General features: G+C 39.3%; 2 protein-coding genes across 4 annotated transcripts in view; one reads left to right on the top strand and one right to left on the bottom strand.

Moving 5' to 3' along the window:
- HOOK1 (hook microtubule tethering protein 1) overlaps positions 1–17,976 on the top strand; it is a 65,805-nt gene extending 47,829 nt beyond the window's left edge. The window contains exons 13-22 of the mRNA XM_040232729.1: positions 1–7; positions 91–151; positions 1,753–1,893; positions 4,139–4,232; positions 6,039–6,073; positions 6,740–6,822; positions 7,436–7,536; positions 10,246–10,347; positions 12,219–12,287; positions 14,406–17,976. The exon at positions 1–7 is cut by the window's left edge and continues 81 nt beyond it. Coding sequence (XP_040088663.1) covers positions 1–7; positions 91–151; positions 1,753–1,893; positions 4,139–4,232; positions 6,039–6,073; positions 6,740–6,822; positions 7,436–7,536; positions 10,246–10,347; positions 12,219–12,287; positions 14,406–14,576 — 864 coding nt within the window. The 3' untranslated portion in view covers positions 14,577–17,976. The remainder of the gene's footprint in view (positions 8–90; positions 152–1,752; positions 1,894–4,138; positions 4,233–6,038; positions 6,074–6,739; positions 6,823–7,435; positions 7,537–10,245; positions 10,348–12,218; positions 12,288–14,405) is intronic.
- A 7,985-nt stretch (positions 17,977–25,961) lies between these two features.
- LOC120857079 (cytochrome P450 2J2-like) lies at positions 25,962–57,489 on the bottom strand. Of its 3 annotated transcripts, none has more exons than XM_040232726.1 (9): positions 57,091–57,388; positions 52,258–52,420; positions 49,610–49,759; positions 49,061–49,221; positions 46,749–46,925; positions 32,786–32,927; positions 32,250–32,437; positions 29,449–29,587; positions 25,962–26,461 (listed from the first exon to the last, which is right to left on the bottom strand). In XM_040232726.1, exons 1-9 carry the CDS (start codon positions 57,298–57,300, stop codon positions 26,283–26,285), a joined length of 1,509 nt encoding a protein of 502 aa, XP_040088660.1. In that variant the 5' UTR covers positions 57,301–57,388; the 3' UTR covers positions 25,962–26,282. The 3 variants fall into 3 exon arrangements, with proteins under 3 accessions (XP_040088660.1, XP_040088661.1, XP_040088662.1); XM_040232727.1 differs by lacking the exon at positions 57,091–57,388 and adding an exon at positions 52,796–54,119; XM_040232728.1 differs by lacking the exon at positions 25,962–26,461 and adding an exon at positions 31,985–32,085 and having other exon boundaries at positions 29,509–29,587; positions 57,091–57,489.
- Between the last annotated feature and the right edge of the window lie 14,600 nt (positions 57,490–72,089).

Here is a 72,089-nt window from a genome sequence, read left to right as displayed (position 1 = left end):
CAAGCAGGTGGATTTTGTTGCATTTAGAAAAGGTTTTTAATGGTGGATACTGAGACACTAATCTATTGTTTTGTTGCTGATATTGTTTAGATGCATCTGCTACAAAAAGTTATGAGAATCTTGCTGCTGAGATTATGCCAGTGGAATATAGGTAAATTCGTTTTTATCAATTGACAACCCATACTTAATATTAGAAATGTGAATTCTTTTCATAATTTTCTAAGCCTTTATTTTTTCACTTTCTGAGTCATAGAGCTTGAAAATACTTTGCCTCATCTGCTTATACTTTCTAAATCATATTGTTATTGCTACTATAGCGTTTTAAAAATTTACCAGAAATAAAATTTCACTTACTAGCTGAATAACATATTCTGGTTTTTTGTAATATGGCCTTTAATGTGGTGAACTTATTTTCCTATCCTTAAACTCTTTGATATCACTGTAAAATGACAGTTATTTAATGGACAGGAATTTCCTTTCTTAAACTCTTGAAAACCTTTTAAATACATAGTTTTCAAATTCCCAGCAGTGAAACAAAGTAGGAGACGACCTGTCAATTGCAGGACGAGTAAGCCAGAGTTAAAATACACATTTTAGAGGTTCCTCTTGACCCAACTTTTATTTTGGTATTTTATTGCTGTCTTTACTTCTAGGTATTTGATTTACCTGGTATTTTTATGGTCTTCTTTTCCTTTTTGTGGCAACAATTTTACTTACTAATTACTTCACATCCTCCTCTTTATTTATTACTGAGATATAATTCACGCATTTACAGATATGCGGTCTGGTACGTTTTAATAGTCACAAGTTGTGCAACCATCATTGCTATCTAATTCTAGAACATTTTCATCCTCCCCAAAAGATACCCATTCCTGCCTCCCCTCCAATGCCAGCTCCAGGTAACCAGTAATCTACTCTTTATCTCTGTGGATTTGCTTATTACAGACATTTCATATTTGTGGAATCATACCATATTTGGCCTTTTGTGGTTGAATTCTTTCATTTTGCATAGTTGTTATAAGTTGTTGATTTTCAGTTTGTTCAGTTTTTTGCTGTTAAGATAGAGTTCCTTACAAGCTGGGCTGGAAACTAACTTGCACTTTTTAGTTAGTAATATCCAGTGATATTAATCATTTAAAAATAGTCCTATGAGCCTATATTTTTAAAATTATCATGCTAGCATTCAGAACAGAAATTGAGATTAATTGAAATTAGTTGCTTTTGGGTAATGGGATTTAGGAGGGCAGCAGGTAGTAGAGCATTATTTTTAATTTAACACCATTCCTATCATTTGCATTAAAAAAATATGTATATATGTCTTAAATGTTTTCTAGAAACAGAATTCTAAAGACAGTCATTAGCATAAAAGGATATTTAAAAATTATAGGCAGACTGTAATTTTTTAAATCTGTTGCTTTTTCTTCATGTTTTTTAAGGATGTACTGTATATTACTTTAATGTGCATAGTTTCTAAATTATCAAATAAAAATAATTAATATTATATCTTAGAGAGTTGCATAATAAACATTTATTGATTTATAATCTTGTACCTTTAAAAATTTACTATTTGTCTTTTGAGACATAGTGTTAGAGTGTACATTTTTTTTTTAAAGAAAAACTTTTAGAAGCTTTAGTAACATTTCAAAATGACAGCTGTTGAGTAGATAGAAATTTTCGTTTTTAAAAGCTAAAGAATTTTTTAAACTTTTATATTTAAAAAATTTAAAAAGAAATTTTGATTTTTAACATCAGGGAGGTGTTCATTCGACTGCAACATGAAAATAAGATGCTTCGATTACAGCAGGAAGGTACTGAGAATGAGCGTATTGAGGAACTTCAGGAGCAGCTGGAACAGAAGCACCGCAAGATGAATGAACTGGAAACCGAGCAGAGGTGACTGATGCTCCTTCCTGGTCGACAGTCATAGCCATTTCATTACCTAGCCACAGAATCATGACTCACAAAGGCGGAAGCTGTCATTGTAGTTCAGATAATTAGGATTTGTGCAAGTTTCGGGTTTTGTTTTTTTCATCTCTCGCTACCCATTATTTTTAGCAGACTTTGTTAAGCAGTTTGCTTGTTCTTGAATTTCATTCATCTGTCTTCACAAATGACAGAAAATTTAAAAGTGCAATCTGGTTTTCAACTGGAGTCCAGTGCACAGATGGTACATAGATTGTGGAATCAAATTTGAATGCCACCTTTACTTAACTGGGTTTACTTAAATTCACACTTAGTATCCCAGATATAAATTGGAGATGGCACCTATTTGCAGGTTGTAATGAAGATTACAGGTAATGTGTCTAAAACAAATGGTGTACTTATTTGATACCAGTGAGGTGCTTAAACTTTATAAATATTTTTTAAAAATTATGTTTAGGTGGTGCTTGGGCTTTCCTGGTGGCTCATTGGTAAAGAACCCACCTGCCAGTGTGGGAGATGTGAATTCGAACCTTGGGTCAGGAAGATCTCTTGGAGAAGGAATGGCTACCCACTCCAGTATTCTTGACTGGGAAATCTCATGAACAGAGGAACCTGGCAGGGCCACATTTCATGGGGTTACGAAGAGTCAGACACGACATAGTGACTATACTATACCAACATGTGGTGCTTACTAGTGAGCTTCTAAGCTCTTTTTGATATTAACTCATGAAATTCTTACAATAACTTTATGAAGTAGTAACTATGATAATCTCACTTAATGAACAAGGAAACTGAGGGTGCAAGGACGTTAAGAAACTTGCCCAAATCACACAGCTAGTGAGTTCTGGATCCTGCCTTTGAACCTTCTGTCAATCAGACATCAGAGTCTGTGCTGTTACCACTATTGCTATTGTGCCTCTTATAAATAGCATACTGGCAATAAAAGTATTTGGACTTGTTTGACATACCTTTATTGGATCTGCGAGATCACTAGGAATTTTAGAGACTTGAACCTTGTCTGTCAACATATCAATTGTAGCTAAAAGAAAAATAGCATTTTAGCTTCTTGAAGAGACTATTGAAAGTGAAATTCGCTCAGTCCTGTCCAACTCTTTGTGACCCCATGTGCTATACAGTCCATGCAATTCTCCAGGCCAGAATACTGGCATGGATAGCCTTTCCCTACTCCAGGGGATCTTCCCAACCCAGGGATCGAACCCAGGTCTCCTGCATTGCAGGCAGATTCTTTACCAGCTGAGCCATAAGAGAAACCCGAAGAGACCATTAAATATTGCTAATTTATATAATTCAGTATCAGCACTGGAGATGCTAAGTTTTAGCTTTTAATATAGGAAGGTAGACATGTGAATAGGTAATTATTATATAACAATGGAAATATGTAGTATTATAGTGAGCAGGGGATGTTTTGTCGTATACATATATATGAAGAGAAAGACAGATACTAACTGTCTTGCTGGTAACTTCAGTAGAGGTAACGATTAAGCAGGGTTATAAAGAATGCGATTTTGCCAAGCTAAAAAGCTACACTCATTGCTAGTGCCAGTCTCTTTAACGTTATGAAGAAATGGTTGGAAAATGGTGGTCTTCCTTTTCTTGCAATACCCTAGGAAATCTGAAACAAACAGAAACCTAGTTTCCATTCATTAAAAATACAACTGAAGGAAAACTGAGCTAGTTTTCTAATTTTTATTCCAGTGAGTTCACTGCAGAAATGTTATGCTTTTTCCACTGACTCATTAAGATACCTTAAACTTTTAAATGTGGGCATATATGCTTTTAGGATAAAAATATCTTTTAAAAGAATATTTCCTTGAAAGTAGTTTACTGTAGCATATATTATACCTAGCCACAGGTAGTTGTTCAGCTTTGGTTGTTGCTATTAAATGCATACTCTCTGAGTTAAATTGCATAAATGCCCCTGGCTTCCCTGGAGCCTCAGCATATGAAGAATCCGCCTGCAATGCAGGAGAAGTGGGATTGACCCCTGGGTAGGGAAGATCACCTGGCGGGGAGCATGGCAGCCCTCTCCAGTTCTTTTGCCTGGAGGATCCCAATGGACAGAGGAGCCTGGCAGACTGTAGTCCACAGGGTCCAAAGAGTTGGACACGATTGAAGCAATTTAGCACACATTTACGAATCCTTAACTACTTTGACTTTCAGTACAAATAAACACATGTAACCCATCTTATAATAGGCTGAGCAAAGAGCGAATCCGAGAGTTGCAGCAGCAGATTGAGGACCTCCAGAAGTCTTTACAAGAACAAGGCTCCAAGTCTGAAGGTGAAAGTGTAAGTAACTTAAAAATTATGATACTTCTGTTGTGGATGGACTCTCTGTAATTGGTCCTGATGCCCAAATTAATCTTATATTTGAAAGTGCTGCCCTTATCACTGGGGGGTGCCCTTAAATACCGTATATATCTGCATAACAGATGCAGTAACTTTGCCAATTTGGAGCCTATAAATCAGTAATATGGGTTTGGAAAGTGATTTGCATCTGCTGTTCTTCAACAGCTACCCCTTAGATTCATGTAATTCCTGATAGATAGCATGCTACAATTGAACCTTCACAGTAGTGCTGGGATCCCAACAGGACTGGCCTGAGAAAAACCCTAATAAGAGTAATTAGCAGTCAAAATTGAGGAAAAGAGAGAGTGAGAAAGTATTTCTGCCAAAAGAGCACTCAGGAAATAGTCGATCACACCAGCCTCCAAAGGACAGAAATCTTAAAGCAGTCTTGAAGTACATTGCCCCTTAATTCTTCCCTCCTTTCATACAGACTCATGGCCTTGCCATTTCTAATGGTTTTTATGGTCAGTAATTGTGAGGGTATAGAGATAAGAGAACCTAAAAGAGATCAAACAGTGTAACTGAGTAGACATAGCAGTGTTTCCCTAGTTTGATTTCTGAGTGGAGAGAAAAAGAAGTAATAATTGAGGGAGAATGTATTTAACTAAAACAACAACAAAAAGGAAGGGTGTGTGAGATTTTGATTGGATAGACTGTTAGGTGACATACCTGTATTGATGGGAGAGAAAACTATGGAGTGAGAGTAAATAAGATGAAAAGGAAGATTGAAAGGGTTGAGTTTCCTTTCTGTCTTTTATATGCTTTATATGATTTTGTCTTTCTTCCCTGGGAGCTTGGAAAATAGAAATCATCTCATGCATGGCGGCATCTCATATGTGCATATATACGGTATTGTACCTCTCTAATACAAATTTTGTTAAACCACAGTAGAGAATATTTTTAAAATAGGATCATTTGGGGGTAGTACATTTTGGATCACAGTGTTTTAAAGATTTTAAATTTATCACTATAAAAAATTTATTGGAGAGCTTTCCTGGTGGTCCAGTGGTTAAGACTCCATGTTTCCACTGCAAAGAGCATAGGTTCAGTTCCTGGTGAGGAAATTAAGACCCTGCATGCTGTGTGGTTCAGCCAAAAACAAACAAAAATTATTGGTATCAAAAATACATTTCAGTTATATATTTTAAACTTTTCAATCTATTTGGTACATGATACAGAACTACTATTGCCACTTAAATTCCTGTTCTTTTAAACAGGAAATTTTGTGTTTAAAAAAATTTTTTTTAACAAAATCCAGTTGCTTCATTTTGATGTTATTATTAGAAGTGCTTGCATTTAATGGTAAGGTTTTATTATAGAGATGATATAGTTTTTTAAGTCTGTTCTTCAGTGAAGGTCTAAAATCTTAAATTTTATAGTTTAGATGGATAATTCTTTAGATGTTTAAATGTTTGATACTCCTCAGTATATCACATTCAGCTTGCATTTGCTATTTTTCTTCAAGTTCAAATTTTACTTTCATTGTATTTAGAAATATGAAGCAGTTTTCTTTCTACTCTTGCACTATTCCTAATTTAATTTTCTGTTCTCTTTCCTGTCTTCTTTGAAGTAAAAATATACCTAAAATTTTATGTTTTGAAAGTATGTTATTAGAAATAAAAGTTTTAAAAACATTTATTATTTTATATAATCCATCTTCAAAAGGAGGTAAAGAGATTCTAATGTCTGGAAAACTTACCTTTGTCACAATAGTTATCTTACAGCAACTTTTTCTAATTTTTATAGTCCAGCAAACTAAAGCAGAAGTTGGAAGCTCATATGTAAGTAAAACTGATACTTCATTTCAAATGTGAGAGGAGAAGGATTTTATTTTAAAAGGTTATTAATACCCTTTTCTGATTTTGTTTATAAAAAGTAAAAACCCTGATGCAATCGAATGTTCAGCACTGTCACCAAAATGTGAGAAGAAACACATGGTAAAATCGAATGTTCAGCACTGTCACCAAAATGTGAAAAGAAACACATGGTAAAAGATTCAGCCTGCCTGCTCATGATCCCAAACTGCTATATTTTTCAAATTCTCAATTGTCATTTGAGAATTTACAAAATAGACAACTGTCATAACTAGATTATGTGGAAAGGAAAAGTGAAGGAGTCTCTCAGTCATGTCCAACTCTTTGCGACCCCATTATAGCCTGCCAGGCAGTGTGGGGTGTTTAACCTGTAAAATATTTAAGTTTCTTAGGAAAGTTAGGGTGGCTGGGGGGAAAAAACTAAAATATTTGCCATTCACCATGTGTCAGGCAGTTTACATCCTCACAACCAACCCTTAGAATACTTGCCAGGTATTATTACCATTTCACAGATAAGGAAATTATGAATCAGATAGTGACTTGTCCACAGTCCACAAATGTTATATGGCAGAAAGCAGTTTTCATTCTTAGGTCTCTCTGGCTCCAAACCTCCATGCTCTTTGCATTACTTAGGGAAAAACTAACAGAGGTCCATGAAGAACTACAGAAGAAACAAGAGCTCATTGAAGACCTCCAGCCAGATGTAAACCAGAATGGTGGGTATTTGTAAAAACCTGAATCAGACTTTATCTAAAGACTTGCCTTTTTAGTTGAAGAATGCTAGAATTGTGTATTTAAGTCTTTGGGCAATGCAAAGGTAAATACGTTGCAAGTAAAAATCATTGATAATTTTCAGTGATTTAAGTAATTAATAAATGATTATATCTTAAAGCAAAAAGTAAATCCGTAAATGAACTGAATGATATATAGGAGTATCAAACATTGTAAAATATAATAGAATTAGTAATATGGAAGTGTAAATAAAATTTGTAATCAGATTAAAATGAACTTCACATATGTAGAAAGAACATTTTATTTTGTGATGGTTGTGCTTAAATTATAAGCTGTATTTGCTCATTGAAATACTTGCTAGAAAGGAGAAAAATAGTTTGGTAATGCAGATTATTGATATTTTTAAGAAAAAATAATACAAAATGAACAGGGATGTCTTAGGTATAGTTCAGAAGTTTTAGAGAATTCACTATAAAGAAGGAATAAAAGGTTTCTCTTTTAAGTTTTCTTTATCAGTCTTTAGAAAATACATGTACTCTTTTTATGTGAGGAGGGAGTATTTCAAATTGGTCATGTCTCTCTTTTTTTCAACAATAGTACAAAAGATCAATGAGCTTGAAGCTGCTCTTCAGAAGAAAGATGAAGATATGAAAGCAATGGAGGAAAGATACAAAATGTACTTAGAGAAAGCAAGAAATGTGAGTGGCTTGTCTTCCAGTATTTTAGTCTCTGTGACTCGGGTTCTAATGGGGTCCATACCCCCCCTTCATGGATCTTTGTCACATTGCTTTGCTCCTTACCATCCTGCCTGGCCAGTCAGGTCACTATTTGCAAGGCAGACATATTAGCAGTATTTTAAGGCTCTGCAAAAAATTCTGTTCTTTTATTCAGTAAATAGAAACAGGTGCAATAACTGCACATGACTTCATAGGGACAGTTTAAATGTTGTAGTAACCTCACTGGAGAAAATGACTACTGTAAGTAACGTAATCTTTAGCTCTTACAATTAACATTTGCCTTTATGAAAATTGAGCTTTGAAAATATGTTTAACCTGTTTTAGCATTGTCTGTAGTAGACAACTAAAGAGTAGTCTACTGTCCACCAGACTATTCTTTCCCTTATTTCATACTTTTTCTTAAATATTTGTAAGTACTATTTTCATAAAATCTTTTACTTCCTTGAATATATTTTCTTCATTAACTGTAAGTATTTTCAAAGAATGTTATTGTACCTGCAGCAACAGGTAAACCCCATGACCTCAAGGCTTAACAAGGTAGGAGTTTACTTCTTGACCAGTGTGGGAGGGGCTCTACTCCGCACCATCATGCAGAGTCCCAAGCTGACAGAGGTTCAGCCTTCTTCACTCTGGAGTTCTCAGATTCACTTGACATTGTCCCACTGTGGATTGGGGAAGACAGCCAAGATTGCATGGGAGATACTCAGTGGAGCAGGTGTAAACCACTTCCCTCTCATTTCACTGGGCAGAGCTCAGGCACGTGGCTGCTCCCAACTTCTAGGGAGGCAGGCTTGGGAAACAGCCAGGCAGACTGCCACAGGTCACTGTCTCTGTTAGAAAAGTATAAATGCTTTCAGTGAAAATGTATTGTGAGGTTCCCAGAGACAACTGCTCATAACCTTTTGGTATATTTTCTTAACAGTGCATTTTTTTCAATGCCTATTATCTCTGTAATTGTTTACCATAATATGAACACACACTTAGTTTGTATGATCATATCACATATGATTTATGATCATATGATTTGTATTTTTAAACTAAATGTTCTCATGTTATATAGATATAATTTAATATTTAATGTTATACTAAGTACTGGGAATGCAGCAGCAAAGAAGACACTTTGTATATGAAGCAGACTACAAAATAAAGACTCGCTGGGTAGTATTCTTTCAGTTGAGTGGATATATCATAGTTTACCTGGTCGACGTCCTGTAGTTGGAAAAATTTTGTTTCCATGTCTTTTTTTTTTTTTTTTTGCTCCTAATAATAAGGCTACAGGCAGCATATTTATATAGAAAGTTTTCCCCCTTATTTTGGTTTATTGTCTTAATCTCATTCATAGGTTTTTCTATCAAATAAAATTATTAGGTCAAAGTATAAGAACATTGTTAAGATGCTTGAAATGATACTCCAAAACTATTATAACTACTTAGACGAAGCAGTGACAATGAATCCCTTGTTCTTGCCATCATCAAATATTGTCATTTAAAAAACAGCTGCTTTTTTGGTAAATATGATTTTGTTTTTTACCCTTATGCTACTTCAGGGCAGAGATTAAAGTAGTACCATGTGTATATAATAGAAAACTCAGAAAATATAAAAAAGTCACAACCATACTTTTAGCACTTAGAGGCAACAAACTATTATGTGTTCTTTGTAATTAAATTGTGATTTAAACACTAATATGTCTGCTTTTATAACGTGAACTTCTATGGGAGTGTCCCCTGACTCTGGTGAACTGTTGTAGTCCCATCTGCCGTAGTGCCTGCCGCATTTAGTGCTCAGTAAATTGTTTTGAATGAACCACAGTCATTTTTAGGGATGATTACCTTCTAGTCTTTTTTTCCTTAACTTCTGTAAACATAGATGAAATTTTCTGAATTCATTAAATTTTCAGTTCAGTCGCTTAGTTGTGTCCAATTCTTTGCAACCCCGTGGACTGCAGCACACCAGGCTTCACTGTCTATCACCAACTCCTGGAGCTTGCTCAAACTCATGTCCATCAAGTCAGTGATGCCATCCAACCATCTCATCCTCTGTTGTCCCCTTCTCCTGCCTTCAGTCTTTCCCAGCGTCAGGGTGTTTTCCAGTGAGTCAGTTTTTCGCATCAGGTGGCCAAAGTATTGGAGTTTCAGTAAATTTTAAATCCTTTAAAATAGTTTTGTAATTAGATCAAACAAATGACCTTATTGTTGGAAACTTGTTTTTGCTTGTAATTTGCACCTGATATTTCTGAGTTGGCTTTCCACCACAGTAGGAAAACACCCAGTAAACTAAGAAATTTCTATTACTCTTAACTGTGTATATTCAGCAGATTGTATAATTATTGAATTCATTTTAATTAAACTTAAAAAGTTTTAATTTATCTGATATGTCAGATAAATGTTTAAAAGGGTTATTTCAAGGCTTCAGTGCTAAAGCTTTATAAAGCTAAGTAACTATTTCTGAGTACTGTGTCTTGGAGAAAGGAAATTTGATTTGGGGATGTGTATCTTCACATTTTTAATATTGAATTTCTTTATAATGTTATTTTTATTATTCTACAGTTAACTCTTGGATCACTTTCTGGATAATGTTCCACTTTATTTACACTGATTTTATAGACTCTGTTCATATTTCAGTATTTGACAAAGTAAACATAAAAGATTTGTTTTGTTTTCCTTTAAACAGGTAATAAAAACTTTAGATCCCAAATTAAATCCAGCATCAGCTGAAATAATGCTACTTAGAAAGCAGTTGGCAGAGAAAGAGAGAAGAATTGAGATTCTGGAGGTAAAATTTCCATATGCATGCATCCCCTCTTAATTCTGTATAATCCTGATAATTAACTGCTGTCAGCATTTTCCATTAATGATCAAGTTTCACAAGGACTTAGAAGAGTAGCACATTTTAGCACTCAGTATGGTTATTACAGAGCGTCTCACTAGCCCACAAGATGGGCCTTTCCAAGCTCTTGTGCCCCGCTGCATTGTATGTCTCTCTGTCTGTAACAGCCAGTCATATAGCTAGTCCTTCTTTCTAGTAGAGTTCTGCTGTCGTGCTCCTTTTAAAATCAAAGCATGGATGAGAGTTCATTTTTAAAAAAAAAAGAAACAAAGCTCATCTTTTTTAAAAGGTACTGTACTCAGTTAACCAGATTCTTCTTCCCTTTTCTTCTCCCTGTAAGTCAACTAGGAAGGTTATGTTTTAGGGAAGTGTATTCATTTATCATTTTCTTCATATTATTTCTGAGCCATTAGATAGAGTGTGGTAAAAATATTTAAAGTCTTGAAGACTTTAGTATCTAGCATGTATACCAGTGTTATGGTGGCAGTTGCTATAAATGCTTGTCCAGGCCATGTCAGGCATTGTAAAAAGCACTGGATAGAGGCATCTCTTGGGAGAAATACTATTCATTCTTTAGGATCCAGTTTCAATATCTCCTCTTTTATAAAGCTTTCCATATATATCTTAGGCACAGTTAGGGATCTCTCCTTAGTGACTCCATGTACTTTGAACTCATGAATTCATTCCATAGTAGCATTTTTCTTTGTGACATGTGTTAGAGTGTCTTGAGGACAGGGGATGTATCTTATATCTCTGTAACCGCGGCATTCAGTATCACATCAATCCGAGGCCAAGGTTACAGCTTCAGTGTTAATGTATGTTAAAGTTATCACCTTCCTCTCTAATCGTCAGTCTGTTCATCTGTAAAATAATGGACTTGAATTGAATGATTGCTGAACTCTTAAGTTGCTCTGATTATTCACTTCCCAGAGAAAGCCCATGAGCCGAGTACACCAGTGTCGTTGCTTGACATGCAGCTCCCTAACAGCTGTGATGATAAAACCATGCCTCTAATACAGGGCTCTGAGGAAATCTTCAGTTAAGACCCTGCATATGGACTTTTAATTTATGGCTGCATGTCTGTATACACACTGCAGAAGTAAAGAGGAGAAAGCTAGTATTTATTGCAGAGGTTATTCTATCTGTATTCTCCTTGGGCAGTCCTCCTGGAGTACATGTGATCCAGAAGAGCATCTTGCCGCCTTTGTTTCCTGTACGCTTTTTGTTTCATGAGCATCTGTAGGAACATTCAGATGTTTTAGATTATAACATTTTATGTGAGTCAACTATATCTGGTGCTCAACAAGATTACAAAATCCGCCGTACTAGAATAATTAAGAAATGAATGTCAGTCTGTAGGGTGGCAAACAGATAGGGCCACAGCCAGCCTAGTATAGTCAGCAAGGACTGAGACAGAACAATTGGTGCTGAAGCTTTACAGGAAATTTTAAAAGACTTTTCAGGTTATTTTTCCCCACATCCCTTTTCTCCTTAGTTTTGACTCCTCCACAGGTGCAGCTCTGTTTTGTCACTGAAGCCAGTGCTTACTTTTTTCTCTAGAAAGAATTGCTCAGTTTCTGTTATTATTCAGTATCTGTTCTCCCAGTAAAGTTCCTAGATTTATTAGTCAGTCTTACTCTTTGCTAAAGGGGTTGGGCATATACTCCCCATGATTCCGCTTTACATTTTGTCTGCTGTATGTGCCTCCCAGCACATTCTTCACATTCTCTTGATCATGAGCATAATGAAAAAGTATCCATTTTTAGCAGTTAGGGTTTATTTCTGGGATTTTAAACAGTCCTCATATCTTTTTCCAGAGTGAATGTAAAGTAGCAAAATTCCGTGATTATGAAGAAAAACTCATTGTTTCTGCCTGGTATAATAAGGTGAGTTGAAATTTAGCCAGTGATTAGATGTCTTGAACCGTGCTTATCAAACATCTTGATCATGAACCATGGAAGGAATTAGTACAAATGAGAACATGTACAAATTAGTTCATGCTCATGTCTATGCATAATTGGACAAAGTTGATCTGACTCTGTGGGTTGCACTCAGGTATTTTGTCATGTGCTCTTTTATTTAAAAAAAAACCAAAACTGGTCATAATCCAAATTTACTTCACATTTTATTTTCACGTCCTTAGTTGATTCTGACTTTTTCAAAACCACTAGATTGATTTCATTACTCGCTAGCCTTTAAATTAATATACATGAAGCATTCGTGCAATTCATAAACATTTTAAAAATTGCCTCATTTGAGCTAAAGCAGTTAATATGTTGTTCATAAAGGGTTTCTGTGGAAATACAAATATCTGTATAATGCAAAATTAAGTGTTACTAGTGCTCAGCATTTAATATCCGTAAAGCTGATCTCAGTATGTCCTTTATTGTATTTATTTGTTTTAGTCCAGACACTGCTCTTCAAGAATTGTCTGTCTGTCCTAACAAAGAAAATAGTATAAAATAATTTGAAACGCATTTTATTTTATTATCCTTAGTAGGATGTTTTCAAGAGTAGCATTTCTTGATGTATATGGTTCTTTTGGGTATTCTCCATGGACGGAGGAGCCTGGTAGGCTGCCGTCCATGGGATCGCGAAGAGTCGGGCACGACTGAGTGACTTCACTTTCACTTTTCACTTTCATGCATTAGAGAAGGAAATGGCAACCCACTCCAGTGTTCTTGCCTGGAGAATCCCAGGGGCAAGGGAGCCTGGTGGGCTGCCGTCTATGGGGTCGCACAGAATTGGACACAACTGAAGCGACTTAGCAGCAGCAGCAGCAGCAGCATAGATAATAACACAGCTATTATCGACCTTAGCTACTGTGTATTTATTGATAGTAAGAGAGAGTTTCGGACTCTCCACCTGTGAACCCTGTACTTCAATCACATGGAGCTGGCTCTCCTTCCTCAAACGTGCCTTCTTCTTTCATGCCATCGTACTTTTTGTCTGTATTCTTTCCCTCCCTCCTCTGTTTGATAAAGTCTGCCTTAATTTAGCAAGACCTTGAAGGAAATTGTGTGAAATGTTCCCAGCACTTTCCCTCATGGGTTATCCATCCTAGTTAAGATCAAAGACGATTTATTCTTTTCCTTGTTGGTCTGTGGCCTCTTGACACATAAATTAGCAAAGATACTAGAGCCAAATAATGCTTTATTTAGTCGTTTCTCAGCCTGTGTTTTTTGAGCATTTAAGTGGCAACCCACTCCAGTATCCTTGCCTGGAAAATCTCATGGACAGAGAAGCCTGGTGGGCTGCAGTCCATGGAGTCGCAGAGAGTTGGGCACAACTGAGTGACTAACACTTACACTAACACTATGTACTAGTTACTGGTGAAGCTGTAACTGTGGAATGTGGTCTAGTGAGAGAGGAGTAATGACTTTCCTTAGTAAGGAACGAAATAGCCCACAACTACAGTAATTTGTTATGTACAGATTTATAGCTAGACCATAGTAAATTTGAAGCATTCTGTGGTTCTCAAATTTCAGCATGCATCAGAAGACTTGTGAAAATACATTATTGGACTTGCCTGCAGAGGTTCTTAGTCAGTGAGTCTGGGTAGAATCCATAAGTATAATTTGCACTTTTAAATTCCCAGTAGTGCAGGTGTTAATCCACAGGCCACACTTCAAGAACCATTGATCTGAGCTGTTCTCTTGTGCTGTGTCTGCTCATAGTGGCTGGAATATTGGCCTGACACGAATGTTTGCCTTGGAACTTTTTTTGTTGTTGTTATAATTAAGCTTAATTCTAGAACATTATTTTAAGCTATTGTTTTTAAAGATTTCAAATGTAATGGATTAAAATAGAGAAACTGGGTTTTATGCCCTGGTTTTCTCCTATCTTAATGGGTATTAGATTAGCTTCTGAACTCTTCTTTTTCTCTATAAGAAGTGAGGAGAACATCAGCTTTAGAGGATTGTTTTGAGGATTAAATGACTTTGTATAGGTGGAAAGCACTTTGCAGACTCTAATAGTCATGTTATTTGATTATTTTTGTTCAGAGTCTAGCATTCCAGAAACTGGGGATGGAATCTAGACTTGTGAGCAGCAGTGGTGCTTGCAAAGACACGGGGGCCTGCGCTCCTGCCCGGTCTTTCCTAGCACAGCAGCGGCACATCACCAGCACCAGAAGAAGTCTCTCTGTTAAAGTTCCTGCAGCGACAACTGATTAAACTGCATAAGAACACATAAACAGAAGTGTCCTTAAAATGTTTTGCATCTTTCAACTAACTGCAAAGTTGAAAAGAAGTGTATGTTTCTGGATAGCAGCTTTTTTAAAATCAAAAGGTATGCAATTTTGCCAGATTAATATGGAAACAGAATTTGGAAGTAGCTATCTGGGGGAGCACGTGTGAGTAATTGGAAGATATAATAAGGTAAAATTTCAAACATTTGTCTTTGGAAATTATTATTTCAAATTGACTTTGTATATTTTAAAGTTCTCAGTTATAGCAGTAATTAATTTGCAATGTGTAATCAGTTATAGGCAATTTAAAACTACTGTTCTGGTCCATGTAAAAATAGTGAACAGGTAGGCACATGGAGAACTATACAAGAGTTATATTTTTTGACTAAAAATACACAGATATTACCTCTGACCTCTCATTCTGTCATTGAATGGGTATATTTTATCATGTAATGGAAAATAACATTTGGAAGATTTGACTATATTGAAATGACTTCTCCATAGTAGAAGTGACTATTTGGAAATGTTGCAGATTTAGACAAGGTCATAGTTCTCATATGTACCTACTATAATAAACAAAGGCTTCTATATAACATGGTTGAAATGTTAAGGGTATGGACTTTTGACTTAAGAGATGGCTTTCTGACGGGAAGCAAGCTGAAAAGTATACTTGGTGTGAAATGCCCACACTATTTTTAATATAATTAATGAAGATTACAATTATTGCTTTTTAGCATAAAATTATTTTTGTTTTTAAGCAAAAAATTAAGAGGGCTTCTACTAAAAAAAAAAAAAAAAGATGAGTTAGTAGTTTACCTCTTCACTGAAAAGAGAGTGTACAGTGAAGGGTAAATTTGGAATAAGTTTTACCTTGTTTACTAATTAAGAAACCTGTCTTGGGCTGAGTTTATGGTATTCAGTTCATTTCTGCCCAAAGCTCTTTTTCTCAAAGGTGTTACTCCATTATTTTTAGTCATTTTTAAGAGTCACACTTTGGAATTTTAATTTGAGTAAAATCTGTGCTGTCCAATAATGTAACCAAAAAGCCACGATATGGCAAATTGATTACAATTAAAAATTCAGGTCCTTGGTTGCACTAGCTGCATTTCAAGTGCTCAACAGCCACATGTGGCTAGTGGCTACAGTATTGGACAGTGCAGATATAAAATGCAGAAACCTCCATTGGACAGTAGAATACTTAATCTTTTTATAAAAACCTGGAAATACTCGATGTTAGAATACAAAAATGAAAAAAAAAAAAGAAAGAAAAATGTTAGGACAATATCAGATATGAAAAGGAATTGAATTGTGATGTAACCAGCATCTTACATTCCTTTCAGTTGAATACCTTGTGTTGTGACATTCACAGTTAATTTTTCCAGAGCTGTTCAACAGTTACAGTACCGATCAGCACATGTCTAGACCAGGGGTCAGCAAACTTTCCATAAAGGGACAGATGGTCGATATTTCAGTAAATGTTTTCGACTTTGTGGGCCATATGATCTATTGCAAATACTTATCTCAGCTGAAAGTATAAAAGCAGCCACCATACACAATATGTAAATAAAATAGGTGTGGTTGTATTTCAGTAAAACTTTGCAGAAACCAGCAGTAGGCCAGACTTAGTAGGCTTATAGACCTCTGTTAAAGATTTTATTCTTAGCCTCTTAGCGTTTTTTTTTTTTTTTAAATACGAGTATTGTTCCATTTACAGTATTATTCAGATACTTGGTTTTTAGATTCTATGCCAGTAAATGTTTCTAATCACTGAAAATGTAAGAATTTAATACTCTATTTGGGTCTCTGAGATTAGGGAGCATCTGCCAGGATATTTTGTTTTATCAGGGTTACTTCTTTTGACTACCTCTTAGATTTTGGTGTTCTTTACTGGTGCAATTATGTTCTTGGGTTGCATTTTCCTATGTTTTTATAGTCTCTGCTTGCCTGTGAATTTTAGTGAAATGAAACTATTTTAGCATGCTAATTAAAATTTTCCAAGTATTATAGCATTTTGTACATTTTGGTCAGTGTAAGACATCTCCTTTAGTGTTTACTACTTGCTGTAATTGAAATTTCAGAAGCTCTTCAAGCTCCCTTTTAACGAAATCAGTTGTAAAACATCAATTTCAATAAATTAGAATTTTCACAGTCCAATTGCTTATAATTTTCCAGTTATTATATTTGAAGTTTCTAAATAATTCATGCAGTTTCTAAATAAGGATGTGAGGCTAGATTCTTTTTCCTAAATAGAGAGAAAGCAAATTTTGTGATTTATCACTTTTCTAGTTGATAGAATTTAACATGCTCAATATGTATTTATACTAATAAATTACTAACAGAATTTAAAGTTCTGTATTATGATTATCATATGGAAATTCAGGAACTGATCAGAAGTGAGAGTCTTTTCCACATCTGGTTAATATAGTGAGATTGACACCCTGTGGGTGGTAAAGCATTATAAATATTCATCTTGAACCATGATTTATACATGTTTGTGTTGTGAGGCTTGAGTGCATATTACCAGGGAAGAGAAATTCAGCATTTATCTATTTGATAAGCAACTGAATGTCCCAGTGACTATAAAGTAAAACCACTTTGGGAATGATCTTTAATTTTCAGCATTTTCTCTAAGATTAATAATTCCTTTATCTTTTTAAAATAAAAGTGTGTATACATATGACAATGATGTTTATCCTCTGCTTAACTTAATGTAATGCAAAATATTTCAAGTTCATTGTATTTTTTCAGTGAAGAAGACTGTTGAACTAATGATTTAAGATATATTTAGAATTAATGTCTTGTCTAGAAACATTAAACTGAGAATCCCTTGCTAAGAGGTCATCATCTTTGATAACTGGACTGCTAAGTTGAATGTCAAATACTTCTACTTCTATACCTGTTTCTACACCTCTGGCCCTATGGAATGGCTTTTAGGCCACAATATTTTCTGTGTTAGGTTCTCTGTATGTGTATTTAATGAATAACATTCCTATGTAAAAATGTATGTATGTGGTTTTATGCATACATTCATATTGTGAATCTGTACATTGCAAAGAAGTAAATTTGTAAAGCACAACCATAAAAGAAAATAGTGTGCAGTTATTCAACTTGATGTATCTTAAATGTAATTTTTAGTTTATAAAAGTTCTTTCTATTTTCTATGGCAAAGACTTTGACACTTAAAAAATAGAAGTGATACTGGATTTATTTTTGTAAGTATTTAGGATATTATTTTAAATAAATGATTGTCCAATATGATGGTTGTCAGATGTTTTAAGTAAATAAACTTTCTGATTCTGTGTCTGATATGTATTTTTAGTGGGTACAAGTGCACATTTATTTGCTGCTAAATAAAAACTTAAATATTTAGACTGGTAAAGAAAAAATAATTGCATTATTCTAATTTTGTTTTTCATTTGAATTTTTTTGGTGAATGAGAAGATGTGTAAAAGTGATTTTTGATGTATCATTTATGTCCCCAGTTTGCATATCATGGACTCTAGAATTTTTTTTTTTGCAAAATCTGATACTGTCCTTTAATATTCATTCTTCTCTTCTTTCTTTAGTCACAGAACCCCATACTTTAGCTTGTTACATTTACCATAGGGGATGCATGGGAAGGAAGTATGGATTAACTACTTGCCAAATTCCTTTGTGGGGCTTTCCAGGTGGGGCAGGGGTAAAGAATCTGCCTGCTAATGCAGGAGTTCAGGTTCGATCCTGGATCGGGAAGATCTTCTGGAGAAGGAAATGGCAACCCACTCCAGTCTTCTTGCCTGGGAAATTGTATGGACAGAGGAGCCTGTGGAGGGCTGCAGTCTGTGAGGTCACAAAGAGTCAGATGTGACTCAGCACAGCACAGCAGATTGCTTTGTAAAACTGGGTGGGCCATTTAACTACATTCTGGCCAAAGAGATGTGAATAATAGTGATGGGTGCCTAGTAAAAGAAAGGGCAAGCTTTCCCTAGTTCTCCCCCCTCCATTCCTTATCTAGAATGCCATGTGCCTGAGGGACGGTGCAGATTAAGAACATTTCTGTTATCAAAGAAAATCCTATTGGACAGCTCTACTCTAGATATCTCTGGCTTTCCTGGTGGCTCAGAGGTTAAAGCGTCTGCCTGCAGTGCGGGAGACCAGGGTTCGATCCCTGGGATGGGAAGATCCTCTGGAGAAGGAAATGACAACCCACTCCAGTATTCTTGCCTGGAGAATCCCATGGATGGAGGAGCCTGGTAGGCTACAGTCCACAGGGTCGCAAAGAGTCGGACACGACTGAGCGACTTCACTTTCACTCTAGATATCTAGGTTTATGTACGTACTCTACAGCTCTCTGAGGTTCCAGATTATAGGGGATAACAAAAATATAATGAAGTGAAACTTCCAGGCATCACCCTGCACACAGTGACATGCTCAGGTATACAGCTACGGTTGGATCCTTAAACTGACTAGTTTTCATGGTGACCTGCTCCATTCACTTTCCCACCTAGGCTGCAACAACTTGTTATCAATAAGTGGTTAAAAGTTGTAAATTAGATCACTTGTCTCGTTTCAACTCAGAAATTCCAAGATAAAATGAGAGATCTATTTTTTTCTATAACTTTCAAAGTCTTTTTCCTAGTGACCTTAATGCAGTCTACCTTTTTAAGAAAATGTGTCTGTTCTACTACACTAAGTTTCTTGAGGTCTTTGGCCATATCTGTTCATTTCTGTTTGCCCCACAACACTTGGCACAGTATCTTCCAGAGTCAGTAAATATGCACTAGCTGAACTAGAATTGCTGATGCTGGACAGAATGTTTTCTTTAGAAATCCACTCTCAAGATGCTCTGAGGAGATCAGGGCAGGGTGTGTTGGAAGGAGTATCTGAATAGGCAAACAACCCTCCACCCATAAATTCAATAAACTTCACAAAACTAGAGACTCCTACACACTGGGTGACTAAGAAAATACCCACGTTTAAACAGGTGGAAATGGCTGAGCCACTCTTTCCATGAACTTCATCATCAACAGCATGCCACACAATTGGCATTTGGGAGGGAACTGTCAACCACCAGCTTCAACTTGAGTGAAGGGTTTGGACCACACATCTAGCATCCCAATTTTTATGGCTGCCACCTGAAGGACTGGCTTCTAATCCTCTGGGAGCTGATGGGGCCTGGTCTTTGCTTGTTCCCCAAGACCTCAAGGAACTATAAGGTAGTTTTAAACTTGTGCAACACTTGCCCAGCTCCTTCCCCTTGGCTAGGTGCTGAGTGAGCAGGCAATCCTACTTAGGTCCCACCTGCATCCTGTAAGGGGTTTGACTGCTTATGTCACTGACTTTCCTAACTGCTGTCTGAGGATTTGCCTTCTAACCAGCCTGCATCTGGGAGCTAATGTTAGTGTTATTCGCTCAGTCATGTCCGACTCTTTGCAGCCTCATGGACAATACCCCACCTTACTCCTCTCTGTCCGTGGAATTCTCCAGGCAAGAATACTCGAGTGGGTAGCCATTCCCTTCTCCAGGGGATCTTCCAGGGATCGAATCCAGGTCTCCCACATTGCAGGCAGATTCTTGACTGAGCCACCAGGGAAGCCCCCTGGTGCTAATGGGTATTATCTGGGGGATATTGGGGTAGGTAATTATGCTTCAGAGCTTAAACGGGCATGTGGGCATTTCCTATGGTTTCTCACTGGCTTGCTCCAGTGACAATCCAAGCCTCCAGCTTCTCCCTAGAAAGAGCTGAACTATACAGTCAATGTCCTCACAGCTGGCTATCTAAGGGTCTAACTTGCCTTTCTTTGGGAGGAGATGGGGCCTGACCTGCATTAGTCCCCCAGGGTTAACAGAAAAAGAAACAATTCTGAATGGTCCTGCATGCTTTTCCCATTGCACTCCTCCGCTCACTCCAAAAAACCCAGCTCTCAGCACCACTCTAGAGGGATTAAACTGCATACTGGTGCTCTGACTTACAGGTGCTGCCCGAGAGTCTGATTTCTAACTTGCCTGTCTCTGAGAGCCCACAGGACAGGCAATGACCAGTCTACTGGGAGTTTAAACAGGTATGCAGGCACTTTCTGCAGCTCCTACCCTCCCCTGCCTGCAACAGTGATAAAATCAAGCTCCCAGCTTCTCCCTAGAGGGAGCTGAACTTCACATCAAGACCCCTACTTTCCAGCTGCTACCCAAGGGACTGCTTTTAACCCACCTATGAAACCTAACGTTACACAACATTTGCTAAGACCCTAGATAGTATATTGAAAAGCAGAGACATTACTTTGCCGACTAAGGTCTGTCTAGTCAAGGCTATGGTTTTTCCTGTGGTCATGTATGGATGTGAGAGTTGGACCGTGAAGAAGGCTGAGCACCGAAGAATTGATGCTTTTGAACTGTGGTGTTGGAGAAGACTCTTGAGAGTTCCTTGGACTGCAAGGAGATCCAATCAGTCCATTCTGAAGGAGATCAGCCCTGGGATTTCTCTGAAAGGAATGATGCTAAAGCTGAAACGCCAGTACTTTGGCCACCTCCTGCGAAGAGTTGACTCATTGGAAAAGACTGATGCTGGGAGGGATTGGCGGCAGGAGGAGAAGGGGACGACAGAGGATGAGATGGCTGGCTGGCATCACCGACTCAAAGGACGTGAGTCTGAGTGAACTCCGGGAGTTGGTGATGAACAGGGAGGCCTGGCGTGCTGCGATTCACGGGGTCACAAAGAGTTGGACACGACTGAGCGACTGAACTGAAACTGAAGCTGAAACTGGGAGCAATACAGCAAAGCAACCATTTGAAAGAGTGGTTGGTCTGAATGAGGGTGCAGAAATTTGCCACAGTTCTTCACCCAAGTTCATTGTAGGGCAAGTGAGTGATAAACTCCAGCTTCTGATGTCTCACTTAGAGAAGGACTTGGTTTACTCATTTAGTGCCCCAACTTTTCTAGCTGTTATTTGACCTACTGACTTGTCACCTTTTCTTGAGGCACTGAGGACTTGACATACTTAATTTTCCTGGGGGGCAATAAGAACAAAGATGAAAGTTTGGACAAGCACAATAGTCTTGAGAGCCACTCAGAATCTCTGGCCAGAATAATTGGTGAGGTTTATCTCATACTATACACAGAAAGTCCATGAAGCCTGCAAGAGGTGGGTGTTTTATCTGATGTGCAAAAACCAACAGAGAGTCAAGGAAAGCAAAGAAGGAAGTATGTTCCAAATAAAAGAACAAGTTTCCAGAAACTGATCTAAATAAAATGGAGATTGGTGATTTACCTGGCAGGGAATTCAGAATAATGGTCATCAAGATGCTCACCAAGGACTGAAGAGGAATGCATGAACAAAGTGAGAATTTCACACAGAAAATTTCAAAAAGTACTAAGAAATCACAGAGGTGAAGAATACAATAGCTGAACTGAAAAACTTTAATGGGCTTTGAAACAATAAATCAAGCTGAAGAAAGCATTGACAAACCAAAAAGACTGGCTGTTGGAAATCAGAGGAGGGTAAAAAGGGAAAAAAGATAGCTTAAAGGACTTACAGAAAGTTCAGAGAGTCCCAGGAGGAGGAGGGGACTTCCCTGGTACGTCAGTTGGCAAAGAATCTGCCTGCAATGTGGAAGACCCTGGTTTGATTACTGGGTCGGGAAGATCCCCTGGAGGAGGGTATGGAAACCCACACCAGTGTTCTTGCCTGGAGAATCCCCATGGACAGAGGTGCCTGGTGGGCTACAGTCTATGGGGTCATAAAGAGGCCGACATGACTGAGCAACTAAACACAGTGGAGCAGCACAGGAGGAGAAAGAAGGGGGAAGTTTATTCAAAGAAATAATAGCTGAAAACGTCACAAACCTGGAAAAGAAACAGCCATTCAGGTCCATGAATCCTAAAGGATACCAAATAAAATAAGACTCACACCAAGACACATTATAATCAAATTATTAAAAGGTTAAACAGAATTTTGAAACAAAAGAGAAAGAGAGAAAGTGATTTGTTAGGTACAAGGGGAGCCCCATAAAACTATAAGCAGATTTTTCATCTTGCCCTCTAGAAGAGAGTGTGATGATATATTTAAAATGCTGCAGAGGGAAAAAACCTGCTAGCCAAGAATACTATATCTGACAAAGCTGTCCTTCAAAAATGAAGAGGAAACAAAAGACTTTCACAGATAAAAGCTGAAGGATATTAAACAACATAAGAGCATAAGAAATTATGAAACTCATTGATAAATATATAGACAAAAACAATTCCATATTACTATTACAGTGGTGGTAAATTATTTTTCATTCTAGTATAAAAGATTGATTAATGGATACACAATATAAACAGATGTAAGTTGTGACATTACCATATAATGGGGGAGGAGAGAAAGATTTGTTTGCAAGTGAAGTTATCATCTTAAATAGGTAGACAGTTACAACTATATTTTATATAAGCCCCATGTTAACCACCATGTACACCACACCCTATCCTGGGACCAATTTGTCCCTGACCCTTGGGTGATGAGAGGGAAGGGCTCTGCTCAGATGCATAGGACATCTCTTACAGAAGGTCATATCTCCAATATTGAAAAGCATAACAAACCTACCACATACATATAAAAACTAATGTGGTGGCAGGGGAATACATATGGGACAAAAGAACAAGATAATATCACAGAAGAACTAACTGATGTAGAGACAGGCAGTCTACCTGAAAAAAAGTTCAGAGTAATGAGCATAAAGGTGATCAAAGAACTCGGGAAGAGAATGTATACACGGTCTCACATTCAGAGTGAGAACTCAGAAGTTTAAAAAATACTTAGAAAATATAAAGAACAAAAAAGCAGAGTTGAAGAATATAATAACTGAAATGAAAAATACACTATAAGGAATCAATAGTTGGCCAGACGATGCAAAAGAATGGATCAGTGAGCTGTAAGACAGAGTGGTGCAAATCACTGCTATGGAACAGAATAAAGGAGAAAAAAATGAAAAGAAAGGAGAGCAGTTTAAGAGATCTCTGGGACAACATCAACTATAATATTCGCATTATAGGGGTCCCATAAGGATAATAGAAGAGAGAAAGACCCTCAGAAAATATTTGAAAGATAATAACTGAAAATATTCCCTAGCCTGGGAAAGCAAACAGTCAACAAGTCCAGAAATTCCAGAGAGTCCTATACAGGATTAACTCAAGGAGGAACACACACACATCATAATCAAAATGAAAAAAATAAAAAGATGAAAAGGGAATATTAAGAGCAACAAATAAAATACAAGGAAATTCCCATAAAATCGTCAGATGATTTTTCAGCAGAAACTGCAGGTCAGAAGGGAGTGGCATGTCATATTTAAGGTGATGAAAGGGGAAAACTTGCAACCAAGAATACTCAGAGAGGCTCACATTCAGATTTAATGGAGAAATCAAAGGAAAATTTAAAAGAATTCAGCACCAAACTAGTTTTACAACAAATCCTAAAGGAACTTCTGTAGGCAGAATAAAAAGACAACAAATAGAAACAAGAAAGCATTGTAAAGGCAAACAGAGTAAAGGCAGGAATCTATCCGATCCTAAACTAGTGAGCAGGTTAAAAGACTAAGGTAGTAAAAAAACATTTATGATTGGGCTTCCCTGGTAGCTCAGCTGGTAAAGAATACAAAGTGGGAGACCTGAGTTCGATCCCTGGGTTGGGAAGATCCCCTGGAGAAAGGAAAGGCTACCCACTCCAGTATTCTGGCCTGGAGAATTCCCTGGATTGTATAGTCCATGGGGTTGCAAAGAGTCGGACACTACTGAGTGACTTTCACAAGGTAGTAAAATCACTTGCATCCACAAAAAGCAGTGTAGAGATACACGAGCAATTAGATGTAAAATATGATATAAAACAGTAATCAAGAGGGGAAAAGAGTACAAATGTAGGGTGTATAAAATGCATTTGGAATTAAGAGATCAGGAAGCAATATTTATGACTGCTCTAAGTTGCTGATCTACAGCTTGTTGGGACCTAACAAACGCCATAATAGGCTTCAGGGACTAAGGTAGGACTCACGGGAAAAGCTGAGTCATTGCCCAGTGAGGTCATCCCCGTGGATGCCAGGACTTATCTAATCAGCATACTCCCTGTAACCTGGTTTGAGTTTATCAGGATGTAAAAGACATCCCCCTGCAGCCAATAGCCAATTAGTAAATACCAGGAAACTCCTGCAGTCAATCAGCCCTTGCCAACTCTCTGTCTTTGTTCTAAACCTATAAATACTGCTGTAAATCTGAGCTTGGGGCTCTTGCTCCACTCCACTGCATTGGATGTGGCGGGAGCCCTAGCTCGAGCTAGAAATAAAACCCCTTCATGCTTTGCATTGCTGTGGACATCTTATTCTCTCAGTTTTGGGGACTTGGACTCTGGGCATAACACGGCTATACAGATTGCTATCCAAAAACTTTATGGTAATGTGTGTGTGTTAATCGCTCAGTCATGTCCGAATCTTTACGACCCCACAGACTGTGCCCGCCAGGCTCCTCTGTCCATGGATGGTAATGGCAAAGCAAAAATTTATAATAGATACGCACATTTAAAAAAAGGTTCTTCCTATACACACTCTGCAAAATGCTCATCAGTTGTGTTAAGGCTGGGACCACTTGTCAATCAAAAGCTGACAATCAGTTTTCAAGAAAAGATCACACCCACCATTATCCCAACATGGGGCTTGGGAATAAATGCCCAAGAGGGGATTTAAGGTAAAGAGGCACATAAAAGACAGAAAACATTTCCACATTTGTTCCCCAAAACTGTCTTCCTGCTGCTGCTAAGTTGCTTCAGTCGTGTTCGACTCTGTGCGACCCCATAGACGGCAGCCCACCAGGCTCCCCTGTCCCTGGGATTCTCCAGGCAAGAACACTGGAGTGCATTGCCATTTCCTTCTCCAATGCATGAAAGTGAAAAGTGAAAGTGAAGTCACTCAGTTGTGCCCGACTCTAGCGACCCCATGGACTGCAGCCCACCAGGCTCCTCCATCCATGGGATTTTCCAGGCAAGAGTACTGGAGTGGGGTGCCATTGCCTTCTCCGAAACCTGCCTTCCAGGTTTAGTTTATTTTGGTCACATTATTCTTAGCCCTGGTGTCCAAGGCCAAGGTAGTATTTCCTTAGGTAAACCAGAGGAATTGCTTCTCCATAGAACCCTATTTGTCAATCAGGAATTTACCTGCCCTGCTCACTTCCCAGGGACCAGTCTGAGGGAGAAGCAGGATAAGCTTGCTCAGTGCTACCAAGTGTGAGGGCCTTTCTGGCCTAGGTCAGTAGCTGCCCCAGGGCCCAACTTCTAACTCTTATCCACCATTTGGCACCACTTTGACCCAGGCCGTCTCAACAGGCCAGAAGCAAGTCCTTGTCTAAGGAAGGACACAGAAGGAGGCAGATCAGGGCTATGACTTTTATGATGTGCTTTATGGTTTCCAAACCACTTAAAATCCATTCTTTCCTCTGATCTTTACAGCAATTTTTCCTTTAGAGAAGGAGTCATTGTCCACTTTAAATCTTCTGGATGAAAGTGGAATCACAATGTAACTGATTTCTTCAAGTCCCACTGGAGACAGTAAAGCTTGAATGCAATTTCCTCTGTGTCTGGTTCCTATGATTTGTCCCAGAGGCACTGGATGCTGTTCCCTCACTTCAGAGCAGGACCCTGCCTCGAGCAGGGACAGGCCCATTCTTCCTGCTCTCCTTCACTCCCCTGCCCCAACAACTTCAGCCTCGGGGAACAGCACAGAGCCGGTGGCTGACTGGGGCAAGGGTCAAGCTAAGTCTGAACTTCAGGCTCAACTTCTCATTCTCTGGCGGCCTGAAGGTAAATTTTTGCAGAAGTGAGGTAAAAAAAATAAACAACTCAATCCTGGCCAACTGTTCTCCGAGGCACATCCGCTTTCCTGAAAGACAAAAATATGAGTTACCTGGTTAGGTGGTCTGTGTCAGCAAGGACGGAAATCTTCCACCACGTCTTGCAAAATCTGAGCAAAGTGCAGGCCTGCCTGGCCCTGGGCCTTTATGTACTCAGCTTAGTTGATCACAGCCACCTGGGGTAACAGAAGCCCTCCAAGCTCATTCCACAGTCACACATTCAGTGCCTTCAGGGGTCAGACAGGTGAGCAAAGATGAAGGGGCAGGGCATAGGGGAAACAAGTGAGGGCCAAGGTTGACCTATAAGTGTGGTCGAGCCAAAAGTCTTACAAAAATCCACTAGCAAAGGACAAAAGCAAACCTCTGCGTTTATCTCTTTCAATTTTCAAAAAACATGTTGAAAAGTAAAAGAAAGTAAGTGTTAAAGCAAGGTTTCCCAAGTATGAGTCACCTTTTCCCTATGTCGTTTCCCTCCTTCAAATACTAGGAATCTCCCTGCCAGGGCTCCCCTTGCAGGGCCGACCCCATTTCATCCCAGCTGCTCATCACCTGCTTCAGGCTTCCCCTAGCTCTCCCCTTCATGATGCCCTCTGCCCCCACTTGGGCTACAACACCCAACCCTGGTCTCTACCATCATGTCTCTTGAGGGTGTTTTAATAACTTACTTTCTCCCTAAGTAATACATGTTTAACTGCAAAAATGAAAAAAAAAAGTATAAAGACATTAAAGATGTTTGTAATCCCCAAATCCAGACAAAACCCTTGTTAACATTTGACATAGTTCCTCACTATCTCTGTAAAGATCCTCTTGCTCACTGTCACTGAGATGACCCTCTGTAGTTACAATACAATACAATACAATATTATAAATCAAATATACTTCAACAAAAATTTTAAAAAAGAAACCAGAAACTTTAGTCTTCAGCCATTTTAAGCCGATTCCTTGGGCACATGACCTTGGATGAGAAAAAACCTTATCTTAATTCTTATTTCCTTTCACTGAGAAAGGAGCTACTAATTGGTTTCCTAACTGTTAATAACAAAGTATAAAATAAAATAATTTGCTTGCAAATGAAATCTGTAATTAAAAGGATGTGTTACAACTCTCAATAACAACAACAACAACAAACTGTGAAGCAAGAATAATTATAATAGTTAAAATAAAACAGCTGAAACTTGTACCATGATAGGAAATATAAAGCTCTTGTAGACAGGAAGACTGGAAGGTTTTCCTACATCTCATGTCTGCTTTCATATTAGAAAGTTACTTGTCCAGTGTGAGCAAAGGTAGCACAGAACCAGTGGAAGAAAGACACAGAAGATCTATTCAGAATCAGTTCAGATACATGCAGGACAGTGTCCTACAGCAGGAAAGCCTGGGCTGTGAATCTCTCCTACATGGGTTCAAATTCCAGTCCCTCCCTTTCCGTGCCTTTGTGGCATGATCAGCAAAACTATACTGTCACAGAAAGTCAGTCTATATTTAATTTAACTTAATGATAAGAAAAGAAGAAGGGAATGGCAGCCCACTCCAGCATTCTTGCCTGGAGAATCCCAGGGATGGAGGAGCCTGGTGGGTTGCCGTCTACGGGTCACAACAGAGTCAGACAAGACTGAAGTGACTTAGCAGCAGCAGCAGCAATGATAAGAAAACTATTATGAATTTCAAGTGTCAACTTACTGTAGCATTTAGTTACTTTTTGGGGGAGACACTGCTAGGAAGAGCACAGGCTTTAGTATTTGATAAACCTGGTTAACCATGAGTTCTAGTTGTGCCCTGTGAGCTTTGAGACTGTAGATCCCATAGTTGGCCCTGATAAGCTCCACTTTTGAGCCTTATCTTCAGCGTGGTGATTGGAATTTGAACCTTGTAACGTTAAACTAGAACACCTGGTCCATGAGAGTTGCACTGGTCTTTTTTCTACCTAATCATTGTCATATTCACAGGGTTGCATAATTGAGACATAATAGGTGCTCGGGAAACGTTTATAGATATAAGGACTTAGGAAACAAATTGAAATGATCTCAACAACATCAGTTCAGTTCAGTTCAGTGGCTCAGTCGTGTCCGACTCTTTGCGACCCCGTGAGTCACAGCACGCCAGGCCTCCCTGTCCCTCACTAACTCCCAGAATTCACTCAGACTCACGTCCATCGAGTCGGTGATGCCATCCAGCCATCTCATCCTCTGTGAACATAACTAACTCTTTATCTGGTATACAAAAAGAATTTTTCTTACTCATTTTACAATATTATGAGTAAAACACCCAACTGCACCCAACTGGCTGGCTGGGAAACAAGAAAGAGTTTTCTCTGCATTCTCATTCATATTTCACATTATGCACCATATAAATGTAAAGGGTGGTTGTTGCTGTTCAGTCACGAAGTTGTGTCTGACTCTTTGCGACCCCACATACTGCGGTACACCAGGCTTCCCTGTCTTTCACTATCTGGGAGTTTGCTCAAACTCATGTTCCTTGAGTCAGTGATGCTTATCTAACCATCTCATTTAAAAAGGCAAAAGGACCTCTTCAGGAAGAACTTACAGAGTAGAATCTCATCTACTTAAGTCCATGGTACTTAGAATCACTTGTGATGCCCACAGTGCTAAGGAAGAAGCCTCCCCCATCCCTTTCTCAGCATTAGCTTTACATTTTTGTGAGTGGGAGGCCCCCAAAAGATCTCAGAACATTTAAAGCTCAATAAAGATGGTGAGTGTCCAATCTTCTTTGTGGGTAACAGGCAGAGGCTAAGCTCCTATCCCTCAAGTTTCTAGGAGAGAACAACGTGAAGCTGAAATCTCCATCAGAGTCAAGCCAGGGCTTAGGAAGTAAGGGCATGAGCCTTGGTGATGCACAGCCTAGGGAACCTTGAGGTGCAAACATCGGCAAGAGTGAGTCATGCTGGGTAGGGCTATCTGGAGACATTCCAACTAAAGCAAAGCATCAGAAGGAGAAGAGCAGGGAAGGGCAGAGAGAGGAACTCTGGGTGCCCACACTCCTATTTCTTGTTACTCACCTATTGAAAAAGGCAGGAAGGATTCCCTTTTCTTAAACTGTCCATTCTCCAGAAAATGCTCTGGATTGAAGGTGTCAGGGGTGGCCCACTCTGTGGGGTCGTTGTGCAGCGCAGTCAGGTTGGTCATGACCACGGTGCCCTGGAGAAGGCAGAAGAGACTCAGGCAAGACATGACACACACATGTGTGCAGAGCACAGCAGTCCCCCCGCTCCCACAGCCTAGGCTCCAGGGCTGACAGCACCCTGAACTCCCTCCATCTCCCCAGCTCACCACCTTCTGAGGCCAACCCCTAGCACCATGCTCTTTGCCATGGGACAGCTTACAATGGTGGACTGAAATTTTCTGCTGGGAATTTTATCAGGGAAGTGTGACTACTCAAGTGCAGAATGGATCTCTTCAGGGACTTGTCAGTGTAGAACTTGGGAGGGAAGGTGTGTGCATCAATAAGAGAATAATGTGACAGTGGGCAGGCAGTTCTGGACCAAAATCAACCCAGTTGCTCAGTGAAATGGCAGCTTCTCCAACATGAAAAATGTCTCATTCATCTAAGATTGTCCAACTCTCTTCCCTTCATCATCTAGCACATTCCACAGAAGAGTTAATGATAAAATCAGGTCGCCCGGTGAAAGGAATCACTGTCCTCCCGGTACACAGCAAGAAACCCAGGAGTCCTCGTTAGTGTCTCCCTTTCCCTCATTCTGCTTTCATCCCATCCTTCACCGGGCTGCTCACTTTTCCTTGAACTTCTTCTCGATCCTATCACCTCCATGTCATGCCCTCCACTGCCTGGTCCAAGGTACTACCTTGGTTGTCCACACTCCTCCAGTAGGCCTAACTACAACTCTATATCCTCTCCCCGCTCCAAAGTGCTTCACACACGGAAAGCAGAGTTAGCTCTGGACATGATTTGGTGGCCACTGCTGTCCATCCACTACATCCGGAACTTGATAGATGCACTCCAGTATTTCCCAGCAGTCTTCTATTAAGGACACATCACCTGCCCTCTATCTGAGTCATGGTCCTTCTGCCTGCACTCCCACTATATCCAGCCTCTTTCAGTTTCTCAATCATACCACTTGTTCCCATAACTTTCTACATGGTGGCCTCTGGGCATCCTCACTAGACCTGCCGGTGCCAGGGTCTTTGTCCCTGCCATGAGCCCCAGTCGCCCCTGCCTCTGTAGGAGACCTTCCCATATTAGTAGGTAGGTCTGGTCCGGTCTCTTATGAGGTCACTGCTATTTTCTCCTGAGTGCTGGTGTGCACATGACCCAAGAGTGGAGTTGATATTTCCTGCAGCCCTGTGGAATTCCTGCAAACAAAAGCTGCTGGCGTTCAAAGCCAGATTCCTTGGGGCTCCGGACTTTCACTCTTGTGGGCAGAATTTATGTCTTGTAATCGTTTTCCAGTTGCAAGTTCTCCACCCAGGGATTTGTTCTAGTCCTCACAGAATACTACATCAGAAAAAAAATCTTGTAGAACCAGTCTGTTGAGCTATGATGGTTCTCTGGAGCTAACTAATTACTACGAATATGTGGAGATCACCTGTAATATCCTTTAGACCTCAGAATTCACCCATAAAATGGTCAATCAGCAAGAAAATAGTAAATGCAATCACTGTGGGAATAGTTGCTTTTCCTAGGGCTGCAGGGACCGTGACCAAAACGAACCCAAAGGGAGGTTCTTCCAGTTTTGCCTTGAGATCAACACCAGGTTCAATACACAAAGAGGGACTCAGATTGGATTGGATTCACAGAAATAGACCAAGGTGGCGAGGAAGCAAGGTACTGTATATGTGCAGTGTTCAGGTGAGACACTATGGGGCAGAGGAGAGCTGTTTGCTGAGATCCTAGCAGTGATGGGCAGAGAGAGAGCAGAATTGCCTTTGTGAGGAGAGAGAATTTAATAGGGCCCTGCTGAGAACAGTTGCAGGAAGACTCTTTTGAAAACAAGTCAAATGAAGCAACTCCAGAGTGAGAACATGGTGTTGTACAAAAAAGATGAACCTGGGCGTCAGAACACTTCTATTTCTTTAACCCAACTCTTGTGACTTTGTAGCCAAGGGATCTTATACAAGATCAATCAGCTCTGAGCCTTGATGCAAATTTGTAAAATGAAGATAAGAGAATGATTGAGAATTAAGACATTTGGAAAGAATCTGTATAGTTCATAGTACATAACCGCTCCTTAAAAAGCATTCATTAATTCTCTCCTTTTGTGATATTTAATATGCACAGGCTTGGATTGATTCTCTTGTGAGGTAGTCCCATCAAGGGACTGTAAGTCAAGGCAATACCTGTTGGGGATATTATGTTAGAAACACCAGTTAATGTGACGGCCCAGGAGGTCTCAACTGTCCCTCATATTTTAACGTTCTATAGCCCCAGGATTGTGAAGCAGAATTTTCCAAAAATAAATCTGGCAAGTCACTATCCTATCAGAAGCCCTCCCATGACAAAGAAGAGGACTTCATGGCAAAGGCTGACGGAGAATTGCTGCCTGCACATCACGCAGTAAGAAGAATGAGAAATCTCACAGTAGAGAAAATTCAGCCTTTGCCTGAACGTGCTAGACGCAGGAATTTCTGTTCTCCCTCAGAACATCAGTTACCATTGACTTGATAATGTTCTGAAGATCCTACATGAAGAAAAATATCCAGTATTAGGTCAGTAAGTATCTCTCTCTCTCTCCCCATTTAAGTGTTTCGCTAAGACAAGAAAACATGTCACTTGTCCAGGTGAGAATCCCACCACTTAAAATATGAGCTTGAGGACCTGAGGCTACGAGTGGGGCCTTATTACCTTGGGCAGGTGGTATCCGGCCACGGTGGTGTCCACTACCACCTCCCGGGGCACGTTCAGAGGGATAACGTTCCCCATTCGCAGCACCTCATGGATGACAGCGTTGGTGTAGGGCATGGACTCTCGAGCAGCCATGCTTGGCTGTTGTGATTGGCCAAGCACCCTGTCAATCTCAGCTTGGACTTTTTCTGAAAAAAGCAGAGGTGGTTCTATTAGTCTGTTTTTCCATAACTCTCCTTGAGCCTGGTTAAGTTAAGGAATGTAATAACCAGCATCAAAATGGCTATCTTAGGCTCTCCAGACTAGCTTTTCAGGGAGGTATGAGAGTGGGAACTGAGCCCTGGTGTGAGACAAATTAGGTGGAAAACTCTTGCTCAACAACATTCCTGCTGCAAGTTCCTAAAGCTGTGTGAGCCTCAGGTTCCTCTTATTAGTGAGGGTTGAACCAACATTGCCTTTAGGAATATTGAGACATAGATGAACTAATTTATGGAAGCATACTGACCTGGCCTAGGCCCATCCACTAATGAGCTCACCTTGGATTTCGGGGTTAAGGGCCATGTAGAGCAGCCCCCAGCGCAGGGCGGTTGAAGTTGTCTCTGTTCCAGCAAGGAAGAGGTCCAGAGTGCTGTAGATGAGATTTTCTTCACAGAAACTTGAAGCAGCATCGCCCTTATGCTAGAAAACACAGCGATTATTGGCTTATCCAGATGGTTCTTAGTTGCCACAACATAGGAGGCTTCCTTCACCCTAGAGAGAACATGGGTGGAGAGATTCCCCCAAGAGAAATGACTTTTCCTTTAACCATCTCAGCAGGCAGAGGCTTATTATTGCAGTATCATGAGCATCTTCCTGCTTCAAGTGCTGGGAGCTTTTGTCACCCTGGATGGATGAAAATTGAGAGAATCTTTTTACTTCCATATTTTGGGAGAATCTATTATTTATTATCATGATGGTATATTATTATATTGGAAATATAATAATATTTGGATTACAATATTAGCCACACCATTCACTATGTGTATGACTTGACCAAGTTACTAAACCTTTCAAACTATGTTCAATACTCATCCCTCAACTGGCATTATGAACTATGTGAGATGGAAAGGTCATATAAGAAATCCTCAACAAATGTTTGTACTGTTATCATAAAGAATAAAATGAATTTCTCTGAAGTACAACAATTTTTAAATTTCGCATTAATACCCTCCTTTTTAGGTTAAGATTCTCTGATTCCAACAGCCATTCCTCATGGCACTTCGGCATCTTCACCACTTTCCTACAGAAGCTTCGGAGTGTCAGTGTTCCTCTGTGTGTGGTCGCACACCTGCACACCTTATAACAAGTGAAATCTCCTCCTCTCAGGAGAAATTAATGCCTCTATTAATGGTATAACAATAAAGTGAAATAGGAGACAGAGGAAAGTGCACAATTATTTCAGCTACAAGAGTTGAAAATGAGTCAAAAATTATGCCACTGTGGCAGTGATGAGTATTAACCAGAGGGCTTACTATGTTAAAGGACATACAACCTATTGGGCCTTTTCCATGCATCTTACAAATAACATTTGAAAGTGCATGAAATAGGGAGGAGGGAGGAAGGCAAAAGTCCTCCACTTGGGGCTAAACTTTAGCATCTGACTCATGTTCGCTTATGCTCTGCACTGGGGAACTGGGAAAGGGGTAGTGGACTGGATATTGGTTTGGCTATTAAAGTGCATGAGATAGGGAGGAGGAAGGAAGGCAAAAGTCCTCCACTTGAGGCTAAACTTCGGCATCTGACTCATGTTCACTTATGCTCTGCACTGGGGAACTGGGGAAGGGGTAGTGGACTGGACATTGGTATGGCTATTAATAAAACAATGCTTCTTTTTCTTATTGGGTCTTTGAGATATGGGCAGAGCATAGAGATTATACTGAAAAGGCAGTATTTGGGCTTTCCAAAGACCTCAGTTGAAGAAAGTAGGGAAAACCATTAGACCATCCAGATATGACCTAAATCAAATACCTTGCAATTATACAGTGGAAATGACATATAGATTCAAGGGATTAGATCTGATAGAGTGCCTGAAGAACTGTGGATGAGGTTCATGACATTGTATAGGAGGCGGTGATCAAGAAAAAGAAATGCAAAAAGGCAAAATGGTTGTCTGAGGAGGCTTTACAAATAGCTGAGAAAAGAAGAGAGGCTAAAGGCAAAGGAGAAAAGGAAAGATATACGCATTTGAATATAGAGTTCCAAAGAACAGCAAGGAGAGATAAAAAAGCATTCCTAAGTGATCAGTGCAAAGAAATAGAGGAAAACAATAGAATGGGAAAGACTAGAGATCTCTTCAAGAAAATTAAAGATACCATGGGAACATTTCATGCAAAGATGGGCACAATAAAGGACAGAAACTGTATGGACCTAACAGAAGCAGAAAATATTATGAAGAGGTGGCAAGAATACACACAAGAACTATACAAAAAAGATCTTAATGACCCATATAACCACGATGGTGTAATCACTCACGTAGAGCCAGACATCCTGGAATGTGAAATCAAGTAAGCCTTAGGAAGCATCACTATGAACAAAGCTAGTAGAGGGGATGGAATTCCAGTTGAGCCATTTCAAATCCTTAAAGATGATGCTGTTAAAGTGCTGCACTCAATATGTCAGCAAATTTGGAAAACTCAGCCATGGTCATAGGACTGGAAAAGGTCAGTTCTCATTCCAATCCCCAAGAAAGGTCATGCCCAAGAATGTCAGACTACTGCACAATTGCACTCATCTCACACACTAGCAAAGTAATGCTCAAAATTCTTCAAGCAAGGCTTCAACAGTACATGAACCATGAACTTCCAGATGTTCAAGCTGGTTTTATAAAAGGCTGAGGAACCAGAGATCAAATTGGCAACATCTGTTGGATCATCAAAAAAGCAAGAGAGACCATTCACACTGACCGCTTCTCCTGAGCAGATCAGCAAGACCTGGGGTGCTTGCGAGGAGCTCGACGCAGCACCGTCCCACCCCAGGCTGGGAGCCGGCAGGGGACATCTGTGTGCTCCAATCCACAGGCAAAACGCTTTGAAGAGCTCACCACACACACCTTTATGGTTCTCTTTAAGAAGCCTCATGGAAGCTTGAGGAGGAAAATAAGATGGCAGAGGAGTAGATGGACATGGAGTACGTATCTCTCCACAGATACACCAGGAATACACTTTCAGACACCGATGTACATGCAGAACACCAGCTGAGAGTGGACAGGAGTACCTGACCAGCAGAAAAGAATATACAGAACCATGCAAAACTCAGTAGGATGAAGGAATGAGGGGGAAAAACAGGAGTGTTACTAGGACTGGCCCTGCCCTCAGCCGGTGGGGGAACTGAAGCAGGGGTCTGATTCCCACATTGGGGCAATTGTATGAGACTAGAAACATTTATGGCTGAAAGTGAAACAGCTGATCTGTGGCAGCCTAAATGGAATGAGAGCGAGACAGTCCTTGCTGAAGCCATTCGTATGTTGGACAGGGACACAGGTTCCCTGGAAGGTGCAATGGCTGGGAGATGGAGTTTAGAGATTGTGGAGCAATCCCAGGGTGAGGGCTGCTGTTGATTACAGACAGACAGATTGAGGGGATGTGAACAAGAAGATTCTGGTGGGAAATGCCTGTGGAGAAAACTTGGGCAGCCATGGAGGCACAGCAATACTTCTGAGTCACGCAGTAGTGGCTGGAGCCATCACCAAATCCTCTCTCCCCACACTCCAGCATCAGCAGCTGAACAACAGATAGGCTGGCCCATCGAACGCCTGATGCACTGAACCCCAGAGTAGGACCTCACCCAGGGTGCCCCCTTAAGTGCCTGATACGCAGATCTACAGAGTAGGAGGCCAGCCAGGTGGGCCCCTCTGTGTGCCTGACGTGCCCAACAACAGAAAAGGACCGCAGGCAAGGGGGCCCTCTAAGTGCCTGAATGAGCAAAGCTACAGAGAAAGGCTGGCCAAAGAGGCTTTCTGATCACCCGCTACAAGAGGCTTGAAAAAAGACTCTGAGAGGGCCATAACTCCTACAATGGAGGCAGTCCATGTCTCCTCACACTTGGTGCTGCCAGGGTCCCCACAAGCCAAGAAGCTGTGCCACCTTCACGCTCAACTCTCAGTCGGGCAGAGCTGCCACAGGCCAAAAAAAGTCTTGCATGTATGCGCACAGGATCACTTCATTTGTGTCCAACTCTTTGTGACTCTGTAGACTGTGGCCTGCCAGGCTTCTCTGTTAGGGGGCTTCTCCAGGTAAGAATACTGAAGCGTATTGGCCAATATTTGTTACCATACTCTTCTAGAGCACTATATTTCTTCCTGCCCTAGCCGCCAACTCCTCCGAGTACCTGGTGCTGTCAGAACCCCTGTGACCCAAGCAGCTGGACCACCTCTGCACTTGACCCTCACAAGGGCAAACTCAAGTCCTCCAGTGCAGCCTCAGAAGCAAACCCCAGTGAAGGATGGATGACCCACATGCAGAGGTGGAAATAAAACCACAATTGAAACCCAGGGGGCAGTGTGGCTAAGGAAGAAGACCCAAAATCTTCCCACCAGCTGTACAAGCTACAGATTAAACCCACATGATCAACTAGGCAGTCTCTGTGCCTATGGAATATGTAAAAGGACACAGAGCTCGCACAAAAGAAAATGCACTGGTTCTGTTAGCTGTGGACATTGGAGGGAAAAACACACAGGAGTGGGACCAGATTAGAATCTGAGCTGCCCCCACAGCAGGTCCAGATATCAACACAGTGCATCCTAGAGAGGTGAGGTGGACTGTGACTCCCAGCGAGGGAAATGACTTTGACAGCAGTGATTCAGAAAAAACATTTATTATTCTTATGTTTTGATTTGTTCTGTAGATTCTTTTGGATTTTTTTTCTTTTTTCCCCCTCTTTCTGTTGTAGTTGTTGACTTTATTGGCAGTATGAAATCTAATTAACCTTTTGAGCTTCTTTTTTTTCTCAGTCACATTTTTTATTGTTTTTATAAACCTCCGCCTCTATGTTGGGCTTTCACAGTTCTGTGGAGTTTTCTTTTTTTTAATTTTAATTTTTGACTTTTTAAACCTATTATTATTTTTCTACATTTGTTCCTTTGTTTGCTTTTCCTACTGTTCTTTTCCCCTTGCAGTTAATCTTTAATGTATATAAATCTTCTTTATCCACCTGTATTTAACTTTGCATATCTATTTTTTCTTTCTTTACTTTCTTTCCTTTCCTCTCAACATATTTGTTAGTTTTATTTTCCTTGCTTTATTCCCCAATTGGCACCTTGCTTTTGTTTTGCTTTCCAGTTTGGGCTTTAGTTAGTTTTATTCTTAACTGGTAGATATAATTTTTGGTTTCCTTTGTTTGCCAGGTTAATCTAGTCTATTTTTGTTGGACTGTTTTGATTTTGCTTATGGGTGTGTATACATATGTGTGTGTGTGTGTGTGTGTGTGTATTCAGTGACACTTTTTATTATTGTTATAAACCTCTGCCTCTATATTGGGCTTTTGCAGTTCTGTGGAGTTTTCCTTTTTCTTTCTTTCTTCTTCCTTTTTTTAATCTTTTTCTTTCTTTTCTCTTTTCATAATTTTAATTTTTAAATCTACTATATATTTTTTCTACATTTATTCCTTGCTTTGCCTTTCCTACTATTCTTTTATTTTGCAGTTAATCTTTAATGTATATAAATCTTCTGCATCCACATCTATTTAACTTTGCATATCTATTCTTTCTTTCTTTTCTTCCCTCTCAACATATTTGTTAGTTTTGCTTTCATTGCTTTATTTGCACCTTGATTTAGTTTTGTTTTCCAGTTTGTGCTTTAGTTAGTTTTGCTCTTAACTGGTAAATATAATTTTTTATTTCCTTTGTTCACCTGGTCAGTCTACTGTACTTTATTTTCGTTGGACTGTTTCGACCTTACTTATGGGTATATAGGTATATGTGTATATTCTGTTATTTTAATTTTGTAACTGCCATTTGTCAGGGGTTCATCTTTGGTTTCTTGGTTTGGGGTATTTGTTTTAATCTCACTTAATACCATAGCAAACCACTTGTGGAATCTTTGTTCATGACCAGAGATCAAGCCCTGAGCCTTTGGAGTGAAAACACTGACTCCACGACCCTAGACTACCAGAGAACTAACCCCAGGGAGGATCAAATAGTGAGAACTCACACAAAGGAAGCCACTTGAATACAAAATATGGCATCACTCAACCACAAGTAGCACCCACCCTGTGCAGGATGCTTCATCTAAACAACAAACAAAACAATACAAACCCAATCATCAGCAGAGAGGATTACCAGCTCACTCAGCCTTGCCCATCTGAGGAAAAACAAGCAAACAAAAAACTCAGCACAAATCCCATCTTATACAAAGCTTACACAAACCACTGGACCAACCTTAGGAGGGCAGAAACCAAAAAGAAGAAATAATTCAACCTTGAAGCCTGAGAAAAGGAGACCTCAAAGACAATAAGTTAAAAAAAAAATAATGAAAAGGCAGAGAAATACTATGCAAATGAAGGAACAGACTAGAAGCACAGAAGTACAAATAAATGAAGAGGAAATAGGCAAACTACCTGAAAAAGAATTCAGAATAATGATAGTAAAGATGATCAAAAACCTTGAAAACAAAATGGAAAAAATGCAAGAATCAATTGACAAAGACCTAGAAGAATTAAAGAATAAGCAAAGAGAGACAAACAACACAATTACTGAAATTAAAAAATACTCTAGAACGAAATCAATATCAGAATATCTGAAGCAGAAGAATGAATCAGTGAGCTGGGAGACAAAATTGTGGAAATAACTTCTAAAGAACAGAATAAAGTAAAAAGAATGAAAAGAACTGAGGAAGACAATATCTCAGAAACTCTGAGAGAATATCAAATGCCCCAATATTCAAATTATAGGGGTCCCAGAAGAAGAACAGAAAAAGAAAGGATATGAGAAAATTTTTGAAGAGATTATAGTTGAAAATTTCCCCAACATGGAAGAGGAAATCGTCAAGTCCAAGAGGCACAAACAGTCCTATTTATGATAAACCCAAGGAGAAACACACCAAGACATATACTAATCAAACTAACAAAGACTAAACACAAAGAATATTAAAAGCAGCAAGGGAAAAGCAACAAGTAACATACAAGGGAAACCCCATTTGCTTAGTAGCTGATCCTTCAGCAGAAACTGCAGGCCAGAAGGGAATGGCAGGATATATTTAAAGTACTGAAAGGGAAAAATCTACAATCAAGATTACTGTACTCAGCAAGGATCTCATTCAAAGTTGATGGAGAGATAAAAAGCTTTTCAGACAAGCAAAAGGTAAGAGAATTCAGTACCACCAAACCAGCTTTATAACAAATGTTAAAGGGACTTATACAGTCAAGAAATTGAACTGCCTTATGACCCAGCAATCCCACTGCCGGGCATTCACACCGAGGAAACCAGAATTGAAAGAAACACGTGTACCCCAATGTTCATCACAGCACTGTTTATAATAGCCAGGACATTGAAGCAACCTAGATGTCCATCAGCAGATGAATGGATAAGAAAGCTGTGGTACATATACACAATGGAGTATTACTCAGCCATTAAAAAGAATACATTTGAATCCGTTCTAATGAGGTGGATAAAACTGGAGCTGATTATACAGAGTGAAGTAAGCCAGAAAGTAAAACACCAATACAGTATACTAACACATATATATGGAATTTAGAAAGATGGTAATGATAACCCTGTATGCGAGACAGCAAAAGAGACACAGATGTATAGAACAGACTTTTGGACTCTGTGGGAGGGGGAGAGGGTGGGATGATTTGGCAGAATGGCACTGAAACATGTATACTATCATGTAAGAAACGAATCGCCAGTCTAGGTTTGATGCAGGATACAGGATGCTTGGGGCTGGTGCACTGGGATGACCCAGAGAGATGATATGGGGAAAGAGGTGGGAGGGGGTTTCAGGATTGGGAACTCATGTACACCCGTGGTGGATTCATGTTAATGTATGGCAAAACCAATACAGTATTGTAAAGTAAAATAAATAAATAGTAAGAAAAAAAATACAAGAGAAGAAAAAGATCTACAAAATCAAACCCCAAACAATTAAGAAAATGGCAATAGGAACATGTATATCAATAATTACTTTAAATGTACATGGATTAAATACTCCAACCAAAAGACACAGACTGGCTGAATGGATGCAAAAACAAGACCCATATATATGCTGTCTATAAGAAACCCACTTCAGATCTAAAGACACATATAGAGTGAAACTGAGAGGATGGAAAAATATATTCCTTGCAAATGGGAGGTAAAAGAAAGCTGGAGCAGCAATCCTCATATCAGACAAAATCGACCATAAAATAAAGAATATTACAAGAGATAAGGAAGAACACTACATAATGATCAGGGAACAATCAAGAGGAAGAGATAACAATTGTAAATATCTATGCGCCCAACATAAGAGCACCTCAATACATAAGACAAACACTAACAGAGAAAGGAGAAATTGACAGTAGCACAATAATAGTAGGCAACTTTAACACCCACTCACACCAATGTGTGATCATCAAAACAGAAAATTAATAAGGAAACACAAGTCTTAATTGATACATTAGATGATATGGATGTCACTCATATCTTCAGGACATTCCATCCAAATGCAAAAGAATGCACCTTCTCAGGTACACGTGGAAGATTCGCCAGGACAGACCACATCTTGGGTCACAAATCAAATCTCAGTGAATTAAAGAAATTGAAATCATATCAAGCATCTTCTCTGACCACAATTCTATGAGACTAGATGTCAAATACAAGAAAAAATTGTAAGAAACACAAACACTTGGAGATTAAACAATACATTTCTAAATAACCAACAGATTACTGAAGAAATCAAAAGGGAAATAAAAAAATTTCTAGAAACAAATGGCCATGAAAACACAACAACTCAAAACCTATGGGATGCAGCGAAAGCAGTTCTAAGAGGGAAGTTTATAGCAATACAATCCTACCTCAAGAAACAAGAAAAAAACCAAATAGACAACCTAACTTTACACCTAAAACAACTGGGAAAAGAAAAACAACAACAAAAAATCCAAAAATTAGTAGAAGGAAAGAAACCATAAAGATCCAAGCAGAAATAAATGAAAAAGAAATGAAAGAAACAATAGTAAAGATTAATAAAACTGAAAGCTGGTTCTTTGAGAAGATAAAACTGACAACCCTTTATCCAGACTCTTCAAGAAAAAAGAGAAGAATCAAATCAACAAAATTAGAAATGAAAAACAAGAGGTTACAACAGACAATGGAGAAATACAAAGGATCATAAGAGACTATTATGAACAACTCTATGGCAATAAAATGGATAACCTGGAAGAAATGGACAGATTCTTAGAAAAGTTCCATCTTCCAACACTGAACTGGCAAGAAATAGAAATTATGAACAACCCAAATACAAGCACTGAAATTGAAGCTGTGATTAAAAATTTCCCAAAAAACAAAAGCCCAGAACCAGATGGCTTCACAGGAGAATTCTATCAAACATTTAGAGAAGACCTAGTGCCTGTCCTTCTAAAACTCTTTCAAAAAACTGCAGAGGAAGGAACACTTCCAAACTCATTTTACAAGGGCATCATCACCCTGATACCAAAACCATGCAAAGATAACACAAAAAAAGAAAACTACAGGCCAATATCACTGATGAAAATAGATGCAAAAATCCTCAACAAAGTTTTAGCAAACAGAATTCAGCAACACATCAAAAAGCTCATACATGATCAAGTTGGGTTTATTCCAGGAATGCAGATTCTTCAATATACTCAAATCATTCAATGTAATATACCATATTAACCAAATGAAAGATAAAAGCCATATCATTTCAATCGATGCAGAAAAAGAATTTGATAAAATACAGCACCCATTTATGATTAAAATCCTTCTAAAAATGGGCATAGAAGGAACCTACCAAAAAATAGTAAAGTCCATAAATGATAAGCCTATAGCAAACATTATTCTCAATGGTGAAAAACTGAAAGTATTCCCCCTAAGATCAGAAACAAGACAAGGGTGTCCACTTTCACCACTATTATTCAATATCATTCTGGAAGTCCTAGTTACAGCAATCAGAGAAGAAAAGGAAACAAAAGGAATCCAGATCAGAAAAGAAAAGAAGAAGGAAAGCTCTCACTGCAGATGACATGATACTGTACATAGAAAACCCAAAAGATAGTATCAGAAAATTACTAGAGCTAATCAGTGAATTTAGCAAAGTTGTAGGATACAAAATCAATACACAGAAATCACTTGCATTTCTATATACTAACAATGAAAAATCAGAAAGAGAAACTAAGGAATCAATCCCATTCACCACTGCAACAAAAAGACTTAAATATCAAGCAATAAACTTACCTAAGGAAACATAAGAACTGTACACAGAAAATTATAAGACAGTATTGAAAGAAATCAAAGACAACATAAATAGATGCAGAGATATTTCATGTTCCTGGTTAGGAATAATCAATATTATGAAAATGACTATACTGCCAAATACAATCTACAGATTCAATGTGATCCCTATCAAATTACCAGAGACATTTTTCAAAGAACCAGAACAAATTCATATGGAAACACAAAAGATCCTGAATAGCCAAAGTAATCTTGAGAAGTAAGAATGGAGCTGGAGGAATCAACCTTCCTGACTTCAGATTATACTACAAAGCTATAGTCATCAAGAAAAGATGGTATTGGCACAAAAAAGAAATATAGATCAGTGGAGCAAGATAGAAAGCCCAGAAATAAACCCATGCACGTATGGGTACCTTATTTTTAACAAAGGAGTCATGAATATACAATGGGGCAAAGACAGCTTCTTCAAAAAGTGGTGCTGTGAAAAGTGGACAGCTACATGTAAAAGAATGAAATTAGAACACTTCCTAACATCATACAAAAAGATAAACTCAAAATGGACTAAAGACCTAAATGTAAGACCACAAACTATAAAACTCTTAGAGGAAAACATAGGCAGAACACTGAATGACATAAATCAAAGCAAGATCCTCTAGGACCCACCTCCTAGAGTAACCAAAATAAAAACAAAAGTAAACAAGTGGGACCTGATTAAACTTTTGCACAGCAAAGGAAACTATAAGTAAGGTGAAAAGACAACCCTCAGAATGGGAGAAAATAATAGCAAATGAAACAAATGACAAAGGATTAATTTTCATAATATACAAGCAGGTCATACAACTCAAAGCCAGAAAAACAACCCAATCAAAAAGTGGGAAGAAGATCTAAACAGACATTTCTGCAAAGAAGACATACAGATGGCTAACAAACACATGAAAAGATGCTCAACATTGCTCATTACTAGAGAAATGCAAATGAAAACCACAATGAGATATCACTTAATACCAGTCAGAATGGCCATCATCAAGAAGTCTACAAAGAATAAATGCTGGAGAGGGTATAGAGGAAAGGAAAGGGAACACTCTTGCACTGTTGGTGGGAATGTAAATTGATACAGTTACTAAGGAAGATGGTATGGAGATTCCTTAAAAAGCTAGGAATAAACCCACCATATGACCCAGCAATCCCACACCTAGGCATATACCCTAAAGACACATGTATCTCATTGTTTACTACAGCACTATTTATAATACTAGAACATGGAACAAACTAGATATCTATCTACAGACGAATGGATAAAGAAGTCATGTATATATACACAATGGAATATTACTCAGCCATAAGAAGGAATGCATTTGAGTCAGTTCTGATGAGGTGGATGAACCTAGAACCTATTATACGGAGTGAAGTAAGTCAGAAAGAGAAAGATAAATATCATATTCTAATGCATATATATGGAATCTAGAAAAATGGTTCTGAAGAATTTATTTACAGGGCAGCAATGGAGAAACAGACATAGAGAATAGACTTATGGACATAGGGAGAGGGGAGGAGAGGGTGAGATCTACGGAAAGAGTAATGTGGAAACTTACATTGCTGCTGCTGCTAAGTCACTTCAGTTGTGTCCGACTCTGTGCAGCCCCAGAGACGGCAGCCCACCAGGCTCCGCCGTCCCTGGAATTCTCCAGGCAAGAACAATGGAGTGGGTTGCCATTTCCTTCTCCAATGCACGAAAGTGAAAAGTGAAAGTGAAGTCACTCAGCTGTGTCCAACTCTTCGAGACTCCATGGACTGTAGCCTACCAGGCTCCTCCATCCATGCGATTTTCCAGGCAAGAGTACTGGAGTGGGTTGCCAGTGCCTTCTCCGATTACCATATTTAAGATAGATAGCCAATAGGAATTTGCTATGTGGATCAGGAAACTCAAGGGGCTCTGTGTCAACCTAGAGGGGTGGGGTGGGGAGGGAAATGGGAAGGAGGTTCAAAAGGGAATGGATATATATATATAATTATGATAGATTTATGTTGAGATTTGAGAGAAAACAACAAAATTCTGTAAAGCAGTTATCCTTCAATAAAAAAAAATTAATTGAAAAAAAAGGAAGAGAGTTCCAGAAAAACATCTACTTCTGCTTTATTGACTCCACCAAAGCCTTTGACTGTGCAGATCATAACAAGCTGTTGAAAATTCTCACAGAGATTATAATACCAGACACCTTACCTGCCTCTTGAGAAATCTGTATGCAGATCAAGAAACAATAGTTAGAACAGGGCATGGAACAACAGACTGTTTCCAAATTGGGAAAGGAGTATGTCAAGGCTGTATATTGTCACCCTGCTGATTTAAATTATATTCAGGCTACATCATGCAAAATGCTGGGCTGGATGAAGCAAAAGCTGGAATCAAGATTGCTGGGGGAAATATCAATAACCTCAGATATGCAGATGATATCACTCCTATGGCAGAAAGCAAGAGGAATTGAAGAGCCTCTTGATGAAGGTAAAAAGAGGAGAGTGAAAAACCTGGCTTAAAACTCAACATTCAAAAAGTGAAGATTATGGCATCTGGTTCCATCACTTCATGGCAAATAGATGGCAAAACGATGGAAACAGTGACAGACTTTATTCCTTGGGGTTCCAAATCACTGCAGATGGTGACTGCAGCCATGAAAGTAAGATACTTGCTCCCTGGATGAAAAGCTGTGACCAACCTACACAACATATTAAAAAGCAGAGACATTACTTTGCCAACAAAGGTCCATCTAGTCAAAGCTATGGTTTTTCCAGCAGTCATGTATGGATGTGAGACTTGGACCATAAAGAAAGCTGAGTGCCAAAGAATTGATGCTGTTGAACTGTGGTGTTGGAGAAGACTCTTGAGAGTCCCTTGGACTGCAAGATCAAACCAGTCAATACTAAAGGAAATCAGTCCTGAATATTCATTGGAAGGACTGATGCTGAAGCTAAAGCTCCAATACTTTGGCCACCTGATGTGAAGAACTGACTCATTTGAGAAGACCCTGATGCTGGGAAAGATTGAAGGCAAGAACAGAAGGGGACAAAAGAGGATGAGATGGTTGGATAGCATCACCGACTCGATGGATATGAGTTTGATTAAGCTACAGGAACCGTTGTTATATAGGGAAGCTTCGTGTGCTGCAGTCCATGAGGTCACAAAGAGTCGGACACAACTCAGCGACTGAACTGAACTGAAAGACCTCAAGCCAAATGCTCTTAAAGCAATATCTTTATTTTGAATGTATCTGTATTCTGAGTTAATGATATTCATACACTCTAAAATAGGGGAAGGAAATGGCACCCCACTCCAGTACTCTTGCCTGGAAAATCCCATGGACAGAGGAGCCTGGTGGGCTACAGTCCATGGGGTTGTGAAGAGTCAGACATGACTGAGTGACTTCACTTTCACTTTTTACTTTCACGCATTGGAGAAGGAAATGGCGACCCACTCTAGTGTTCTTGCCTGGAGAATCCCAGGGACAGGGAGCCTGGTGGGCTGCCGTCTATGAGGTCACACAGAGGTGGACATGACTGAAATGACTTAGCAGCAGCAGCAGCACCCTCTGAAATAGTGTCCCTATTTTTCCAACCCTCTGGTAGGCTGAATAATGAATCACAAAGATGCTCATGTTCTGATCTCTGGAACTGGTAAATAATTTTTGACAGACAGAATTTTGTAGATATGATGAAGTTAATGATTTTGATATGGGCTATCCTAGTGAACCCATTATAATCAGAAGAGTCTCTGTAAAAGAAGGCAAGGAGCACATTGAGAGAATACGTGAGGATGGTGGAAGAGAAGAAGCTACATTGATGGCTCTGAAAATGGAGGAAAGGGGCCTAAGTTCAGGGGTACAGGTAGCTTCTAGACTCTGGAAAATCCCATCAGTGGATTCTGCCCTAAAGCCTGGAAAGAGCCAGCCCTGCCCCAACCTTGACTTGATAAATGTTAGTTGTCTTAAGCACCAAGTTTGTGGTGATTTCTTACAGCAGCAATAATATATCAGAATTGCCTCATTTGCCCTCAAAGAACACTACTCAGGAAAACACTCAGGTTCCCTCACCTTTTCTATTTCCTGGAGATAAGCATCAATGAAGTCTCTTGCTTCAGCAGGATTCCAGTCTCTCTTGTGGTTTTCAATAATACGGGCAACAAACATTTTCAATTTCTCCATATTACTAAAGAGTGCTTGGTGCGGACCCGGAAGGAAATTCATTATCCTTGGAAACGTATTGTAGAACTGATGGAGAAAACAAAACAGTCTTAGAGACAAGTGGGTACCAGATTTCTACTTTTGAAGACAAGGAAACCATTGTATCTATGTATTTTCTTTGCTTACATTAACCCTTTGAATCAACCTTGTCTCATCTTCTCTGTCACACCCCTCTTCTTTCCCCTCTGGCAAAGCATTTCAGCACTCCATCCAAAAGAGAACCATTTTCAGACCACTTCTCAGTACTCCATGTGTTTGTCATTCTAGGACAAAGCCCCAACATTTCTTACCTAGGTGCTTTAAGGCCTCCCATCAATTTCCCTGATTCTCTCCTCAACCCCTATCCCAGTCTATTTTCCACTGAGCTGCCAGAGAGATCATTTAACAATTTAATCAGATCATTCAACTATTTATCTTTCAATCCTGCAAAGATTTTCCATGACATTTAGAGAAATTCTACATCATTGTCCTGGCCTGGAGCTCCACATGAGCTGGCCTCTTCCACGCCTGTGCCCTCTTCTGCTATCACTCGCTGCCATCTTACTCGCTCTTAGTCTTTCTAGTCCAGCTCCATTGGTCTCTGTGACAACATCAAGAATGGCAACGTTTAGTCTTGGATTTGCTATTCCTTCAATGAAGATTGGTCTTCCTCTGGAAATTGTATAACTCTAGCCTTTGTTTCATTCAGGTCAGCTCAAGTGTCACTTGCTTGGAGATATCTTACCTGATAATTCTATAATGCAGTGCTTCTGGAACCTCTTCCCATCCCCCTATTTTCTTTTATTATTTTTTTCATGGCATTTTTCTCTACTATGTGTGTATATATCTTTGTGTGTGCATAAAACACCTCTTTCTAGCTAGGTAGCTAGTTACATTCAACATAGATGCATGTTTGACTATCTGTGCGTTATGATGTATTCTTCATGTGGATAAGACATTTTTAAAATTAAGTGGATTTTGGATATATTTTCACTAAAAATATCTGGTAGAAAACAGATAGACCAACATAATGGAAAATTGCCTAGACTTAAAATGAAACATACATGCCTTTGACTGTTAGCTCTATTGCTTTCTAGCTATAAGGCTTGGGAATAATAAGGATATTAATGACAATAATGAAGATGATGATGTAATTTGAAGGACTTGGTGTAACCACGGCCATTGGGGCACCAGGATTATTCTCCTTACTCAATTACATGAGATATTGTACAGTTAACAACAGCCAGTGGATCATTACGTGGATTTGCTTAAGCATTCCCATATCTACTTGCACACATTAGCACACATGTGAAATTGTCAGGTAAACTACCTGATCTATTTTGGGTCTCTAAAAAGTGCATGTTACCCCCTGCCTCCTGACTCATCCAACCTTTCCAGGAATTTCTTTTCCCTGGGAATAGTCAATACATGCTCCTGGTTTCTGTCATAATAGGGCAGAAGAAAATGGAATTACTGAACAGGGGCTGGGGTTTAGCATGATTAGAAGTGACAATAAGGAATGTTATTCAAGAGAAATACTGACAACAATAATCCTAGTAGCTCATATTCATTATGTTCCTTTAATGTGCCAGGAATCATGCTAACTGCTTTATCAGTTTGGGTGAGATGGGTCCATCAAACTCTAGGAAGTGCTGCTTGTGAAAAATGATTACAAGTAAATCTTCCATTAGGTATACAAGGATTTACCTCAACACTTGGGGCTGATTTTCCCCTAGAAGTATCTTCCAAATAAAGAAAAGAGACTAAGAGACCAAGCAGATGAACAGAGCTTTTGACAGACTTAAAACCCTAGCAGGACAAAAGGAGACAGCAGGGACTACCAAGGACGGGGTGAGTGTTGAATGCCTTAAATCCATATCCTACAAATTTAGAAAACTGGTAATAACAAATGTGGACGGGCATGGAAATAGTACAATAGGTGGAAATCTGTAAGGATTTTTACAAACAGCTGAATACGCAAGAGAAAGGAATGGATGTGTCCACATGAACAACAGAATAAGAATCAAAAACACTAAAGTCAACAGATTGATTTCAAACAGGTTTGTGCTGAAGTCAATTTTAAAAGGTTACATTAGTTAAAAAGGAAAGAAAGACCCAATCTAATCTGTGATGGACATCAGCCTAATGTCTTTATGAAAGATAGCAAGTGACAACTGCCTCACCTGGCAGTACACTGATGTCTGCAGATTTAAGACCTCATCCAGCATCCTTAGCAGCTCCTGGAACTGATCATCCTGGTAGTCAAACCGCTCCCCGAAGGTGATGGAGCAAATAATATTGGAAACGGCATTGTTAATTGTGAAGTGAGGGTCAAAAGGCTGTCCTGGAGGCAGGAGAAGAAATGGAGCCTTCAAATAGGATTGTTTCTATTTTACAGAGATTCTACTCTGCGTACCATATGACACACCGACTACAGAACCACCTCTGAGACTGTAACCCCAGGGTCTGACAACCTCAGGGTCTAATAAGTATTCAGTCAATGCCTGGGAAGTCTAACTGATGACCAGGATTTAAAACCAATACTGTGTTTAATACCGATCTTTTTCTTAATTCATGAGCCCCATGAGGACAGGTCATGGTTAGCTGTTCCCTGTTATCCCCTCAGCACCCTACACAATACTGGGCTAGGGACAGACAGGTAGGCACTGGTGAATATCTGGCTAGTGAACGTATGAGCCACAGTCCCTGCACGTGTCCTATGACATGCTCACCGTTCTCCTCTCTTATCGTCTGGATGAGGTAGGAGGCCTCCTCCTGAATGCGTTCCTCTAAGCTCTTCTTTCCTAAACCAAAGTTCCTAAGAGTTGTCAGGGCAAACCTTCTTTGTTCCTTCCATAACTGGCCACTGGACATGATCAAGCCTGGGAAAAGAAAGCCAACATTATGAAAGAAAGCCAACAAGACATGTGATGTATCAGATGAAAGGAAGAAAAAGGGCTGCAAGGTACTTGAAAATGAATCAGAGAAATAGTCCCTAAGCAAGGATATAATGGCTTGAATTTACTGATTGCTTGCAGTGCTATGCATATTAGCATTTTTAATGCATTCTGGGATTTAGTACTCAGAAACTCTCTGATGAAATCATTAGTGTAAAACCAGCCCCCCCATTTTTTGATGAGAAAAATGAGGCACAGGAGATAAAAGTACATTCTACAAGGTTACACAGTTGGAGCAGTTAAATAGGCATTCATTTTCAAGTCTGCCTGACTCTGATGCCCATGCTTTGATTCCTTGTCACATACCATATTTAAGTGTTTGTTATGGTACATATTAAGTATGCACTTATGGACTAGACAAAATCAAAACTCATAAGGAGAAAGAGCTTAAATATCTTAAAAAAACAGATGAATCACCCAAGAAAGAATTGTGAATGTGTGCAGAAAGAAAATCACAGGCAAAGGATAAAAAAATCCATTATGAGGTGTGCAGAGAACTTCATTTATTTTATAACACAGGTGAGACCACTACCCTCTCAATTCTTCATTCCAGTACACTCTTCCTTCTAATATCTCCCTTTCACTTCCACCACCTTAGTGAAGTGGCCCTCCCTGCTGTTCAGTCCAGGATCCTTTTCAGCCTCACGCTGATGTGTCAGCAGCATGAGATGCTTTTTTCTTGAAACACCCTTTTCCAGTGGTGCCCAGGACACCACACTCTCCAGACTTTTCTGCTAATTCTCTGACTTCACAGAAATCATCATACCTTCAGTTACCTTATCTCCTATCAAGTTTTGAAATGATGGGCCTTTTCGAGCTTGGGTCAAACCCTCCTCTCTCTTACCCTTTCCTCCATTTCTGTGAAATCTCATCAGCTCCAAATATTTCAGATATCATCTACTGATGTGAACATCTATATCTGTGCCTTAGCTGCAGACACATAACCAATTGTCTGCTTGACTCTCTTGGTTTTATACTCAGCATATTCATGATTTTATTCATGATTTGCTCCATACAACTCCCCACCCAGGCCAGCCACACCTTGTCCTTCTCCATATCCTCCTTCTTTCCTTTACCTACTCATGTGGGTGTCTACCTCATTCTCCCTCTGTCTAGGTCATCATGTCCTATTGGATATGCCTCCTGAATAGCTTAAATCCATGTATTTTCACAGTCAGTCTCCTGGTCTAACCTACTGAACTGCCATTTCTTGACGCCTCGCTAATCCAGGCCACAACCTTCTCTCACCTAAAACGCTACAGTAGTCTCCTTCTCCTTTTATCCCATTCTTGACATTATAGCTTAGAGAAGTCTTTAAAATGCAGCATGTAAATATGATGATTTCTTTTTCTACTTAAACCATTCAGGAGCCTCTGTTGTTACTAGGATAAAAGCAACATCTTTAAACATGAACTCTTTCTGGCCAAAGTTAGCATCTTCATCTTCATTTAATTATCTCCATTTAATCTCTGTTCTTCCCACAATGGATACCTTTCAATTCCTCAGTTCACTGTCCTTCTTCCCACCTCATAAACTTTTCATTCTATTCCCTCTGCTGGATTGCTTATTCACTTTATTACTTGTCATTTACTTACAATAGCTTTTCCTGAGTCTCAGGACCAGATTCGATACCCATACTAAGTGAACCCTGCTCTTAACTTCATAACACTGAGGACTTAAATTATTATCTTACTTGATACTGTTTTTCTTAATAGCATGAAGCTTACAGAAAAATCAAGAATTTTTTTCTGTTCTACTCACTATTCTGTCACTGGTGCCTAGTCTTACTAGGTTCACATGGCAGATAATAGAGAAAATGAATGTAAAATAATGGGTGAACTATTTCAAAGCGGAATAGAGAAATACCTGGGGAAAAAAAAACTGCTGTTTTGTTAGAAGTATAGATTTAAGTTTTTCATTTAGATTTTTGAAAATGGAAGTCTATTTAATGACCATTCTAAGTATTCATGCCAAACTCTTTTAACATAGATAGAAGGTTTGAGACACCTTTGGGGCACAGCCTTAATAATAGAGCATAAGGAACTGGAGGCAAGAAGGGATCACTTAATCAAAAGGAACAAGCTGATCCACATCCATTTTCTAGGGGAAGATTTCTGAGCGGGAAAGCAGAAAGAGAGCCAGAGGACGCATTGCCTTTTCTCTGCTTAAACAACACATCACATCACTGAGTGATGAGGATACTTATTTATCAAAGCACCCAGAGTGAGTTCATGCAGGTAATGTCACTTCTCCCAAATCCCTGACATTAGGGCTGACTCTGCCAGGTGCCCTGAGGGGGTGCCTTCAACAGGGAAATGCGGGCACTCAGGCTCCTTATGAGGAGCTTGGTCCCTGGGATTGTTGGAGATACTTTCACAGGCCACAAGAATATCAAACATACACTTACCAATGTAACAGCTTACCTTTGTTGTTTATGATGCGCTCTTGGAGAGGCATTACAGGGCGGTTGGAGAAGTTTTGGCCTTGGTGGACAAGCGCTTCTTTAATTAAGGGCAATCCAGTTAAAAGAACGGAAGGAAATGCCCCCAAATCCAAGCTAAAAATGTTCCCATATTTCTTCATAAACTGAAAAATAGTAGAAGAGTCATAGTTACATATGCACATCTCTGTGTGTCCTGAAAGGGAGGGTATGTATAGCTTTGGCAGCCTATATTAAGGGGAATTTGTGTGTGTGTGTGTGTGTGTATGCGTGTGCCTTGGGCTGTTGGAAATATTTCTGCCTGTTTCCATTTCTCTTGGTCTCAACTAGACTTCAGTTTATTCTACTACAGGACACAGGCATTCATGATAAATACTTATCCATATGTTCATCTTACCTGGATTGAGTGAGCATATGTATCCTGAGATTAAGGCATAAAGATACAATAAAATAAGCAAAGTCTCTAACTTCAAGTGTCTTAGACTCTAGTGAAGGGAGAAAATTCAGCCCATGTGACTCACCAGAGAAGGCAGAGATGTGTTTAGTGAATGTCTGGGGTAGAAAGCATGGACTTCATAGTAAATCATATCTGCTTAACCACAAGACAGTGTTCCCTTCTTCAACAGGTTCTAGGTGGCACAAAATTCATTACGGGGCTCGGCCCAGTCATGGACAAGAACTCACTAGCTGGAGCTATGTTAACTCTACGGCTGGCTAGCTGTGAGATCTCGGGAAAGCTGTTTCATTTTTTTTGGAGCCTGTGCTCCCCACCTATAAGAGAGAGAAAATTATTGTTCCCTTACAGTTTCTGGGGTGGGGTAATTCCCTGGCTGTCCAGAGGTCAGGACTTGGACTTTAGTGCCATGGACATGGGCTTAATCCTGGACAGGGAACTAAAATCTCACAAGCAGGGAAGTGAGCTCTCTACACCCCTGAAAAAAGGAAATAAAGTTTCTGTGAGGAAGAAAGAGGACAACAATAGGAAAGACAGTTTGTTTTCTGATACTGGCAGCCAGCCACTCTAGACTCTGGGGAATTAATGGGCTCCGTGAGCAAAGGAGCATAGGTGTACTTGTTTAAGGAGGCAGACAGAGCAAAGAGAAGATGTACAGGGGAAAGGCACTGGTGGTCACAGCCAGACACATCCACTGGGTGCCATGCTAACCACCTTTCACCTTTTGTCTCATTTCCCTCACACCACCATATGGCAGTAATGATAGTCATGTTTTAGTAAGCAAAGTGAGTCATGGAGAAGAAACTTAGCCAAAGTGCCAAAGATATATGGGACTGTAGGTATTTGTGAGATTTAAGGACAAAGACATAAAGCTGAAATAGCACTGGGAACTTAGAGTTTACTGGATGTGACAGCAATAAACTGAGAATGAGAGTAACGGGGCAAGGAGAGGAAGTGGGAGAAAGCACTAATAAAGGAAGAGTGTGGGGGTGTGTCACAGACAGCCAAGGGACCCCAGGCTAGGAGAGGTGCCTGGACAGAATACATCTCACTTGTGCAGGGAGCTGGGATACAGTGTCAGAAAGGTGTTAGAATTAGACTAAGAATGTCTTAATGTCAAAAGGTGAGTGTTTAAGAACCTGGATTTTGAAGGCAAACAAATTGCTTCGTATCCAGCTTCCACTGGTTACTTTCTATGTTATATTTGGTTAAGCTATATAACTTCCCTCTGTCTCAGTTTCCAAAGGTATAAAATGAGGGCTGTTACAAATCTCATCATTAGGATTCTGCTGTTAGTAATCAAAACAGTAAAATTAATAATAATATTATGTATTATTATTGATGTATTTAGAGTGTATTTTAGCAAATAATTCTTGTAAGATATTGACAAAAAAATAGAGGGGACATGTCCAGAGAGTGATATCATTTCCCTATCATAGTCCAATAAGATTTTTTTCTTATTCACATAAATGATTCTATAGTAAGCCAGACAGCTATGGTAGAAAACGTTTAGAAAATGGGGCATGGGAAATTAGGAAGGTTCTCATCATGCCAAACAGATCAGCCAGTTTCTTCACTGCCTTCTCACTTTGTTTCAGCTCATGTCACTTCTCCAATTTAAAAATCTCCTGTCCACTTTACTCCACACAACCATTCTGTTCAAGTTCACCCAAATTTATTTCAGCATTCTATAGAGGTTATCCCCAAGGTTTCCTATTCACAATGAACCATTTAATGACATCTCACTTGGTTACCGAAAATGTATACCACACCTTTCATCACATACTCTCTTGTATTATGCTGTCATTTGGTAAGTATGTCATAAATGCCTATTGGATAAATGAAACCCTGAAAAATCAATTACCTGATACCTATATCATGAAAAGCAGCATAAGTAAAGACCAGATGTAAGTTTCAAGTTCTTGTTTGGCCATTATCAGTTTTGAATAACTTAGGCAAATCACTTAGTTTTTGACTCAGTGGACATGAGTTTGAGCATGCTCTGGGATTGGTGATGGACAGGGAAGCCTGGCATGCTGCAGTCCATGGGGTTGCAGAGTTAGACACGACTGAGTGACTGAAACTGATTGACTGCATAGCATGTAAGGTTTACAGCAAGCACTTAAAGCACAATATAAAGAGATGTACTAAAAAAAACTATGGATAAATTAAAAAGGAATTCTTAAAAAATATTCGTGTGACCCACACGAGAAAGGAGAAATAGAGGAACAAAAAACAAAGTGAAAAATAGAAAATAAATAGTAAAATGGCAGACTTAAGTGTTTATACAACAAAAATTACACTATATACAAATGATCTAGATTCACCAATCAAAAGAGATATGGGTAGAACGAAACAATGAGCCACTTATATGTTATATATAAAAACTCATTTCAAGTATAAGCATATAAGTAGGTCAAAAGTGTAAAACTGGAGAAGCATGTGCTACACAAATACAAATCAAAAGAGAGCTGGCGTGGCTATATTATATCAAATAAAATTCAGGCAAAGAAAATCATCAGGGATAAAGAATGACATTATGCAATAATTAAAGAGCCAGTTCACGAAGATGAGATGACAATTTTAATGTGCATGAGCCAAATAAAAGAGCTGCCAAGTAAATACAGTAAAACTACCAGAACTGACCAAACACAGAAATAAACCTCTAATTATAGCTGGAAACTTAACACGCCTCTCCTAGTGATTAATAGAATGAGTAGATAAGAAGTCAGCAAGGGTATGGAAACACTAAAGAACACACTCATCTTTTCAAGCCTAACTGACATATGGTACAGAGCGCTCCACACAGCAGCAGCAGAAGAATTTTTTTTTTAAGTGTCTATCATGGGTCATAAAACCAACCTTTACACATTTGTTCAAAGTTGAAATCATATAGTATATATCAAATGACCCTAATGAACGCCAACTGTAAATCAACAGAAAGAAAAGAGAAAATCTTCCAATACTTGGAAATTAAAAAACACATTTCTTAAAGAAAGGTACAGGTTTAAGAGCCTAGCATTCTAGCTTTAAAATTCTATATTTTAATCATATCACTTAATGCTACTTAATGACATTTTTAAATGAATATTTTAGTGAGAGTGGACTGTTTATGGAGGAGCCTGAAAGTGAGGGGCTCTGTCCTTGTGGGGATGGAAGCAATGTGGTTGAAAAAGGGTGAGGATTTAGGTGGTGATTGCTCAGCAGGTAAAGAATCCACCTGTAGTGCAGGAGACACAGGAGATTTGGGCTTGATTCCTGGGTCTGAAAGATCCCCTGGAAAAGGAAAGGCAACCCACTTCACTTTTCTTGCTTGAAAAAATCCCATGGATAGAGGACCCTTGCAGGCTACCATTCATGGAGTCACAGAGAGAGAGGCAGGACTGAGATACTAGGCACACGCACACACATCCTCATTTTACACTTAGAAAAGGGAACCTCCAAAGGGGGAAATATAGCATCTCTCCTCCCCCTACCATGGATAAAATTATTAAAAAGACAAAATTATCATACTGTAAATTGAATGTCCCAGTAATATGTAACAAGACACAACTAAATGACTTACAAATGTATTATATCTGTCATCCTCAAGGCTCTAATAAATGAAACTGAAGGAAGACACAGGGTCACCTAGTCAGTCAAAAACATTTACTGAGAATGCAGAGGGGGTTCTGAACTATACTCTATCCAAGTATCCCTAACAGGAAAGAAATTATGCAGATACCCAAGCTCCTGGAAGCATATGAGACTTCAGATGAGTGCTACAGTTCAATATTTACACTTCTTTCCATCAGCTAGATGGACTGAGAAGCAAGTTTTGCTTTGTACATTACACCTGCAGCCCCTCACTCCCCCAAAGCGCATGGAGTCGGGATTCCTAAATTGTAAACAGTAAACAATAGGCAATGGCACCCCACTCCAGTACTCCTGCCTGGAAAATCCCATGGACTGAGGAGCCTGGTGGGCTACAGTCCATGGGGTCGCACAGAGTAGGACACAACTGAGTGACTTCACTTTCATGCATTGGAGAAGGAAATGGCAACCCACTCCAGTGTTCTTGCCTGGAGAAGCCCAGGGACGGGGGAGCCTGGTGGGCTGCCGTCTATGGGGTCGCACAGAGTCGGACACGACTGAAACGGCTTAGCAGCAGCAGCAGCAACAAACAGTTCACCCCTAGAAAGCACAGCTGGAATCATTCCACATGACGGTGAGGAAAGAGAAGCTCAAAGCAGGGTGTACCCGGTTCCCTGTTCCCGACTGAATGCCTCAGAGGCCCCCATGCTCCGGCCCTCGGTACCCGGAAGGCCCTTGTCCTGCAGGTCAGGGTCAAGACGTGGCCCTGACACCTTCGCCCGCTCCTACCTGCTGCAGCTTCAGGTGCCACTTCTCAGGGTCCAGCTGGAGCAAATTGCCTATGAAGGGCAGGCGGGGGGGCCCCGGCGGGTAGTTCTTTGGATGCCGTCTTTTGGTGAAATCAACAAAGAGGAGAAAGGCGAGTGTCCCCAGCAGGACGGTGCCAGGACGGAGAGCCGCCCAGAGGGCCGCCCCCAGGGAGCTCAGGGCCTCCAGCATCACTGCGATGTCTGGTTTCGCTTCTGTGAGGGTCTGTGCGTCCGTGCTCTCAGCCCGGTTCCCAGGCCCCGCCCCATCCTACTGTCTCACCCCGCCCTTCCCTCCTCCCACCGCGGCTCTTCCCTTCCCGCAGCGCTCAGCTAAGGCCCACCCCTGGCTCCCTGTGGCGCCGGGTCCACCTTACCCCTCCTTGCCTTTCCCCAGGTCCTGCCTCCTCCTCCCTTCGCCCCAGCTTTCCCCCACCTGAGTTTGTTCTTCTCTGGGCTGGAGCCCAGCCTGCCTGCTACCCACTAGACGTCAAGCGTGGGATTCCCTGGAGAACCTGCCTGGATGTCAGAAAAGGCTAGGCTGGGAGGTGTTTTTTATTTCTGTCTAAAGAATATTCACAGCCTTAACGTTGAGAGTTAAGTTTTATTCCATGAGAATTTTAGGACTTCAAGCCTGGGAGACAGCAACTCAACTAACCCGGAAAGAACTTCTCAGAGGAGGGGGCATGATTTGGGTGATGGGAGTCCCTTGGACTGCAAGGAGATCCAACCAGTCCATTCTGAAGGAGATCAGCCCTGGGATTTCTTTGGAAGGAATGATGCTGAAGCTGAAACTCCAGTACTTTGCCCACCTCATGCGAAGAGTTGACTCACTGGAAAAGACTCTGATGCTGGGAGGGATTGGGGGCAGGAGGAGAAGGGGACAAGAGAGGATGAGATGGCTGGATGGCATCACTGACTCGATGGACGTGAGTCTGGTAAACTCCGGGAGTTGGTGATGGACAGGGAGGCCTGGCGTGCTGTGATTCATGGAGTTGCAGAGTCGGACACGACTGAGTGACTGAACTGAACTGAATGGCAACCCATTCCAGTGTTCTTGCCTGGAGATTCCCAGGGACAGAGGAGCCTGGTGGGCTGCTGTCTATGGGGTCGCACAGAGTGGGACACGACTGAAGCAACTTCGCAGCAGCAGCAGTGTGGTGTGGGCAGGAACCAGATTATGCAGAAGTCTTGCAACAAAGGGCAGGTAGTCTGAATGGCAAAGTGTGAAAGTAAATTCGCTCAGTCGTGTCCGACTCTTTGCGACCCCATGGACTGTAGCCTACCAGGCTCCTCCCTCCATGGGATTCTCCAGGCAAGAGTACTGGAGTGGGTTGCCGTTTCCTTCTCCAGGGGATCTTCCCAACCCAGGGATCGAACCCGGTATCCCTCATTCCAGGCAGACGTTTTAACCTCTGAGCCACCAGGGAAGATTATTGTTAATTAAAGGAAAACCAGATATCTCAAGTTAAGGAATTCAGCGCTTTTCTGTGTGTGGGAAAATGCAAGAGTCTGGGCTCACTGACATCATTCCTTTGACAGACACCTCACCTATCTGGGGCCAGTATCCAGTGTCTTCACACCCTGAGTTTCCTCAGGGCTCACCATGGGGAGTGGCAGCAGTGTGATGGCTGCTAGGTGGCAGACATTCTTTCTTTCCTGAGTTCCCTCAAGGGTCATCAGCTCACCATCTGCAGTGGCTGCAATCGCTGATGCCTTTGACTGACATCCTTTGTTTAGTGATACGGCAGGAAATATTCCATTTCTCTTTAGTTGGTTTGTTTTTTCTTTTGCTCTCTTTAGAGAGCCTCTCATTCTGAGACCAAGGGGGCTCTAAGGTTTATGGTTTTGTCGTATTTCAGAGAGGTCCGCAGGCACTTGAGCTTCCTATTTTTCTATCAACTTTTCATGAAAGGATTGGAACCTAGCCTGGTGAACCATCAGAAAACCAGCATCCTCTGATGTTTCTTGTGAGCTACTCTACAATAAGGCACTGAACTCTCCACACAAACTGCTTCAGTGAAAAAATATGCAGGTGAATTCTTTGTTCCATCTAGCAGTTAAGGAAAAGTAAACATCTTTTCAAGCAAAGTTTGACGGAATTTGTTGCTAGTAGACCTGCCTTACAATAATGTTTAGGTCTTTAGGAAGAAGGAAAGATATATAGGTCAGAAACACTGATCTAAATAAAGAACACTAGAGAAAAAATAAAGTTATATTTAAATCTTACTTTTTCTTAATAGAGCTGATAATAGAGTGTGTTAACAATAGAAATAGCAACAATGTATTTGGTGATTTTATCATATAGATAAGTGATATGAAAGATGCAATGTTGGCTGAGCAGAAGGAAGGGATTAGGCACATTCCATTAAGGTCCTTGAACTTCGAATTAAGCAGTGTAGTACTATTTGAAGCTAGATTTGAATTAGTTGGAAATGTATACTGTGAACTATAGGTCAATAACTGAAGTTTTAAAAAAGAAATATAATCAATGTGCTAAGACAGAAGAGAAAATGGAGTTTTACAAAGTAGTTAAAACCAAAGAAGAGAGGAAAAAGAGTGAAAGACAAAAAAGAAACAAAAATTAAATGCAATGAATAGAAAACAGTAATGACTATGGTAGATAATCTGTATCAATAACCACATTAAATGTTAATATTCCAAACACATTAATTAAAAGAAGTTTATCAGAGTCCATCAAAAAAAAGACCAAGATGCTTCATTATCAAAATACGGAAACACAATTTATTTTTGTAGGTGTTGAATCCTGAGACTTTGCTGAATTCATTTATTATTTCTATCAGTTTTTCTGTATGTGTAATCTTTAGGGTTTTCTAGATATTAATATGGGTTTCCCATTTGGTGCAGTGGTCAAGAATTGACTGCCAATGTAGGAGACACAGAGAGACCCAGGTCGATCACTGGGTCTGGAAAATCCCCTGGAGAAGGAAATGGCAACCCATTCCTGTATTCTTGAGTGAAAAATTCCATGGACAGAGGAGCACAGTCAGCTACAGTCCGTGGGGTCACAAAGAGTCAGACATGAGTGAGCACAAATACACACACACACACACACACACACACATATTAAAACAATGTTATCTGCACACAGAGATAGTATTAGCTCAGCAACAAAAAGAACAAGACACTTAGGAATAACTTAAGCAAGAAGGCAAAGGACTTATACATTGAAAATGTAAAATATTGCTCAGCAAAATTGAAGAAGATGCAGATATGGAAAGACATCTCATGTTCAAAACTGAAAGACAATATTATTAAATTGCTCATGTTAGTCAATACAATTCCTATCAAAAGCCTAAAGGTATTTTTTTACAGAAATAGAAAATATAATATCTATATGAAACCACAAAGACTCTGAATAGTCAAAACAACCTTGGACACCTCACATTTTTGTCTATGAGCTGTCTATTAGATAACTGAGAGAAGTGAAATCATGTAATATTTGTCCTTCTGTGGCTGGCTTATTTCACTTAGCATAAAGTTCTCAAGGTTCATCTATTTCTAGAATTTGAAAAGATTTCTTTCTTCTTATTGGCAGAAGAATATTTCATTGTATGTATAGTCCACATTTTCATTATCCACTCATTCATTAATGGACATTTAGCTTATATCCACCTCTTGATTATTATGAATAATGGTGCTGTGAAATGAAAATATCTCTTCAAAATTCTGATTTTCCTTCTTGTGGATAAATGTCCAGTAATCACACTAGTGGATCATAGGGGAGATCTATTTTTAATTTTAAAGACTCTGTATGCTGTTTTCTGTAGTGGCTGCACCATTTTACATTCTTACCAATGGTGCACAAGTCTCCCAATTTGCCCACACTAGTAGTTTCCTGGGACTGGAGGAAGGGAGAAAATGCACATTTTCTGTTCCATGGGAAAAGAGTTCCAGCCATGTGAGATGGAAAATTTCTAGAGTTCATGTGTGAAACACAATGCTTAGAGTTAACACTACTGTACTATACACTTGAAAATGAGAGTGTTAATCCCTCATGTCCAGAGTCGTGTCCAGCTCTTTGCGACGCTATGGACTGCAGCCCATCAGTCTCCTCTGTCCATAGAATTCTCCAGGCAAGATACTGGAGTGGGTTGCCATTTCCTCCTCGAGGGCATCTTCCTGACCCAGGGATTGAACTTGGGTCTCCTACATTGTAGGCAGACTGTTTACCGTCTAAGCCACCAGGGAAGCCAGATCGCTAGATTCAGAGTCCAGAGTGCTAATCATTACACCATGGGACCCCAGAGCTGGTGGTTTACTGTACACTTAAAATTTTATAAACCAGGTAGATCTCCTGTTATTTGTTTTTGATTACACACACACACACACACACACACACAAACCCAACTATACATTGTCTAGGACAGACTGACTTTAAATATGGAGACACAAACAGATTGAAATTAAAGGGTTGGAGGAAGATATACCATGGTAACACCAATCAAAAGAAAACTGGAGTAACTGTATATTGCTGATATCAGAGCAAGGAAAATATTAATTAACTGTAAAAGGGCATTACATAATGATAAAGGGTCAATTCTCCAAGAAGACATAGCAATTCTATAATGTATATACACCTAATGATGGAGCTTCAAAAAACATGCAGGCAAACTGTTGGAACTGCAGGGAAAAATAGATGACTTTACCGTTATAATTAGAGACTTGAATATCCCTCTACTATCAATGGAGAGAACAAGAGGCAGAAAACAAATAAAAGCAAAGTTGAACCATGCAGCATTATCAGTTACCTGGATCCAACTTATACACATAGAACTTATCATCCAGCAAGAGCAGCATGCATATTCTCCTCAAGCTCATGTACAATATTCAAGAAATAGGCCATATTCTAATATCCAACATACTTTATTAAATATCAATATAGAAATCACACAAATTTTGCTTTCATAACAAAACAGAGTTAACTAGAAATCAATAATGGAATAATAGGTAGAAAACTTCAAACTAACTGACTATTTAATAACACACAGAAATAAACATGGCTCAAAGAAGAAATCTCCAAAAAATAAAAAAAATCTTTGAACAAATGAAAATAAAGCTTATCAATATGTGTGGATACAGTGAAAAGAGTGATTTGAGGAAAATTTATACCATTCAATGCATATATTAGAAAGAAGAGAAGACTAAAATAAACAATCTAACCTTCTAGATTCTAGAAAAAGAACAGAAAATTAAATCCAAAGAAAGGACAAGAAAATAAATAATAAAAATCAGTGCAGTGTTAAATCAAACTGAAAATAGGAAAACAATAGAAAAATGAACAAAAGCAAAAGTTAAAAAAAAATTTTTTTAATTGGCAAATGTCTAGCCAAGTTAACTAAGAAAAGAGGGCGTTAATTATTATCATAAATGAACAAGTGCCATCACTACTAATCTCATGGACATTATAAGAAGTAAATGTTATGAATAACTCTATGCCCACAAATTTGAAAACATAGATGAAGTGGGCCAACTCATTGAGACACAGTCTGCAAAAACTCGCATAAGGAGAACAAGAGATCTCAATAGCCTTGTATCTATTAAAGAAAAAAATAAATCATTAATAAATGTACAAAAGTGAAAATACAGATCCAGAAACTTTCAAAGATATATTGTACTAAATGTTAAGAAGCAAATTACAGTAAGTTGCTACAATCTATTCTACAAAAGCAAAGCATAGAAAATGCTTTATAATTCAGTCCTTGAGACTAGCATTACACTAATTAAAAAAAAAAAAAACAGTCAAAGACATCAGGAGAAGGAAAATTCGTATTTCTTGTGAACATAGTTGCAAAAATCTTCAAACTGGTATTGGTAAATCAAATCCAGAGATGTATACAAAGCAGTATACAGCATGATCAAGAGGGATTTTCTGCTAGACATGCAAAGTGGACTCCATATTTGAAATTCAATTGATGTATCTCCATCACATCAACAGGCTAAAGAAAAATATATGATTCTATCAATAGATTCTATCATTAGATGACACTACTATAATGGAAGAAAACTAAGAGGAACTAAAGAGTCTCTTGATGAAAGTGAAAGAGGAGAGTGAAAAAGCTGGCTTAAAACTCAACATTCAAAATTATGATCATGGCATCTGGTCCCATTACTTCATAGCAAATAGATGGGGAAAAATTGGAACAGTGACAGATTTTATTTTCTTGGGCTCCATATCACTGAGGGACGGTGACTGAAGCCAAGAAATTAAAAGATACTCCTTGGAAGAACAGCTTTGACAAACCTAGACAGTGTATGAAAAAGCAGAGACATCACTTTGTTGACAAAGATCTGAATAGTTAGAGCTATGGATTTTCCTGTAGCCATGTATGGATTTGTGAGTTGAACCATAAAGAAGGCAGAGTGCCAAAGAATTGCTGCTTTTGAACTGTGGTGCTAGAGAAGACTCTTGAGAGTCCCTTGAAGAGCAAGGAGATCAAACTGTCAATCCTAAAGGAAAGCAATCCTGAATATGCATTGGAAGGACTGATACTGAGACAGAAGCTCCAATACTTTGGCTACCTGATGCAAAGAGCTGACTCACTGAAAAGTCCTGATGATGGGAAAGATTGAAGGCAAAAGGAGAAGGGGGCAGCAGAAGATGAGATGGCTGGATGGCATCACTGATTCAACGGACATGAGTTTGAGCAAACTCAGGGAGGTAGTGAAGCACAGGGAAGCCTAGAAAGCTACAGTTAATGGGGTCACAAAGAGACATGACTTAGTGACTGAACAACAAATCAATAAATGCAGAAAAAGTATTTGACAAATTCCAACATCCATTCACAATAAAAACTCTTAGCTAATGAAGAATAGAAGGAAACGTCCTCAAGTTGAAAAATAATATCTACAAAAAACTCATGGCTAACACCATAGTGTCAAGGTTGAGAAACCAGATGCTTTCTCTATTATAAGATCAGTAAAAAGGTATACGTGGCCTCTTTGACCATCTTATTCAACATTGTACCTATAGTCCTAGCTAATACACTATGACAAAGACAAGGAAACAAATGCTGTATTTAGATTATAAAGAAAAAAACAAAATGTCTCTGTAGACAATCACAAAGAATTAACAAAATGTCTCCTAGAACTAGTAAGCAATGATAGCAAGGTTGGAGGATAGAGTCTTGGATTATACTACAGAAGCATTCATTAAACAAAAAATTAACACAGAAAAGTTAATTTCTTTCTTAAGTACCAGAAATGAACAATTGTAGTTTGAAATTAAAAACTTACTCCCAATGCAAAATATTAATAATAGGAGAAAAATGTGTGAGGAATAAAGAATGGGTATAGGGGAACTCTCTATTTCTCACTCATATTTTTCTCTGTAAATCTGTAAAACAAAATTGACAATCTGATTCTAAAAAGTTTATGTAGAAAGGCAAAAACCTAGAATAGTAAACACAAAATTGGAGTAACTGTTCAGGTAACAATTTTGGGGGACTGATACCATTGACTTCAAGATGTACTATTAAGTTGCATATATCAGGGTATGTGGTATTGGTGGAAGAAGACATACAGGTCATTGTTGTTGTTTAGTCACTCAGTCATGTCCGACTCTTTGCGACCCCGTGAACTATAGCCCACCAGGCTCCTCTGTCCATGGAATTCTTCAGGCAAGTATACTGGAGTGGGTTGCCATTTCCTTCTCCATATAGGTCATTAGAAAAGAATAAAGATCCCAGTAATAGAAAAATATAGTCCTTTGACAAAGGAGCAAATGCAGTTCAATGGAAAAAGGGTAATAATCATACAAGTGGTGCTGGAACACTGGACATCTCTATGCAAATAGGAATCTGGACACAGATCTTACATTTCTTACAAAAGATGACTCAAAATGGATCACAGACCTACATGTAAAATTCAAAGCTAAAACTCCAAGAAGATAACATAGGAAAATGCTGAGATGACCTTCAGCTCTTGTCAATGATTTTTGATAAACACCAAAATCATGAGCTATGAAAGAAAAAGAGTAATTTAGACTTCATTAAGATTTTTAAAATCCTACTTATCTGCAAGTGCACTTTTGAAAATTAGAAGAAGTGCATGCCGTATTTCTTTCAGAGAGTAACTGAAAGAGAGTAACTGTTCAGGTAACTATTGTTACCTGAACTGAGAGTAACTGTTCAGGTAACTATTGTTAGGAACTTCCTCTTCCTGTAGTCTATAGGAAGGACAGTAATTGCTCTGTGAACCCATTGAGGAAGAAATCAAATGGCCTAGGGAAAAAAAATAGAAATAACTAGAGGCTTTATCTGAGAAATCATAAAGCTTACAATTATACTTTAAAAAATTTTTATTTTTAATTAGAGCATAATTGCTTTACAACGTTGTGTTGGTTTCTGTCAGACAACATGAATCAGCCATCAGCATGGTTCAGTTGTCGCTCAGTCATGTCTGACTGTTTGCAACCCCATGGACTGCAGCACGCTAGGCTTCCCTGTCCATCACCAACTCCTGGAAGTCCCTCAAACTCATGTCCATTGAGTCAGTGATGCCATCCAACCATCTCATCCTCTGTCATTCCATTCTCCTCCTGCCTTTAATCTTTCCCAGCATCAGGATCTTTTCAAATGAGTCAGTTCTTCACATCAGGTGGCCAAAGTATTGGAGCTTCAGCATCAGCATCGGTCCTTCCAATGAATATTCAGGACTGATTTCCTTTAGGATTGACTGGCTTGATCTTGCAGTCCAAGGGACACTCAAGAGTTTTCTCCAACACTACAGTTCAAAAGCATCAAATTTTGGCACTCAGCTTTCTTTATGGTCCTGCTCTCACATGTCTACATGTCTACAGTAGACATGTCCATACATGGTCTACTGGAAAAACCATAGCTTTGACTAGACAGACCTTTATTGACAAAGTAATGTCTCTGCTCTTTAATATGCTGTCTATGTTGGTCATAGCTTTTCTTCCAAGGAGCAAGTGTCTTTTCCTTTCATGGCTGCAGTCACCATCTGCAGTGATTTTGAATCCCAAGAAAATAAAGTCTCTCACTGTTTCCATTGTTTCCCCATCTATCTGCCTTGGAGTAATGGAACCGGATGCCATGATCTTAGATTTTTGAAAGTTGAGTTTTAAGTCAACTTGTTCATTCTCCTCTTTCACCTTCATTGACAGGCTCCTCAGTTCCTGTTCACTTTCTGCCATAAGGCTGGTGTCATCTGCATCTCTGAGGTTATTGATATTTCTTCTGGCATTCTTGATTCCAGCTTGGGCTTCATCTAACCTGGCATTTCACATGGTGTACTCTGCATATAAGTTAAATAAGCAGGGTGAAAATATATAGTCTTGACATACTCCTTTCCCAATTTGGAAACAGTTCATTGTTCCATGTCCAGTTCTAACTGTTGCTTCTTGACCTGCATTCAGATTTCTCAGGAGGCAGGTGAGGTGGTCTGGTAGTCCCATCTCTTGAAGAATTTTTCACAGATTGTTGTGACTCACACAACGGGGCTTTGGCATAGTCAAAAAAGCAGAAGTAGATGTTTTTCTGGAACTCTCTTGCTTTTTTGATGAATCACATATCGCTTCCCTCTTGAGTTCCCCGCCTCCCCTTCTGGGTTGTCACAGAGCACTGGCTGTGCTCTCGGTGTTACGCAGCAGCTTCCCACTAGCTATTTATCTTATACATGGTAGGGTATTCATTTCAATACCACCCTCTCAATTTGTCCCACCCTTTCCTTCCTCAGCTGTGTCCACAAGTCCATTCTCTACATCTGTGTGTTTATCTGTACTCTGCAAATAGGTTTATCACTGTTGTTTTTATAGATTCTATATATATGCATTAATATAGGATATTTGTTTTTCTCTGACTTACTGCAGTCTGTATGACAGGCTTCAGGCTCGTCCACCTCATTTCAGCTGAATCAAATTTATTCCTTTTTATGGCTGAGTAATATTCCATTGTATATGTGTACCCCAACTTCTTTACCATTCATTTGTTGATGAACATCTAGATTGTTTCCTCATCCTGGCTATTGCAAATAGTGCTTCAGTGAACACTAGGATACATATGCCTTTTTGAATTATGTTTTTTTCAGGATATATGCCCACGAGTGGGATTGATGGGTCATTGTTGCTGTTCAGTTACTAAGTCATGTCTGACTCTTTCTGACTCCATGGACTGCAGCACACCATACATCCCTGTCCTTCACTATCACCCAGAGTTTGCTCAAACTCATGTTCATAGAGTCAGTGATGCCATCCAAATCCTCATCTTCTGTTCTCCTCTTCTCCTCCCATCCTCAATCTTTCCCAGAATCAGGATCTTTTCCAAAGAGTCAACTCTTCATTTCTGTTGGCCAAAGTACTGGACCTTCTGCTTCAGCATCAGTCCTTCCAGTGAATATTCTGGGTTGATTTCCTTTAGGGTTGACTGATTTGATCTCTTTGCAGTCCAAGGGACTCTCAAGAGTCTGCAACACCACAGTTCAAAAGCATCAATTCTTCAGTATTCAGTATTCATTATGGTGCAAATCTCACATCCATACATGACTACTGGAAAAACCATAGCTTGATAGCTTTGACTATATGGACTTTGTTGGTAAAATATCATCTCTGCTTTTTAATATGCTGTCAGGGTTTGTCATAGTTTTTCTTTTGAAGAGCAAGAGTCTTTAATTTCATGGCTGTAGTCAATGTCCACAGTAATTCTCAAGCCCAAGACAATAAATGTCTCTCTTTCCATTTTTCCCCATCTTTTTGTCATGATGTGATGGGACCAGATGTCATGATCTTAGTTTTTTAAATGTTGAGTTTTAAGTCATATGGTAATTTTATTCCTAGTTTTGTAAGGAATGTCCATATTGTTCTCCTAGTGGTTGTATTAATTTACATTCCCACCAACAGTGCAAGAGAGTTCACTTTTCTCCACATCCTCTCCAGCATTTTTTTTTTTTTGGTACATTTTTTGATGATGGCCATTCTGACCAGTGTTAGGTGACACCTCATTGTACTTTTGATTTGCATTTTTTCTAATAATGAGCAATGTTGAGCATTTATTTCATGTGTTTATTTGCCATCCGTATGTCTTCTTTGAATAAATGTCTGTTTAAGTATTTTGCCCCCCCCCCTTTTTTTTTGATTGGGTTGCTTGTTTTTCTGATATTGAGTTGCATGAGTTGATTGTATATTTTGGAGATTAATCCTTTGTCAGTTGCTTCATTTACAATTATTTCTCCCATTCTGAGGGTTGTCTTTTCATCTTGCTTATAATTTCCTTTGTTATGCAAAAGCTTTGGAGTATGATTAGATTCCATTTCTATTTCCATCAGTCTATGAGATAGGTCCAAAAGGATCTTGCTGCCATTTATGTCAAAGAGTGTTCCATCTAGATTTCCCTCTAAAACTTTATAGTTTCTGGCCTTACTCTTAGGTCTTTAATTCAGTTTGAGTTTATTTTTGTGTATGATATTAGGAAGTGCCCTAGTTTCATTCTTTTATATGTAGCTGTCCAGTTTTCCTAGCACCACTTAGTGAAGAGTCTGTCTTTCTCCATTGTATATTCTTGCCTCCTTTGTCAAAGTTAAGGTGCCATAGTGGGTTTACCTTGGAGCTTTCTATCTTGTTTCATTGTTCTATATTTCTGTTTTTGTGCCATTCTATGATGATCACTGAGCTTTGTAGTATAATCTGAAGTCAGGGAGCCTGATTCCTCCAGCTCAATTTTTCTTTCTTGAGACTGCTTTGGGTATTTCTAGTCTTTTGTGTTTCTACACAAATGGTAAAATTTTATTCTAGTTCTGTGAAAAATGATTGCATTGAATCTGTAGATTGCTTTGGGTAGTATAGTTGTTTTCACAATATTGATTCTTCTGATCCAAGAACATGCTATATATCTCCATCTGTTTATGTCATCTTTTATTTCTTTCATCAGTGTCTTATAATTTTCTGCAAACATGTCTTTTGTCTCCTTAGGTTTATTCTTAGGCATTTTATTCTTTTTGTTGCAATGGTGATTGGGATTGTTTCCTCAATTTCATTCTGATTTTTCATTGTTGGTCTATAGGTTTGAAAGGGATTTCTGTGTTTAATTTTATATCCTGTGATGTTACTAAATTTACAGATTAATTCTAGTAATTTTCTGGTGGTATCTTTAGGATTTTGTGTGTATAGTGTCATGTCACCTGTCACCAGTTAGAGTTTTACTTCTATCTGGATTCCTTTTATATCTTTTCCCCCCATGCTTCCCATTGCTAGGACTTCCAAAACTATATCGAATAATAGTGATGAGAGTGGGCACCATTGTCTTATTTCTGATCTAACAGGAAATGCTTTCAGTTTTTTTCCTCTGAGAATAATGTTTGTTGTGGGTTTGTTTGTCATGTATGGCCTTTATCATGTTGAGGTTGGTTGCTTCTATGCCCTGGAGAGTTTTTATCTGGAGAGTTTCTATCATAAATGGATGTTGAATTTTGTCAAAAGCTTTTTCTGCATCTGTTGACATTATATGGTTTTTATGTTTCAGATTTTTAATATGGTGTATCACATTGATTGGAGAATCCTTGCATCTCTGGGATAAACCCCTCTTGATTATGGTATATGATCCTTTTAATGTGTTGTTGGATTCTGTTTGCTAGTATTTTATTGAGGATATTTTACAACTATGTTTATCAGTGATATTGGCCTGTAATTTTTTTTTTGGTGGTATCCTTGTCTTGTTTTGGTGCCAGGGTGATGGTGGCCTCATATTAATAGAATGAGTTTGGGAGTGTTTCTCCTTCTGCAATGTTTTTGAAAGAATTTGAGGAGGATATATGTCAGCTCTTCTCTAAACGTTTGATAGAATTTGCCTGTGAAGCCATCCGGGCCTGGGTTTTTGTTTGTTATTAGATCACAGTTTCAATTTCAGTGCTTGTGACTGGCATGCCATTAATTTCTATTTATTCCTGGTTCATTATTGGCAAGTTGTACTTTTTTAAGGCTACAGCTATATTTTAAGGTATTATATGCAAAGTAAACTGTTACTTGATTTTATATATTACATTTATATTTATTCACAATAAAATATGTTTATATACTATATATTTGACATCTAATTGATTATATATGATATTTAATATATTAAATATAATATGTTAAATATGAACAATAAATGGCTTCCTGAAGGCATTGACTTGAATCCCTTACAAGGAGGGGGTGGGAATTTGCAATATAGTAGTGTCATCTTGCTAAGAAGAGAAAATACATTGGAATTTGGGATGACTGACATGGACCAATGTCCCTGGGCACTCATCCTTGGTGCCTATATCCTTCCATCTTGGTAGCTTAACAATAAGCAAGTTTAAGTTAGATCTCAGGGAGGAGAGCTTGTCATGGAGGTAGGCTCTGGGGTTCCCAGGGCAAACATAGAAACTCACCTAGGACACTGTCCTTGTTTCTTAGTCATCTGCCAGCTCCCGCCTCCTGTCTGTAAACACATAGGGGCGTGGGAAGTGGTTCCTCTGCTAGACCCCCTCCTTGGTGCATGTCCTCCAGTCATGCCTGACCTGAACACATTTCTACACAACTCAGGGTATCCTGAGTGCCCTGCTCCTCATCTACTTGTAACAGGCCAGCCTCTAACCTGACTTTAAATAACACAGCAGCCTGTGCATGTCAGTGTCTCTAAGGGAGGACGAGGGTGAAGGGAATAATATTCACAGCCTGGGTGCTTTCCAGTAAAATCTGTATCTCATCCACGATGTCACAGAACATGTCATATGCTGGCACACTATGTATCAGATACAGACACAAAGGAAGAGGGAAAGATGACCTGGAGCTTCCAAAATAGATGAAGAATAAGAGAGTTACAAAAGGACAGAAAACAAAATCCTGTGTATTGCTTTTACAGTAGAGAATTCATATTTAAGGGTCTCTGAAATACGAGCTTTGAGGAAGAAAGGAGACATTTTGCAAGTTCAGAAATTCAGCTACTCCCAGCCCTGTGTCCTGTAGCTTTCTAGTTAATTGTGATCACATGCTACTTGGGTCTGGGTCCCACTGCATCTATTAGGGCAGGATGAGGTTCCAGGAGTTTTCCATTGATTCCACAGGGAGTAGGTAAATGCCTGCCCTACTGACTCTAGTAAACATGATTCTAGTAAATCATGGCAAATGCACAGCAGAGCATGAATGGACCTTGGAGATGATTTAACAGAGTTCTTTTAACAGTTCAGGAGACTGAGTAGATAAGGGAAAGTATTTTGGCCAATTTGCAGTCTCCTATGAGGATGATCTGACTGCAGAAAAACAGAGTGAATGACAAGGTCTCAGATACTCAGGAAGTTCAAGGTCTGGTTTGATTGATTTCATTTCAGAAATGTCATTTAGGGTGTTTTCTAGAGATGCAGCTTTTTAAGAGTTTACAAAGAAAGTGCACTCTGGTGGGCAGCTGGGCTTCTCATTTTCTACTCTAGTGCAAATCATCTCCCTGCCCTTCAGGACATGCAATCATTTCTCCCAGACTTATTCGTGACTCTGACAGGCTCAGGCTAGCTCCAGCCAAACTCTCTCACTCCCTCTCTCTTGCCTTCTCTTTCTATTTCTGATTCCCTTTAATGGTTCCATGATTTAGCTTTTCTCTAAATCCCAAGCAACGGGGATGAAAAGCCCCATGTCCTCAAGGGCCTTTTTGTTCTGAGATATTTAAATTTCTCAAATTCTAACACTTGAGAAAAATAACCTTCTATAAGGATAAGTCCATTTTATAGGTGTGCTGATATTTGTCTGCATGGGGTTGGCATCCAGACTCCAGGGACTCTCAGTGGCACCTGGCCTTTCCATTGATACCATTTTCTCCCCTCAGTCACCACACACAGGAGGGCTAACAGGATGACGGCATTTCTGTTTCCTTCTATACTATACTTTACCAGTGCTCATCAGTTGTGTTTAGCCCGGGAATACTTGTCAATCAAAAGCTGACAAGCAATATATACAAAAAGATCACAACCATCAAGTTGTTAACACCAATCATG

Source organism: Oryx dammah, unplaced genomic scaffold (assembly GCF_014754425.2).
Source record: "Oryx dammah isolate SB20612 unplaced genomic scaffold, SCBI_Odam_1.1 HiC_scaffold_28, whole genome shotgun sequence".
Classification (NCBI taxonomy): domain Eukaryota; kingdom Metazoa; phylum Chordata; class Mammalia; order Artiodactyla; family Bovidae; genus Oryx; species Oryx dammah.
The sequence above is the reverse complement of the archived record's forward strand: the minus strand, read 5'-3'. Positions and strand labels throughout refer to the sequence as shown.

What these genes read in the sequence shown, in the direction of transcription:
- LOC120857079 (XM_040232726.1), bottom strand. Translation starts at nt 57,300, where the DNA reads ATGCTGGAGGCCCTGAGCTCCCTGGGGGCGGCCCTCTGGGCGGCTCTC. An exon ending in GACGATAAGAGAGGAGAACG is followed by an intron (nt 49,222 to 49,609) that starts GTGAGCATGTCA and finishes TCCTGCCTCCAG; the next exon opens with GACAGCCTTTTGACCCTCAC. An exon ending in CCGGATACCACCTGCCCAAG is followed by an intron (nt 29,588 to 32,249) that starts GTAATAAGGCCC and finishes TGCCTTCTCCAG; the next exon opens with GGCACCGTGGTCATGACCAA.